We start from the raw sequence: 59,054 nt of genomic DNA, 5'->3' as shown, positions 1-59,054 counted from the left end.
TTCCTTATTGCCCGAAGGTTTTCTCTAATTCGATCAAGGTTTCTGTCTACCCGATCGAGCGATTCCTTCGATTGAGCTTGATAGAAGGCGATCCGGCTTCGAGCATCGTCGACAGCCCACCTTCCTTGGCGTCGATCGTCGTCGACCGCCAATCTTATTCTGCGGCTTCGATCGTCGTCGACAGCCGACCTTCTTCCGCAGTCCATCGATCTTCACAAGCTCCAGGCTCTGATACCAAACTGATGTAGTGGATCGTCGGAAGATCAAACCTGCAAGAAGGATTTCAAGGAGTTTCCCAATCTAGGGAAGAAGAAGAGAGCTTTCTCAAAGCTTCAAAAGAGTTTTTATCATTCAATGAGCTCAAAACCTTACATTAGCCATCTATTTAAAGAGTAAAATAGAACTATCTAGAGCATGAAGGTAAGCTAGTCCTTAGGCTTAACAATAGCTAAGATGTTCCTACATCACAAGATCAGCTCGCATAGCCGCTAATACATATGAAAAAAAAGTTTTTAAGGGCAAGCAAAGAAACGGTGGTTGTAAAATGAGAATAGTGAAAAGTCCCCCACTATTGTATTACTGCTTGTATATATACATCTCATGCAGAGCTACCTCCAGCTACTACTATGTCAAGCAAGGCAAATAACTAAGAAATTAACGAAAAGTATACTCTCTTCAATAGCATGTGTAAATAATCATTACTATATTAACCATCAGAATTGAGCTATATCATAATTTAGTAATACGTACCTTTTCATCGGGGAGAACATAATATTGTAGTTTCAAAATAGGATGAAAATGTTTTTCGGGTCCCAATCCATCCAAGCGTAGATAATTATTATCTCCTTCAATAGGGCGATTCCTCTGCATGTAGACACTTGATCATCAACTTTTCCCTTTGGTCTAAGAGATTGACTTCTTAGACTTATTTAAATCTTATGATTTACATCCACCATAACGAGTTAATATAAAATAATGTTCATTAATTACAGTTGAGAATTTGGAACAAGGCAATAATCACAATCATGGGGTTTCATGAGAGTTTATACAGAGAGAGAAAGAGAGACTATAGGAGCTAGGTTTGTAGGCGATCGAGTGTGAACTAAGTGTTCTTATTGGCATCTAAGCACTTATCTAAGAACAACTAGTGAGTCGAACATGATTGAACTAGATTGAATTGAGGCATACCGAAGGATATTAATTTGATCCTCCGATCCTTACTACAAGTTATATATATCAAGCCCTATATATATATATATATGTAGTCGGTCTCCCCTTGAAATTGGCCAACAAGGGAATTACTTTAATGAAGGTACGTCTTGAATTGTGATGAGGATCAGTCGAGGGGGTGGACGACAAAAGTGGCAGCTATAGAGCAGTCTAAATATGAAGGTCTTTAATGCATGCTTTTGTTTACATAATGTATGTTGAATAAATATATATTAATACAGCTTAATTCAGAAGGTAAACCGTCCCATCTATTAATTAGTACTGTAATTAAAATATGCAAGTGGCATATATATGTGGAGAAGGTAGAATAATTAAGCTTTTAATAAACTTTAGTTACATATTAATGATTTTTAGAAACCATGCGCTCGACCATGACGAGCCTCTCTCATTTAACCACTATATATTATCTGTAGTTAATTAATATATAATTAGCAATGTATATAAAAAAGTACATATATGCATGCAATAATGATTAAGAGCCTCAGATTAAGACCTATATAAATATAAGCTGTGCATGGATGATCATTCTTTGTAGTTGTCTTTTCAATACTTGTCGATCCAGCTAGCTAGCTAGAAGAGTTAGAGATGGAACGCTGTACTATCTTCTTCGTCGCCATTCTTTCCATGTCGACTCTTTGCAGTTCAGCCGCTCAAGCTGCGGTGGTGGAGCACACTTTTAACGTAATTTTAATGATTTTTTTCCCACTCTTTTCTCGTTTTCTTCAACTATTTTTCATCATGACTCGTCATTGCTTACAGCTTCATCAACGATACGTGCCCATGACGGCGACACGATAGTCGTTCACTTGGTCAACCAATCCCCTTACAACATCACAGTCCATTGGTATTCCATTTCCATATGTAAATTACATTTGCAACAAATTAAGTGAAAGTTTTTATATAAATTAATTGAAATATTGCCGTCAGGCACGGGATATTTCAGGTGATGAGTGGGTGGGCCGATGGGCCGGGCTACATAACCCAATGCCCAATAGCAGCCGGGAATAAGTACAGTTACAGGTTCAATGTAGTCGGGCAAGAAGGCACGCTTTGGTGGCACGCGCGCATCTCTTTCCTTCGAGCCACTGTTTATGGCGCCCTCATTATTAAACCAGACAGGGCACCAAAGCCTACCCTTTCCCCGAGCCCTACAAGGAAGTGCCAATCATTCTTGGTCAGTAATTAATTAATTTTTATTAATTAATGTTGATTTGATAGTTATAATATCGATCGATTGCAGGAGAGTGGTGGGATGCGAATGTAGTGGATGTGGAGAATGAGGCCCTCGCCGGCGGCGGTGTTCCCAATATTTCCGATGCTTTCACCATCAATGGAAGGCCCGGTCATCTATATCCCTGTTCTCAGCAGAGTATGTTTCGATATCATCCTCATTAAACCTCCTTCGTACTAGATAGCTTATTTCAAATTAATTACATTGATTCAATCAAACACATGAATAAAGAGATGAATTGGAAAATATCAATCTTTCTAAAAACTTTTTTTTTTCTTTTCTTAATTGATAGACACGTATAAGGTGGAGTTGGAGCAGGGAAAACTATACCTCTTCCGCCTCATCAACGCCGCCCTCAGCCACCAGTTCTTCATCAGAGCTGCCGGTCACTCCTTCACCGTTGTAGCCGTCGATGCATCCTACACTACCCCACACTCCGCCGGAGTTATCCTCCTCGCTCCCGGCCAAACTTAGGATTACTTCTCCTCGCCGACGCCGTTCCGGCCGGAGACTACTACCTCGCCGCCCGCCCTTTCATCAGCACCCCTCCCTCCTCCGCCTCCTTCATCTTCAACAACTCCACCACCACAGCTCTCCTCCATTATTCAACCACCACGTCTTCGCCGCCGATGATGCCATCCCTCCCAGCATTCAATGACATCCCCACCGCCTACGGGTTCTACACGAATCTCACCGGGCTAATCGGGCTTGGCCGGCCCACCGTTCGTCTTGAAGTAGATTAGAACTTGTTTGTTACATTTGGCCTCGGGCTGGTCCCTTGCGGCCCAGACCGGCCCATGTGCCTGGCTGCCAGTATGAACAACATTTCGTTTCAGTTACCCGAAAAGACGTCTCTTTTGGAGGCGAGATTTGACCGCGGCGGCAGCGGCGGCGTCTATACGGAGGACTTTCCTGCGCGGCCGACGGTGGAATTTGATTTCACGAACGTGAAAGAGAGATTGAATCCTTCGGTTTTAGTGGTGAAGAAAGGAACGAAGGTGAAGAGGGTAAGGTACAACGCGACGGTGGAGGTGATATTGCAGAACACGGCGGTTTTGGGGACGGAGAGCCACCCCATTCATCTTCATGGTTTTAATTTCTTCGTCCTCGCGCAGGGGATTGGGAACTTCAACGCCTCCGCCGCGGCGCCGACCTACAATCTTCTCAATCCCCTAGTCCGCTTCCTCCCCACACTTTTATTTTTTCTCTTTCAATGTCTTCAAACCTATCACAGCATTAAATTTGATTCCACCAATTTATTATGCAGGTGAGAAACACAGTTGCGATTCCAGCTGGAGGGTGGGCGGTCATTAGATTCATAGGGAATAATCCAGGTACATAATTAATTTTATTAATATTAATATAAACATTATTCATGATTAATTAATTAGTAAAATGTCGATTGTAATTATGGGATTAATTAAGCAGGGATGTGGCTCATGCATTGCCACTTAGACATCCACCTGTCTTTGGGGATGGCGATGGCTTTTGAAGTTAACGACGGTCCTTCGCCGCCGAAGAGTCTTCCTCCGCCGCCGCCTGACTTGCCTAGTTGTTGAAGTGATTTCAAGAGAGAGAGAGAGAGAGGGGAGAGAGAAAATGGGAAGGTAAATTAAGTTTTGTTTAATTAAATGAAAGCATGTTATTATGTACGCCAAAGGCAACAATAATTGATTTTTTTTATGAAAATAAATTTTATGTATTTTCTTTCATGGATTGTCCTGTTTCATTAAGATCATTAGTCCCATCAATTGAAAATCAATAAATGCTTACATAACCTTTCATGATATTTAATATTAGTAGTGTAAGTAATAATTCCGTACTTCCTTGAAGCGATATGTATTTTGCAGTTTCAAAATATTATATTCAAAATAAAATTGTTGTCACATATAAATCTCATTGCAAACAAAAGGAGGAATAAATTGATAGTTAATTACAGTTCAAAATTTTATTTAGAAATAAAACGAGCTTTAAATTGTGTAAGAGTATCACCAAGAAGATTGCTTCATGAAAACAACTCTAAAAAAGTCCAACCTTAGTATAAAACGATCAACAAGTGGTTGACCAAGATTGTAATAGATCATAGTTGCTGAATTCAATTTTATTGGGACACTTATGCCTTTCTAACAACAACCGCTATGAAATGATGGACGCAAACACACCCACATATTGATTCCAAACATCAATATATTAAGCTAAAAAAAAGGCATAGATCATAGATGTTTAATCATCATTTGACCATTAATTATCATTTGACCATTTCTTCTTGGATCATCACCATGGAACTGTCATATATTAATGTATCACAAATGGTGTTTCTTCTCAAATGTCTTAGTAGCCCTTGGCTTTGATTGGTTGATCTAGCTATTTAGAGATAAATTAGTCATCCAATTATTTTGCAATGACAAATATATAAATTTTTATTAATTGAAAAAATGAATATTCTAGAACATTTTGCATACAAAAAATAAATTGATAGACAATAATAAGTTGTATGGTTGGCCCTTATTATTCATAAGCATAAGCCTTTACGTTGCAATATATCGTATTTAATCATGATTCATGCCATGCCAAACTTTGAGCCTAAATTAAGTGGGATCATATATAGTCAAAAGTTAAATCTGTTCAAACTAAAGTGCTCCGTATGTGTCTTTCATACCAACCTAGCCTCTTAATGGAATATATATATAGATATTTATATGATCTTAGGCCATGACTTTTGGTAATGGTAAAAAGTTTATATATATTTAAGAGGATCAATGGCCAATATGAGGTGCAAAATTCTCAGTCGACGTCTGTTCAGTCATAACGTTTATATAGCCCAGCTTGAGGGAGATCAATGTTGAAGAAAATTAAAACCATTATAAGATCTTCATAAAAATTCATACAAATAATAAATTTACATACGACGTACACAAAATCCCTCTGTCTAACACTTTTGCATCCATGCTTGTTAAGTATTTCTATAATAGAAATGATATAAATTTCATTGCCGCAAGTAGAGAAACTAATACAAAAAATAAATCCAATGACGTTTACTGACTGTTGAAGTTGTGATCATTAAGCTCAAGGAGCAGGAGAAGGGGCAGCGTCCCCGGAAACTGGGCTGACTGAGCCGGAGCTCACGAGCTCCACCATGGACCGGTGAGTGTTGGATCGACGGGTCTCGCATAAGTCGGGAAGGAAAACACCTGAACAAAAGAAAAGGAGGCTCGTCATTTACGATTCTAAACAATTAGTATACATAGTATATTTAATAGGGTTTAGGCTTTTGTGATCAACACGGGAAGAATATATCAAACTTGCAGTAGCGAGTTTCAAACATTGAATTAAAAAAAAAAATAAAAAAAAAATTGAAGTTGGCTTCGATCGGAATTAGATTCGAATTCTGTCTCTGTTTGCTTATTTATAAAAATCTATCACAGTATGCTACATAATAAGACAATGGAAAATACAAAACAGACACTGAATGATTAAATGACATTTTTCAGAAATTAGTAATTAGCCAGTCTTTTATTAATCATTAAATATACTAAAAAGCTAATTAGTAGCTTTGATTTATAGTATTTTATATTTTACGCGTTTAAATCATATTGCAAAATCAATAATTCATTAGGAATTAAAGAGTAAGGCCTCCAAAAATAAAATAAATTCTTATTTGAATTTTATCATAAAATAAATAAATCCATAGTAAAATATACAAAAAATAAAAAACCAAAATCCGCATAAGAAAATTTTTAGCATATATTACTGTCAATAAAATATCATAATCACTATTTCCGCCAACGCTGCCTAAAAAGAAAATGAAAAGCCCTCTTAAAAAAGACAAAAACCACAAATCAAATGGTTTAATATTGAATTACCTTCCCCGGCGGCAAGATTGAAATAGAGATCGATCACATTCGGGCAACTCTGATAACACGCCGGCGAGCAAAGCTTAGCAGTAAATTGAGAATCAAGAAGAGAGTCGGAAGAGATTCCGATGGCCATTCGATCCACACCGCAAGCCTTCACACACTCATCAGTCTCAATCCACCCTGAAACTCTTTCGACCTCCACCTCGGAAGTCTTGCAATAATACTCGGTCGTCGATTCGCCGCTCTTTCTATACCTCTCGAGCAGGCATCGTTTACCCGTGGAAGATATCGACAAGGAGCAGAGATTTTGGGGCAATTTCTCACAGATCACATCAGCAGCTGCGCATCAATTTTGTAAATCAATAAATTAAGAAATACAAGTTTAGGGTTTGTGATGAGAATTGAAATAGCAGTTCGTATGAATGCGATACCTACCGAGAGAGGAAGTTGGGAGGAGAAGGGTGAGAGAGAGGAGAAGAGCTATCGGGATTATGTAAGATGCCATTGCTGTTTCCTCTTCTTCTTTCTTCTAATTTGAGGTTTTATGGCTGCCTATTTGTCTTTGGGTAATTAGAAGAAGGTTAGGGGGGTTTATATAGAGGATTTTAGTAAGTCTCATTGTACATGTTTTGACTCAAAAGTAGGAGCTTTTGACAGTTGCCGTCTCATACAAGTTTGTTGAATGAATCATTAATGTTCTTTACAAAATTATAACTTATGCGATACATTAAGACCCTGTTAAACTTGATTAATAATAATAAAAAAAAAAACATTTTATATGACAGGCTATATGTCATTGATCGAAATTCTACATTTCTTTTTCATGTTCATCTGAATGAGTCAAAACATGATTTCTTAAAAAAAATTATTAATATTAAAGTAAACAGGTAAATAATGCGCCGATATTGACTAATATAGAGGTTCAATTCCTTAAAGACGGCCATCTGGCATCTCATCATTTACTCACATTTATTAATTATATAAATAAAAAGAGATTAGATGTTGACGAGCTAATAGGAATCGTAATAGAGTTGGTCGATGGGCAAAATGGGGCTTTAAGGACGCGTCTCCAATTTGGAACTTTTAAAACCCGGTCTAAAGTCTAAACAAATATTTCATTTAAATGAAAAAAATTTTATCAACAAAAAATGAATTTCAGAATTAATAGATTTATTTTAAGATTAATGTACCATAATATTTGATCAACTAGTCATTATTTTTCTCATTTCAAAATAAATAAAGCAACTTAAAAATTTATTCTCATCAAATTTTAGTTGTGATCTTTTCACCTAATTCATCTTCTTAAAAAAAAAAAAAAATTTAGAGATTAACATAATATATGAGCAATTCATAAAAGTTTCTATTACAATAATCTTAAAGTAAATCTACAATCTATCAAAATTAAATTTGTAGCGAAATATTCTGATCAGGAATAATTTTAATAATTAGATTAGAAGAAAAAGAGGAAGAATTGGGGTTCACTTCTTAAATTCTAGAAGATTTGAATCGTTTAAAAGAAAGCAAACAGAATTACAACGATATTTCTCCGCATCTTCCTTAGTGCTTTCCCCGTCCGAATTTAATTACGGGAATATTGACCACCAAAAAACAAAATCATGATTGCCATTACTTTGGAGAAGTTGAATTAAGAAAATAAAAAAGCGACCATTTTTTATAATTTATATCCGATATTCACCTTCAAAATTAAATCAATGGAACTCATTAATCATAGAAAACCAATGCTCATAATGTACCATAATTGCTAATTCAAAATTTATCGACTTTTGACGTGTTTAAGTTAATTAACGTTAACATCTAACTAATTAATTTGCACTTAGATACATTATTCGGCTGTTTTAACATCTAACTAAATAAAAGGGGTAGCATTTATTTGAGCCGAAGTAAGAAAGGGAGGAAGGGGAAGGAAATGAGAGCTGCTGGTTGATAATTTCAGCTAATGAATAAAAAGGAAAAGGAAAAAGAAAAGAATGAGAAAGAAATGGGATAAGAAGAAAAATTTGAAGCATATGTTTGGTTGATAATTTGATTTATTTATTATTAACTTTCTTACAATTATGGTACATTTATTGTAAGATGCTTAGAAAGACTAATTTTCTCCATAGAAAATCAAAATGTTGCTAGCCAAATTCATATGCAAGCATTTATTTAATTGTTGTTTGGCAAAATGACAGAATTTAAACCTAGAATCATTATGGAATTAATAAAAATTAACTTGATAGAAATTTATGTATTTATTAATCATCTTTTATATGGAAGTATGTATGATATTATAACAATCTTTTTTTCAGAAGGACAGATCATATTTATTGCATTCTAGAACATTTGCGGCAATAGAAAAATAGCTTTGAAACCTCCAAAATATATTTCTCATATCCAACCAAAGGTCCAAACTTGCAAAATTCAAGCCCCCCTTTATGTGGGAGAGAAATTATTATGTGCGAAGTCTAAACATAAAGCTACATCCATATTCCAATCAAATGAATAGCTTTATATTGGTGTGTATTAACTAGTACATGATGTGTACTATATAGTACATAATTAGTACACACTAATACACAATTAATTCACATCAATACACAACTAGAATACACCAATACACAACTATTACATAATTAGTATTATAGTATATAGTGTGTACTAGCTAATACATAAAATACATAGTATATAATAGCCACACATTATCATTTAATTGGAGTTTGAACATAGCTCTACATTTGAACTCCGCATATCCCCTAAAAAAAACATTTGAACTCCACATATAATAATTTCTTCATGCGGTAAGAAGAGATTTATTTATAAATTTTGAGAGTACCATGTCCTGTAAATATGAAGAATATTTAAAGCAAATTCAAAGAGCTCTATCAAACAACCCATATTAATTTATTTGATCATAAAACGATCATCAAGCATTTAAATATCTTTTAATAATGTCAAAATTAAACGATTTTAATCTCGTTGGATTCATCTCATTGAGATGGTCAATTTAACCATAACAAATATTATATTTAAATATCATTTAATCATTCAATTTATACTTTGAACCTTCTAAATGCACTTCAGCCACTTGATTTGAACTTATTTGAACTTAAATTATTAAACAATTTTAATCTCGAAGTTGGATTCATCTCATTGAGATGGTCAATTTAACCATACAAATATTATATTTAAATATCATTTAATCATTCAATTTATACTTTGAACCTTCTAAATGCACTTCAGCCACTTGATTTGAACTTATTTGAACTTAAATTGGATTAATTTTTATGTTGTTTGGTTCATTTTTTAAGACATTCAATTTAACTATAAATTTACTAAATTTAGAGTTTGAATGATCCCAAATTTAATTTTAAAAGCTTCCAACTTAAATATGCCTCAAGATTTTCAAGCTCAATCAATACAATTTTTGGTGACATATCAATATTATTTTCTAATACTTCTTTATACCAAATCTAAGCATTTCTTATAAAACAGTTATTTAAAGCTTCCACCCTATTCCACTACAAGTATACTTGGGTCTAGATATTCCAAGTCATGAAAAATTAGTAAATATTCAAATAACTTTTAAATTCCTAACATAACAATATATGAAACAAATAAGTATTAGAAAATCTGTGATTTTATAGGAAAGAATATTTATTAATATTTTAAATCATGTATATTTTGCTTGAAATATTATATATTTTTTGATAATTATTATATGAAAGGTTAATATTGGATGGTTAACTAATACTTAAAATTAATTCTGATTACTCGTCTATAATAGTATAAGTAAAACTATTATTGCATTATTAAAATACTATATAAATTATGTTGCAAGTTATACTAGGAAGCTTGTGGAACTATGTTTGTAGAATTTTCTTTTTATTTTTTATTTTTGTAGAAACTAGATTTATAAATTACTGCACAGGTTTATTTATTGAATGGGGTTGGAAAAATAATCAAATCTTATCAAATTAATTATATGCTTAATATTACATAATGAATTAAGAAAGGCAATAAGATAGTATGATCTCAGATATATTTTTTTAAAAAATATTTGGATGGCGAGAATTGTTGAAAAATAAGAATATTTATAATAAAGAATGAAAAGAAATTTAATAGCTTCTAATATTAATATTATTGAAGATATCATCAGTCAAATTTCTATTTTGTAAGTGAAATAGTTAACTTGAATAATGGCATAATGCCCAATGAAGAAGCAATTATCTTATAAATCTTTGAAATTATTCATCCCTCTCACATATTTTGCAAGGTACAAATAAAAAATGACGACATAAAAACAATATTTGGTCCCAGAAATTTCTCTAAATTAGATTTCATTTAATTAACAAAATGAAGTGTAATTTGTATGCATATATAGCATATGGGCTTAAACAGGCCTCATTGAGCAGCAATGAAATCACCTCTTAAGGTGTCATTTAAAATAAATTTCTTACTACTTTTTAAAGAAGCCTTTTAGTACATTTATTTTTTACTAAAAAGCTAATTTAAGTAATAAAAAAACTATCCCAAATGAACCTTAAGTCCACAAAATGTATGACAAGCGTGCCTTAATGGATGACCCATTTGATACCCCCTAGGCAAGCTGAAACAAGTTTTAAGTTTTATTTAAGACTATTTTTTTACTGCTTATTTTTATACTAAAAATTTACTTTAAAAAATAATAAAAAACTATCCCAAACAAAAACAAAACCTTAAACAAATCCAATCTATTCTTATTACTTTAAAGTCATAATTATTTTAACACCAACATGTATCCACACAAGTATATAGTCAAATAAAACTGACGTAAAAAATAAAAGATTTTTGATGTTCAATTTGAACAAAGAGGTTAGATTAAGTCTTAGGGGCCTACATCACATCACATCACATAGAACAAAATAAATATTGACCTGTTTTGCTTCGCTTTAGGATTTAGGGATAAGCTGCAACAGCTTTAGGCGATGGAAATTAGCTTTATTAGCTTCTTTTGCCTATACAAACTAAGGGCAGCCAGATCAACTATGGATGATTAATGAAATTGAAAGTGCAAAGCCAACAATATATTTAAGGTTAGAAACTTTGATGAGGCAGTTCATAATTGAAACCGCAACAGTCGGTCTAAGATTGAATTTATAACCTGTCAGTGATTGATCTATGTTCTTCATTCACATTACCACAACGCTCTCTTCTTAACTGCAAAACAGAAAAGCAATCAAACAGACAATTTTAGACTGCAACCTAATCAATGTAAACTCCAATATCAAATATTATCTTCCAATAGAGTAAAGGATTTAGAAATTCAAAATAATGATAAGTATTAGAATGTCTATTATGGATACCCTTAATTTAAACAATCATAAAGAACAAAAAAGTCTCAAATATCCCGAAAATAATTTATTTGCCAAAAAAAAAAAAAAAAAGGCCATCTTTGACATATATCATACATCATGACCAACAATATTGTAATTTGCTTTCATGGTCTTCGGCTAAATCCTTCTCTAAAACCTGATAAACCCATAGGGTGTAAATAAGATAAAGAACTAACAATGACTTACCGGGACTAGTAATCTTGATTCATCCTGCTACTTTCTTTCTACAGGAGTCACGCCGTCAGAACTTCCTAAACGCCAAAATTTGATTAGAGAACATATTTAGCATACTTGAGTAATAAAAGCAATAGGAAAACATTAGAATAGCCGATTAGTTCAAGAATTGTTGTGTAACCTTGCAATCCGATACACTCAGCGCTTGCACCTGCGGTTGCTGATATAGAGTAATCAGAAGTATTTAAATAACCCTCACATTCCTCAGCCCTGTATTTTCATGGTGAAAGCAATTTAGTCTATACGACGACGGCAGAGTTAGAGAATAAAGAGAGAGAGAGAGAGAGAGCTTTACCCAGCAAGGAAGCAAGTGTTCTCAGTATGGCAACCAGAAAGGCCTTCGTTCTGATCACCAATATCAACTAAAAGCCCGGATAAGAAATCCCCATCAAAAATTTCAAAATCAGGTAGGTCAAAATCAAGACCAACAGATGTTTCAGCATCAGAAGGAGAAGTAGAATTATCAACTGCGAAAGGTTTCTCCATGCTCTCGAAAGCATCAGCCTTGTCAAAATCAAGTCTGCTTTTAACATGCTCTCTTTTTCCAAGCTTAGTTGCGCATGTTTTAATAGGAGAACAGGTGACCTGATAGCTCCTTTCGACAGCATAGTAACCTTTGTGTTTCAGAGGGCTGATAATGATTGTTTCGGAAGATATCAAAGAACAGCTAGATGAGGTGACATTAGGGAAGCAATTATTATCAGCAGCATTTAAAACTGAGTTCTCCAATGGAGAAAGAGAATTTTCCATCTGAGAGGTGAATGCCTGAGGCGGAGTCTTAGGAGAAGAACCATTTGGTTGAAACCCCTCTGGATGCCTGAACAATTTCTTAGCAACAGAAGAACCTTGAACTGAAGGCTGAATGGCTGAATTATCATCAGACGCTGACAGAACAACTGGGCGTTTCTCTTTGTTACAGCCAGCAATATTGCTTGTGGAAGTTTCTTGTGAGCATAATCCAACTCCTAAAATAAAAGCATTAAAACTTTTATACAAATGGTTTTCATTGAAGACAATTTGTAAACCAACTTGTGGCAGTTAGAAAATTAGGACAAATACTACCTTTTACAATATTTGGCACACTAGATGACTGAGTGCATAGCCTCTTCGGAGATGGAGGGTCTTTAGCAATAGATTTTGAAGCCTTCCTCTTAGTGGAGGACTGAATATATGTAGGGGTGGAAAACCTAGCTTCACCAGCCTTCGGTGGCAACAAAGGTGATTTTGAATTGTTTCTAATAGGAGGTCCAGGCATCATATTGCCTGCGAGTTGATAGAAAATACAAGAATAAATAGGCAAATTTCAAAGAAAAGGTTAAGTCTGCTGTAATAAAAGAAATATCCGAGTAATACTTCACATTTCTGTACATGTTTAGGTCAGTTTAATACAATAAATTAACTGATGTCCAAATTAATCGTACGACAGAGAATAGAAAGGACATTATTCATAGAAAGGGCATATGAAGGGAAAGAATAACAAGGTGCTATGAACCAAGTTTGGCAACTATGGAAGTTATACAAGCTTCCTTTCTTTTTATCGCTATATTTCACACTAAAAACTAATCTAATATGCTTTATTGGCCCACTAATGTTGGCATTTCCTGGGGAGGAAAAGAGCATACTGCTCTTCTTGAGAGAGAGAGAGAGAGAGAGAGAGAGAGAGAGAGAGGGGGGGGAGCCAAAACTAAACTTCAATAATATTGTTGGCTTGGCCTTAAGCCTATTAAGGCCTCTTTATACATAGAGGCTTAATCGAATAAAATGAACCTAAGAAACATCCTAACTAAAATTGGACCAATATCTAACAATTTACACCTTGATCTAATAAATAAAAAAAAACAACTATCCACAAAAAAAAATCATGTGAATCTTCCCCGCCAATTGCCTTATCTCATCCACCTATTATTTATAAAGGATAGCCAAAGAAAAGGACTCCACCATATGGTTAATAGCTTCTCCTTCTCCTACTTACTCAAGAACTGCTCCGTCAGCTTCTTAAGCCCCATACTGCTAAAGTTCAAGCTCAACTACACCTCCGCTCCACTTGTTTGCAAATAACAGTCCAAGAAATACCTTCCCTTTTAATCCTCCACATCTCCCGATTAGTGAATGAATGCGGCCTCATATCCTTCTCCAATCTCCAAAACATTGAATCAAGCTCTACCATCTTTCGATTTTGAGCCAGTGAGGCACACTCGTTGACCCAGGGGCTGCCTTCCTCGCACAAATCACACACAGCGTCAGATTTGGCCTCGCGTCCACTCCTCACAGCCTGCAATCAACCCGCTGCCCTAACTTGGCCCAATCCCGTGCTATGCAATCTCTGCGCTTGCCTAAACCACGCGCATGAATTGCACGTCCAATGCCCACTTGGCTTTGTTTGCTGCACCTCCCAATCACAACACCAAGCCACTTAATGCCTCCCAATCGCAACACCAAGCCTGACCAAATGAACCCCGCACAAGCTCTGTCGTGCCTTCATTTCTTCAACACAAATAGCCCACCAAGCCACCTCACATGATCAAAATCACGCCTTCCATTCATCCACCTCCCTCTACGCCCGAGCAAATCAATTCAATCTCCTATGTTGATCTGACATCCTACATCCATGCTCCCTTGATTAACTCCACCTTGCTCTAATACCAATTTGCTAAGATTTCTTGGGGAGGAAGAGATTTTCTTGCTCCTCTTGAGAGAGAGAGAGAGAGAGAGAGAGAGAGAGAGGAGGGGAGCAAAAACTAAACTTCAATATTATTGCTTGGCTTGGCCTTAAGCCTATTACAACCTCTCTACATATAGAGGTTTATCAAAATAAAATGAACCTAAGAAACATCCTAACTAAAATTAGACCAATATCTAACAACTTCAATTCTCTAAATAAGGAAGACACTTCAGTAATTTTGAGTCCATAAACTAAAAGCTATTTCACATCAAATAAATTTCATGCTATAACAATCATAGAATATTTCAAATTTTCAAACTAAAAATTGAACAATTCTTTCAAGCTCCTAAACCACCATAATCAAGAGTTCCTAAAATTAATATGAAATAATGAAAATATCATATTTAATGATATCCTAACAAATTGCAGAAAAAACTTATTCATGCTAGGCTACGAGGACAGAAAAGATGATTTGATATACTTTTTTAAGAGTCAAAATCTTTGTAAGAGTGAAAATCAAGTTTATTCAAAGACGATTTAGGCTAACTAGCTCATATTCTACTAGGTCACCAAGTAACAAGCTAATATTAATAATAATATTTCCTTCAAATTTTGTACTTGAAATGTATTTATCCAGTTTTACTTACGATGTTCCACAAAGCACCAAAATAATGTCTAATTCTTATATATAAAATGTATAGGATGTAACAATGTGTATCCCTCTTGTAATAGCTCATTCATAAAAGAGTAGAATTCTTGTGAGTTGCTCTTCCTCTCTCTTCCCTACCCCTCTCTATTTCTTCCAAGAAGGCTCAAGAAAAGTTTCGCTTCCTCAAGAATCTTAACAATATTAAAAAGTAAAAAATAAATTAGAAAAAACTAAGATTTCAAATAAGAAATTTGATAGGATAATAAAAAAACTATTTATATTTAATATAAAATATAGTTTTTAAATTAAACTAAATAATTTATTAGTGATGATAATTATATATCACAAATTGAACAGAATTTTAATTTCAAATAACCACCTTTGGACTTTACTATAAAGATTATTATATGTTTGCTTTGACATGTATATGAATGAAAATAGAGCTTTCTTGAGACTTAGAAGAAACAATGAAATTTTAGAGGGGTTATTATTATTATTATTATTATTATTATTATTATTATTACTTTTTTTGAAAGCAATAAAAGAAAAGGAAAAGAGATTATATAGACTCAAATTTAAAAAGGTTTAAAGAATATCCTTATTGTATAATAAGAGATTAGATGAAATAAAATTTTGAAAAGGCTTAATTGAGTCATTATTGTGACACCATTTAATACTTTTTATTAGATTCATCCCCTCTCCTCTCCTATGTTTGATCTTATATTCTTCTATGGTGATGTCTACTTTGCATTATTACTTTATGCCTCATCATATTCAATCCAAATAAATTTTTCTAGATCAAAACTAAGTACTTTTTCTTAACAATTTAAACTAGATAATGCACGAATCAAACATAAGCATATCTAATGTCATTTGTTATCAAATTATAATAGATTTTTTTACTTAATTATCCATCATCCATTTCTATTTTTAAGTAGATATTTAAAAAACAAAAGTAAGGTATTTTTTACATTAGCTTGTGGGGCTTCAAATAAAAATAAAATATATTTATTCTAAAGCATTTAGTACATTAAGCTTAAAATTGCAAAATAAAGAGCATGCTTTAATACATTTTAGCAGAATTCATGATGAGGTGCATGCCTAACATGGCTAATTGACCCTCTATGCTCTAAGGAAGAGGTGAACACCTCAAGGCTTAAGATTAAGATATTTAAAAAGAAATAGATTAAATATATTCTTAAAACCCAATTAACTATTACAATATCACCACCATCCTCAACTCTTTAATAAGTTATCCTCCATCACATCTCTTCTTGCCAATAATAAGTCAAATTTCTCCTCCCTAAACCTAATTTCTTTTATTTTCTTTGTTTAAGTTTTTTTTTTTTTTTTTTTATTTTTTTAAAATATTTTTAATTAATTTTTTTTTTTTTTTTTTTTTTTTTTTTTTGCATTTTATTAAAATATTTTTAATTAAACTTTAATTTTAGGGTTTTCTATAATGATTAGGGTTAAAAAAAAAAACACGATGGAAATTTTTAAAAAAATGCAATTTGCCAATGATCCATTACTCTATAAAGATATGCTATAACATGATGAATAGCTAACAGATAATCATATAGGATTTTGCTCTTGCTTATATTTCATAATTGCTAATATTCTATTTTAAAAAAGAGAGAAATATATGATTATTTGGGGGATAGATATCTGTATTCTCCAAATTATCAACAGAAGCACACAAAAAAAAAAGGTCCAGTCTCCTTTTAACCCTACTTTAATAAGTAACGTAACTCTTAAAGCAATTTACATAACAAAAGAAAGTGGATTACTTGGATGAGAGGAATTTAGAGGGTTCGGTCCACAAAAGAATGGAACGGTCGGAGAAGGCATGATCTGCGGAGGATTCGTTGCAATAGGCACAGATACGTCTTCCCCGGTCTCAGAATGGTAAACCCGTATCAAATCCTGCATGCCCTTCATTACCGCCTCAACCTTCTGCTTCTCTCGATCCATGGCCAGTCTCTGTGCCCTGAGGCGGATGTACTCGTCAAGTATTCGGTCCAATCCCATCAACCCCTCGGGCACCTGCTCATGTCACCAGTGTCAGAATAACAAGAGAACAGAAGTATTAACGACGAGGTAAAGAAGAAGAGGGGTTCGAGAAATCCTAACCTCATTTCTATGTGTTCTCGGGAGGAGATCGGAGGCCTCAGATCTGAAGGAGGATAGGGTCGAGGAATAGTTGTTGTCGGACAGATAACAGTCGACAATGAAAGCAACCTGCATTGGAGTGATTATTCCTGTGCCCAACTTGTTTTGTTTCTTGGCTCTGCCTTGCTTCGCCATAGCAGCGGCGAGAGAGAATAGGCGTCGAAGAAGAAGAAAAAAGAAGGAAGAAGAAGCAGCTAGTCGTAAATGGGTGTTAATAGTAGCGGGAGGAGGGGAGGGAACAATTATAGTCGATAGAAGCGGCGGGAATTTTCGAAAGTTTTGCGCTATTGTTGGGCGGAGAGGACGGCGGGCTTTACTTCTTTTTTTTATCGCGCTCGCTGTCGCGCCTTCTTTTTTAATAATTCGTGAGAAAATATGTAATCTTTAACACTCAAGTTTAATATTTTGGGTTATTATGATAAAAATTAATTTAATTTTGGGGATTCAAATCATTACATATATAACTTATTTTTGATTGTATACTAAATTATCTTAAGGATTCAAATCACCAGGGATTCAAATCAACATATTCAAAATAATCCATTAAATTTTTTGCATTGAACCCTTCTACATGTGCTTGAGAATAATTTTGTATGCATGTGAGAGTCTATATGTGTTCTGAATGGGTCATAGGAGTCTGTTCACATGTTTGAAAAAGTTTGAATAATTTCCCTAGAATGCCCTGACGCTAGGGTTGGTGGATATTATTAAGAAAATTGGAAAATAAATTAGCGCATCGGTGTTGTGGTGAAGTTGCAACGATGTGGTTCTTTAAGGGAGCGTAATAAAAAATGTCATAGGGAACGTCGATGTTTGGCCGAATTTTAATAATAAATTATCATTTTTCACAAAAATCCCATTCATTTTATTCTAAGGTAGATATGCATGCTGGAGAAAGAATTTTATTAATTTCCAGCAACTTCGATTTAGGTGACATTTTATTAATCTCATTTTTTAAAAACAATGAGATTTTCTTAATTTTCTGATTAATTTTATAATTTTATTAGCAAAAAATAGTGATAACTTGTTATCTGTAAAACCTTTATTACGTAACCTTTTATATGCTATTGAAGAAATGATTTTGCATTTAGATTTTTTTTTTTTTTTTTTGAAAATTTTACACTGCAGGATTTAGGAATTTCACAATTTTAATTCATTAGAAAATCATCCTAACTCTAAAAAATAATATCGTAGTACAATTAAAGTTTTTAAATAATGTTTTGCCTAATCTCTAATAATTTGGTTACACTCTAAAATAGTTAATTTATGTATAATAGTGTATTATTTTGCCTACCATTATAGCATTTGGAAAAATTCTAAACCAAGTTCATTTATATTTTAGTTACTACGAAGCAATGAATTATATAATTATATGATTGAATTATGTGATTTTGAGGATTTGTGGGGTGAATAGTGGAAGCTTAGTTCCAGTGCTAAATATATATCATAGGGTCTACAAGCATGTTCTAATATTAAATGCACATTAAGTTATCAGAATTCTTTTAATTTGTCTTATATGAAGTGCTTTTTTATTTATTTTTTAAATACCATTGTTTAAATTATTGATAATTATAAATATTATTCTACTCAGCATAGTAATTTATTCAAATACATTTAACACTTAGTTAAATGCTTAATAATATATTTTTTAAAAAATTTAAATTAGTAAATGTAACATGCTAAGCTGTAATGGCTCATAGTTGCTTCGTTTTATGTTTCAGTTGAGCAATGTCAAGATCTGATATGAGTTTGTAAAGTTATTACCCTTTTTTTTGAGATATAATTAGGGCTAGTTAATTTTATTATTATGTTTGGTAGCCCAGTATATAACCATATGCTTTAATTGTATATTCATTTTGATGATGAAATGAAAAACATAATTTTGTATTTTATTTTTTATACACTCAATGTTATTAGTAACTTTGTGATTATTGTTGTTTTAAGTTAAAATTTGGACAAAATTTCTAAAATGTTTCCAAAACTTAGTTCCCAGGTTTGCTTATAGCAAACCAACACGATATGACATGTCCACTCTATATGTTTTACCGGGTTGGGTTGTGACATGTAATGTGAATAAATACAAGTTGGTTTGCATTTTAATTTTCAATTTTTGAATGAGATAATTTTATGAATAAAATTTCTTGATTTATTTGATATGTTTTGACTTCAAGTGTATGCTTTTTAAATAAAATTAGATAGTTATCTTTATTTTTTATGTTATTTACAACTATTTTTAAACACCTAATCTAAAGTCTTCATAACTTTTTCTTCACTTCAAAAGCATCATTCAAGACAAATAATAAAGCATGTAAAATCTTAAAAACTAATTTAAAAAATAATAAAAAAACCATCCCAAACATAATCTAAACCCTAAAATTAAATAATATTTTTATTAAATTTCTTTTGATACAAGTGCAATCTAATAGCTATTGCATATTTAATTTGCATAAAACTCATTATGATCTTAACTTCATGATATCTTCAAATTTGCTGACAAGACTAGTCAACGAATTTAATTTGCATGAAACTTATAATGATCTAAACTATATGATATCTTCACATTTGGTCACAAGAAGTCACCGAACCTGCTCTAATTTGTCAAAAATTGTCTACTTCAACTGAACCATTTAAATAATTTAAATTAATTTAATGAGTTTAAACAGATAATATTACATTTAAAATTGAAAGTACATATAATATTATTAAATAAATATTACATCACTATTATTTGATTTAAATATTTATTACATCAATAAATCTAAGCCCGAGCCGATCCATTCTCAAGCATCCTCATAAAGCACAAAATAATTGTAATACTATTTTTTATTTAACTTTTGGCTATAAAAAATGAAATTAAAAAAAAAAAAAAAAACTCGTTGAACGTGCATTACAACAATAATTAATTATCTCATGTTAAATAAAATATTATCTCCCATATGATTTAACAAATGAGTAAAAAAAATGAATACAACAAATTAGAGGATGAAAAAAGAAGCCGAGCCTACTACAGCTCTCGCTCTCCAAATGAGTTTCCCACCCTTTGAAAGCTACACAACGTGACCCGTTGATTTTAAATAACAAAATCAATGGACCTTCATAAGCCAAACTTCAACATCTACATAAAAAATAAATATATAGGAAAAAACAAAACCCCGACCTGGCAGCACGCATTAGTAGACAAACAGCTTTTTTAGTTGCAAATAAAGAGTTCGCGATGTGAAATGAAATTAAATTAGAAATTGTTCATCACTATAAAATAAATTTGAAAAAATATACATATATATAATCCAGCTGCAAAATAAATATCTCTGATGTTATAGAGGTTTAATGCATTTGACATTATACACTTGTGCGAACATCAGATGATTGGCATCTTATTCTCAAGTAAATAAATAATCAACGAGGCCCTATATGGTTCCAGTTCAGGTTCATTTCCTAATGTTTCTAAATATGATGCTAAAAAAAAAACTTCCTCTTATAAGATATGTGGCTTAAAAAGGTATGTCATTAATCTTCCAAGACAAGATACTAAAAGAAAATTTAAAATTAGTTCATTGAGCCAACCAATTTGTAGTATTTGACAAGTAGTTATTATGATGATGAAGCACTGGCACTTCAAAAGGGCATGCCCCTAACGATACTTTCACACGTAATGATGGTGACCTATATTATTTCTTTTCGGATTGAACTAGCTTTGAAAGCTATATTTTGTCTCGATGATGGTTGATTCCTATTGAGAACCCCCTAATATATGATTGATGATGATATCCTATTGATACGAGCCCTAGTATTAGAAATGGTCTCCGAAATGATCACGGAGACGAGACGACCCAATTGGTTTGACTAAATTAGTGATACATGAATTTCATATTTTGTGTTGTTCTTTCCAAAGGTGTACACTTTTATTTGGATTTGTTGATATTTACATGCACTTCAAGTTTTTTACTTGAAAAGATTTTGGAATTAGGTACTTTGATGATTAAGCATGTACTATTAATAATTTATAAAAGAATATATTATGTTCATGAATGAAGTGTTGTGTTATGACATGTCCATATTGCAATTTTATCATGCCCTCATGTCTGTTATGATTGTGGTTTTACCTGTGTTTCATCTGCGAGCATTGATCAACCTTTTACTATTTTATTACGCTCCTATATCCATATTGTATCATGTCCTCATTTTGTGTCAACAGTCATGATTGATTAGCAGGTAGTTCGATGAGGAAGAAAGCAGAAATAAATCGGACATTAATAAAAAAAGACACTGGAGTTATGGAGATCAAAAGATATTTAGGAAAAAAAATGTCTACTTCCTAATACTGCCAAAATTTATACTACTAAAGGCCTTAATAAAAGAACCCGAATGTATTAAATTACAAAACACCCTAATTCAATTCCCAGAAAGGATTCAATGATTCAAAGCAAAAGAAAAGCACTATAAATGCTTTCAACACCCTTCAAAATTTCTATTAGGCTTGTCCTAAATGCCAAGCAAATCCAATAAAAGAAACGAAATCCCATACACATTTGTGTAATGAAAGCAATCACTCATAGGGCTAGTCACAATCAATACATAAAGTAAATAATTAAATATTTGGCATTATAAGGAATCCTAACTTTATCAATAAATGCAAAAATATATATATTATAAAAAAATGCAAAAAAAAAAAAAAAATATATATATATATATATAGAACACCAAAGCAATTGATTAAATCGATGAACACAAATTACAGTTTCAAGGACATTCAAGTACTAAGATTTCACGAGGAGAAATAACGTTTTGAGAGGAGATATAATGCAAAATATCAGCATGCAATAAAAAAGAGTTTAAAAAATTGCAATTACTTCTTTACCTTAGATGGTTTATAGAAAGAAAAAGAAACTCAAAAATGAAAAATCAACAATAAACTAACCACACAATATGCTTCAGTGATTTTATGCACTAGGAGAATACAATACATTTAACTCCCTCATCCTTATAGACCTTTCCGCTAGTGTGTTCTACATGCAAAGCAAATGCTTCAACCTACCTGAATCAAATAATAAATCTCCTAGAATATACTTCCCACAAAAGTTAAAGTTCATATAAACAACCACAAAAATTTAAGGCATGCATATAGCTTGATAATCAAGCATGCAACAAAACTAAAAAAAATCCAATAGCACTGCAAACATCATAATCATAACAATTACCTTTAGCTTATCCCAACAAATTTGGGGACTGCTCTATAAATCCTCATTTTCAATTATTCATGATGAATGTTGCTTGAAATGTCAAACATATTATTCACAAATCATTTTGAACATTCATTTGTGTTACCTTATATTAATTGCTTCTCAATCATATTCCTCTTTCACCAACCAGTACAAGCGGTGCATTTTCTAACCTTTGCTAGAATGTTCAAACCAAGATAAATTTTAATTGCCTAATCTTTAATAGATATTACAGTAACCATTCATATAATAATCATAATTTAAATTAAAATCATTCATTAAACCATAAATCAATCTTACCATTCTTAACATATCCACATTTATCAGAAAATACTCCTATGGCACCTTCTCATATAATGATCCTTTCTGTGTTCTATACTATTTTACAATTGTCTTCACAGAAATCACTTAAATCTAATACATAAAGGTCATTTCTAATAATATTATGCTTCTCTTTTAATGGCCAACAATTTGCAACATAAAGCATTGCAGGTCTAACCATCATCTAATATATTTTTTTCTGAAGTTTGAGGGGGACTTTTATCACACAACAAGCCCGATGCATTCCTCCACTTCAACCATCCAACTTAAATTATGCTGATAATATCCTCATCTATTTCACCATCACTCTGAACAATAGACCCATTATATTGAAAATGTGTACTCTTATTAATGACTTGGTCACCCAAAGTCACAATCCCCATGATATTGAAAATGTGTACTCTTATTAATACATGATCACCCAAAGTCACAATCCCACCATTAGACCTGTTATTACTAAAATTATACTCCATATATTCAATTTTAGATTCACTCAAACGAAAGGCTTTAGACTCTAAGGTTGACCTTCATAATTCAAGTTTACCTTCAACTTCCTCTCTAGTCTTATCAACAAGAAGAATATACTCAGCAGGGTACAACCTCTTGCAAATGTTTAGTGAGAACACCATGACTAAAGTAAAAAAGAAAAAAAGATATGGGCTTAAGGCTGATCCTTGATGTAATCCAACATAAATAGAAAAATAATTGGTCAAATCAACTTGTGTTTGAACACAAGTAACAACACCTGCATATATATCATTAATGACTTGAATATAAGTATTATTAACCTCTTTCTTATCTCGAACTCTCCAATAGCACTTCGAACTTTATCATATGTTTTCTCTAAATCAATAAATATCATATGTAGATCCTCCTTATTCACTCTATACTTCTCCATCAAACCTTTCAATAAATGTATAGCTTTCATAGTAGACCAGCCCGGCATGAATTCAAATTGATTTTGAGAAACATTATTATCATGCCACAACCAATGCTCCATAACTCTCTCCCATAGTTTTAAAATATAACACATTAACTTGATTCCTCTATAGTTAGCACAATCTTATGCATCACCTTTTATTGTTAAAAATAACAATCAACACAGTCATTCTCCACTTATATGACATCTTTTTAGTCGTCAAAATAATATTAAAAAGTTTAGTAAGCCAAGAAATTCCTTCATCTCCTAAGCATTTACACACCTCTATTGAAATATCATCAGGTCCAACAACTTTTCCACACTTCATTTTCTTTAAAGTCTCTCTAACTTCGATTATAATATTATGTTAATAAAAAAAAAATCTTTATTTCCATTTAGGGGGCTAAGGTCACTAAAATCAATCACATTCTCATATTCATTGAAAAGTTTAGAAAAATATCTCATCCACCTTTGTTGAAGATCCTCTTCTAATAAAAGCACTTTTTGATCTTCATCCTTAAATACACTTCACTTAAACTAAATCCTTATTACTCCTATCTCTTTGTTTGACTAACTTATAAATAAATCTTTCTCCCTAAGTATCTAATCTATTATATAAATCATAGCTAAAATTTTTGCATTACATATTGCTTTCTTAGATTCCTTATATCGCATAAATCATTTATGCCTAAACATTGATATAAAATTCTTCTTCAAAGTACTTCAAAAAACTCTTAGACTAAAAATTCCATAAGACTTGTAAATAAAAAAGTTGCAATATCCCCTTTAACTCTTTAAATCTCAATGCACAATTCATTTGAACCAAAAGCTTTATCTTTAATACATCTTCTTCAAAGCTAACTACATTTAAATTTTTTGGAATCAATCTATAAACACAATGCTCTTCCAACATAACTTTTGCATAAAACTCCTATTTAATAATTTTTCAAAATAATTATTCTATATTTTCTTAATAAATTCACATTTAACTAAGATTATATTAATTTTGTAGCTAATACAATTAACAAGATCCAAGTCTCTAGGGCTCTAATCTCTTGGATTAACTATTTTATGTATATCTTTTTCAACTTATTTAATACAAAGCTTATCAACTAAGTTATTAAAAAGTTGTGCCTTTTGCAATGCTCGCTAAATTCTTTACAAGATTTGTAGAACTTATTCATTATAAGGACCACATCTCCTTGTCAATATACAATTGATCTTTAGAATCCCTAACATCTTCAAAGTTAACTCTACTTTTTGGAATCAATCTATATACACAATGCTCTTCCAACATAAATTATTGCATAAAACACCCATTTAATAGTTTTCCAAAATAATATTTTTATCTTTTCTAAATAAATTCATTTTCAACTAAGATTATATTAGTTTTGTAGCTGATACAACAAACACCATTAAAGTCTCTAGAGCTCTAATGTCTTGGATTAACTATTTTATATATCTTTTTTTTTTACTAGTTTAATAAAATGTTTGTTAAATAAATCATTACAAGTTGAACCTTTTGTAATGCTCACTACGTTCATTACAAGGTTTGTAGATCTTGTATAGTCATTATATAAAAAAAAATCATCTTATCAACATCCAATCTATTTTTAGAGTCCCTAAATTTTCTAAGGAATCTTCTTTGATAGAACTAGCTAAATTATCAACATTAGGTTTAGCTTGGCTGGAGAATTCCAATTTGCCTCTCTTAACAACCTCAGCTAGAAAGGATAAATTAGCATTGTGCAAACACTTAAACAAATTATAAAGAAGAAATAAAAGAAGAACAAAGATAAATAAAGCCTCATGCTTTAAGAACAACATTGTCTCACGAAAGAGAATCCGAAGGAGAAAAGGTTTTACATTCAAAGATAAAACATTAGGTGAATGCCTTCGACAATTAGAATTTTGCTCGCCTTGAATTTGTTTTCATTTCCATTTTGATTACGGGCTTTTGGTTGCAACTATTTATAATAAAGATATATTTTAAATGTAGTTTGAAGAAAATTTATGTATTTGGAAAATTTAGGGTTTTGTGAATTGTTTAAAAAAAAAGGAAAGTCCTTTGTTGTGATTGCAAGAAAAATGAATAAAAATTTTAATATTAATATTTTTTCAAAAACTTTTTGGAAAAATGAATTGGAGCAAAGATGAGGTTGACGGTTCCATCACGGGTGGTTGTTTGCTAGCATGGTTGGCGACAACACAGCAATAAGCAAGCGCTAGGAGAAATTGTGAGGTCATGAGCCTTGTGAAGAGCCAAGGGTGCGAGCAAGAGCTTGGAGAGCCAATGAGGTCGATAGTGCTTCAGAGCAAGAGGTCATTCGCCAACACTGGGGTTTAGTTGGGTTGGGCTGGGTTGGGTGGGTGAGGCAGGTGGGGGGGCAAGATCGAAGGAAGTTTGCAAGAAAGAGGATGTTGGGATTTGGAATTTACTTGGTATTGATGAATTCCAAATTCATCAAAAATAAATTGCTGGAAGTATTCAAATATAAATATTCTGGTTTATTTTCATCCTCAATCCAACACCTAAAAATTTAAAAGATCTGCATTTCAAATGCATCAAACTCATAATACACTCAACTAAAAATCCCCTTAGTGTATATATAAATAAAGTCCATTTACTTGTGTGAATTAAGGGATGGTTTAACTAAAACTAATTTTAATATTCTACTACCTATATTTTAAAAAATTATAGATCTATGCACAACTACATTCAACACTTCACTAAGTGGATTTCATGCATTTATAATGATAATCATGTTTTAGAACAACAAAAAACATAAATGTTTTAGGAAGCACTTTCTAAGTAAAATTTATTCAAAAGTTTATTGGTTTTATTTATGGACAAACCGAAAAAAAAAAGAAAAAAAAAATCTATACATTTATACTAAGAAACTGTAGGCATTTATACCGACATAGAATTCATCTCTTGATTTTAGTACCATGTAACCCATCCATGCAAACAATTTCTTTCTACTACAATTAACTTCATTGAATATTAACAAAAGGTTGCAACTAACAAATCACGAATATATAAAACTTTAACCCAGATTAAATTAGATAGATGTTTCAAGTTATTTTGACGTGATATTATGCCTATAAAACTATAGGAATATCTCTGTAACAAAGTTAAATTGGTAATATTCAAAAAACGTTTGTCCAACACACCTTAAAAACGTTTTACCTTTCAAGAAATAAAAATGTAAAAACAAAAATTAAATCGAGTGGAAACTTCTCATTTATCTACAGAAAGTTACAATTATAATTTATAAAAGGAAGCTACCAAGAATAAAGGATTTGTGATCCATAAATCTATGAATCTACTATCAATTCAATTTTCAAAAAGTATAAATTATTAAAGAAAAAATTAATCAAACGTTTAATTAAATCATAGCTCATTCCAAAGCATATAAATTACAAATAATTATGAAAACTCAACTATTTATAAAACTTAAAAAATATAACCTGAGGATGAACCTAACATAACAAATCTCTTTACAAAAGAGGTTCAATACGCAATATAGTATTAATTACAATTTATAATTGTATTAGAAATTTGATGTAGACAAAGGGGGGGTCAACACTAGTCCAAAATAAATCAAATTTTGGCTTCCCTTGAGTCCAGTAATTCATCATATTTGAGCTAAACTTTTAGTTCATTTATGAGCTGGACTTTAGTTCATTTATTGAACTAAGGGTTAGCTCATTATGAGCTAACATTTTAGTTCATTTATTATCTTTTAATTAAATGTTTTTAGGCTTTTTATGTTATAGTCTTTTGGGTTTCCAATGGGACTTTTGGAATCCCAAGTGTGGTGTTTAGTATTCCTATGTATGACCCCTTGGTTTCCACCAAGGTTTTAAAATTTTTTTGTTTGCCTCTTGGGATCTCACGGCTGGCTCCTTATTCCGTGACCGTCCCTTGTTTCCTGTGGCCGTGGCTCTCGGTCCGTGTGGTTCCCCTCATCTCCCGTGGCTGTCTCCTTGGTTCCTGGTTTGGGTGTTTAACCGTGAGCTTGGGGGGTAGTTTTCTATGTGTTTAATGCTTTGAATTTAATGTTAAATTAATGTAAGGTGTCTTTTGGTCTTCCCCTTTCATACCTATATATATGGGGGGTATTGTAATTTTTGAAATAGTTAAGTGAATGATATTTGATTTTTGGAAAAAAAATCTGTTAACCTGCGGGTTTGCTTGAAAATTCTGCGGGCTCTTTCCAACCTTTCTTCTCGGGCTTCTAATCTCTTTCGTCTCTCCGCAAGTGTCACTCCACCTGTATCCCTCTTCTATAAGTGAAGCAACTTTAGGGTGTCTTTTCGTTTGTGTTTTTTTAATTTCTTTTATTTCTTTAATTTGAAATGTAAGAGTTTGTTCGTCTCTTTTCTCATCTTTAGCCAATTTCGTCCGTAGAAGTCCGTCATATCTTTTGCGATCGGAAGATATAGGTCCCCTATATCTTTTGCCCGCATCAAAATTAGACTTAATTAAAAAGTCAAACCAATGAACACTTAAACTTAAAGCTACAATTTAAATCCAGCTTTGATTTAACACCGAGCATCTCATAGGCTTACGTAACCTAAGCTTACAACTGGCTTGATTCCTGTGAAATTAACTGTTGAAATCACTCCTTTGCATGACATTCAACTAGAATCTGACTTTATTTTGATTCTCAATTTCTGAATGTCTCAAAGAATAACCTCATAAAATATGTCAAACAACTGTGCATAGGACACACATCGCTTCTACTTTATTGAGCCAAAAGACAAATGAATGATAAAATCTATTATTTAAACTCAAAAGTAATTTGCTCATGGAATCTCTTACCCAACCCCCACCACCGCATTAAATTAAAATATTGCTCTTTGAAGAAGTTATACACCTCTATGATAAATGTAACATAGTCACATCAAAATCAAATGGTATTTGCTAGTTAACATAAGAAAGCTTCATCCAGGGAGTTACCCATAGCTTGCCACCTGCAAATTGAAGTTTTCATGCATATTCTAGTAAGCTACTCTATCATTCATTATCATGCATAAATTGTACTTCAGGAAACCAAATGTTATACACAAGGATGATTTCATAAGTAATTAAATATGGCGTGCGACCCAAATTATATCATATCAATAGACCCAAGTTCCTCGTCTAGACTATGTTTATAGTAAAGAAAGTTATAGCCATATGAAATGTTTTGTGCCTCCTACCTAAATTAAAACTATCTACTAGATCCTTATGCCATGTATAATTATTAGCATACCATAACAAATTGCGTTTGAACTTAAATCTATGTTTTTCAACAACTGTGGCGCTAACTTATTCTCTATGATTACAAGATGTGAATGCAACCTCCAGGCAATGTCATCCTCTTCGGAAGTTTAATCCATTGTCTGACGTCTCATAGTGGAATGCCATAATGCCTGGAGCTAGATCATTGTGTTATTTTATCAATTATATTCTCCAAAAGTACAGCGGTTTATAACTTGAGGGTATTCATGGGAATCAACAATCTTGAACTTAGGTGGTCCATGACAGTTACGTTTGTCATATAAAATAAAAAGACATTTCAATAATTCTCTTAACAATTGTTTCATCTTTTTACCACATGAAAATTCTTTTTCATTTCTTTGAAAGTATTATTTTAAAATATTATTAAGCTAGTTTGTGATGCAGAAAATATGATCATTAATATTTTCTTTTATGTAAGTTTATAGGCATGTGTGTTTGTGCGAGGTGTGGCGAGAATATATGATTTCTTTCCTTAATAGTGAATAAAATATTATGATCACTAATTTTTATTAGAATGAGAGCACACGTTATATAGTTCATGTCATTCTCGTTATCTATCATGATGATCATATACATTACGATCTTTGTGATCATGATAATCATGCTTTCAACAAACATGTCATGATCAATCATACCATAATAGCCACGCCGACTTTTACCTCTGATATGATACGCATGCAAAGTTAAAAGCCATTTTGATCAACCTTCTAATAAATCTCAAAAAATCCAAAATCTCATTAAGTCTTGTGATGAAAAATTCATTTGAATTAGATTTATGGCTTCAATTATTCCAATCTCCATCCAATTATTCTAATATCAACTCCATAAGTTCCACTATCTCCCTATCTTTGTGCGTCTGAGCCCTCCCTAGCGTGATGATGCAGTTTATCTTGAGCATATCATTGTGTCTAAGGATGCATTTGAGCTATAGACATTGCACATGTTTTCTTACTAGAGACTAGTGTTGCACCGAAGTAAAAAAAAAGTCTTCAACCAATTTTGTTGCTCCATACCAAGCATAAATGAAGATAAGGTTTCCATCATTAAATTACATTTTTGATGTTGGTACACAACATGATGGGGACATCAGTTGGAAAGTCTACCGTCGACGTGGCCATAAATCATCGGCCACGATTTACCCGATCTATTTTTTATTTTTTTTGTCTACTTATTGATGTAATCTTTTTATTTCAGCATTTTCCGTTTTTACCCTTTCTTGAGAGATTGAGTCTTGTAGCCCATTAAGGGTATTTGAGTCCTTTTTGCTTTAAGTCATTGTATGAGGCTATTTATAACCTTGATCTTGTTATTTTGAAGTTAATAAATGATTAAGAAAATTTTCCTGCATTTGTCTTCTTGCATGAGCTCTTGTGAGAGCTTGATTGTTTGATGGAGAGATATCCCTAGGAGAGGGAAGCTTGCGCACTACCCACCAACCTTGGAGACGGCCGGGTTCGTGGTCTTTCTTTATCTTTGTCTTTGTTTTTCCTCCTTCCACCACTACCACCGAACATCTTTACAACCAAACCCTCCTCCATCCCCAAGCAATCGTCACCCCCCCCCCCCAAATCAAACTTCCCCTCCCACATTCTCCACCATAAGCCGCCGGTCACCCCACTCGACCCCTCCTCCCTCAACCCACGAACAACACTCCACCCGACCCCTCATACCGCAGGCCCAATCTCTAGCCGCCGGCCACCATCCACCTCCTCCCCTTTGAAATCCTTGCCTAATTTGGGTGATTTAATTTTGGACAGATTTTCAAAATTCAAATCCAACTAATTTGAAATTGAAATCTTTCCTAATTTGTCATTCTATTTTTTGAAGGTTCTTAAATCAATTCTTTTGAATTTCAAATTCATTTGGATTTGGTTAATTACTTTCCTAATCCTAAATTTATATTTAGGTAAGCATGACACCTCATCCCCAAATTCCCTCTTGCCCATTAATGCCACTGGCCCCTTCATTGGCTTGGATTTAGATTTATTTCTTTAAGCTAAGTATCTCGTTTGGAAATATTTCAAATTCCCCAAATCTACTCTTAACCAAATTTTCCCCAAGTCCTAAGCTTTAATTTTATTTCCTAAAACCTGAAATCAGATTTTGGAAATAAAATTCCCTCTTCTCAATCCCGCCAGCCCTCTCCCACCCGTCTCCCCCCCCCCTCTCTCTCTCTCTCTCTCGAAGCCCCTCTCTCTCACGTTCACACGTTGCTGGACAAATGTTTGAATTCCTCTTCCAATTTCCTTTACTCCTAAGCATAGAAAACTGAAGGTTTTCTCATATTTTAGGTTCAGATTTTAGTTCCAAAATCTGAAATGTTTTTCTGGATTTTGGAAGAATACTTGGGACTTAACATCTCTCCGCTTATAAGAGAAGATTCTTTCTTTTGCTACCATTCGAGAGGTGTATCAAGACGATTCTCCGCAAAGGTGATATTCTTCATTGAATCATGTACCTTCCTATTCTACTACTTCGTAGGGAGATTGTTCAAACAAGAGATTTTGTTCCACTGTCACCATCCATTAGTAACATAGGATTGTTACTTCTTTGCTTTTAGACCTCTTGTTAGATCAAGGTTATGATGAAAGCTACTTTGTACGCTTTGCTTTAATTCTCTTAAATATTTTGACTTTGCTTAGTCTCTCGCGTAGCTTAGCCTAAACGGACATGACCGCTTAATTATTTTATTTCTTGGTTTTAGTGGTTAATAACGAGAAGTCCAAAGTTGTTCTTTAAATATTTCGTGCAAATTTCCTGTCTCGCATTTAGTCCTGCATCACAACAACATAATGCAAGGAGATATCTAGAATCTCATGCCAAAGATTGAGACTATCATACAAGGTGTGCTCAATCACCTATACCATAATTTGCATCTCTTCATATGCACAAAAAATGAATTCATGATGCGCCATCACAATTAAAATGTAATGGGATTTTAGCTCATCCAATTCATAATGCATATAGACATTTAGAAATAAAACCTCCATACTCTTCACATATTGTTAAGTCATTAATAGTCCCACCAGTCCATAATGGATATTTACCACCTCCACGACCAAAAAACCACAATGTTTGCTTACTTCTGAGTGTGATTAGAGCTGTGCATGAGCCAATTCTACATTCACTACCAATACAACAACCTTTTAACTTTTGATACAGTTGAAAGATGCCTAACAAAATCTATCAAGATTTTCTATATTAATTTATATGCATTTGTGTGTGTGTGTATATACATACAAACACATACTAAGAACATATGATTCATTTTTATTTATAGTTAATTATTATAAAGTAATTTAAAAGTTTTTATAATGATTTTGGTCGTGTATTCAAGGAAATTTGATTGATTGATTAAATAAAATTTTGAATTAGTGAGGCCCTCTCTCAAATATCACTCTCTTCTCTAATATCTCTCCCGATTCCCATCTTATATCTTCTTTTCAATTCCCTTCCATTCTTAGTCAGCTAATAAAGACCACACTCCATAAATATGGATACATGGATTTAATCTATTAGATTAATGGATGAATTATGAATGAATTATGAATGAAAAGCTTTTGATTAGATGTAAAGTGCTTTGATAGCCATAGGTAGAAACTATAGCTATCCTGTTTCATCTGGGTTTGTACATTGTAAGATGTACAAATTTCCAGTGGAACCTACATTAGATTGGGCATGGCATGGCATGTTGGCGAGAAGGCTGCTTCTCTGTTCGAACCAAAGATGGAGAATGTCTTTTCCAACCATATCATAAAAGGATTTCTGATCTAAGGCGTGATTGGAAAAAACCATTCATGATAATGGAAGGTAAAGTACGATCACTGTAAATTGTACGACCACATACAATAAATAAAAGCAAACCAGCATAAAACTGACTCGATGCAAATCAACAACTAGACCTTTGAGCATCACAACCAAAATTTCTTTAAGTTAAACATACATCAATTATCCCACAAACCCTACATTAATTGAGCACCATGCACTAATATGCCATTTTATACCAAAAAACCTACTGCTAACATAATGTTTTTTTATATGGATCCATCATACACTTCACTTTGAAATTTGAACATCATAATCATTTCAAGATTATTTTAGGTTATGACACAATAGCTAATTTGCCATTTATTTATTTCATTAGAATACCCAATTCATTGTCATTTGCACCGCACCAGCCATTTTTACTATCGTCATGATTATCTTAGTCCATGGCATTACAGTTGTTAGTAGTTTGTTTTAACTTTACAACTTCGATGGCAACTAACTAATAATTTGTTAATTGTATTTTCGCTCATCTATAAAAAAGTTAACATATAGTATATGACAATTTATAGCATAAATATAATTCTTGTTTTCTGTTTGGAAGACAACTCATATTCATCTATTATAAGATTTTGACCTTTGAACTCGTGTTAACCAAAAAATTCCAAGAAAGGCAAACATCTTATTCAAACAATGACTGTTCATCACATAACTTTTTTCCTAATCTCTATTTCATAGTTTTATCAATTTTTCATCTGTCGCATCTTATTTGAAAGGTCTTTCTGCTCAAAAACCAATAAACCTTCAAAATTGCAGATAGCAGCAAGTCGACTTCCAAGGAAAATACAAGAGTTTCAAGCTTATGAGAAAGTTTAGCATGTTTCAACAAAATGTTAATGCAAAACTTCCATGTTAATCTTTTGGTTCTCAACATCTGGATTTTCTGAGCTATTTAAATCTAAGACATAGATCATACAGCGGTAGCAAGACAATCAAGATCAGAGCAACGGATAAAAAAGTTCAATAATTAAACTCAGTGACACAAATTATCAGAATCGTTTCAGCAAAACAATTGTTTTTAGTTCCTAGGGTGGACCCTACTTGCTTATTTAAAAATTGCATTAACATGAACTTTAGAATATAATAAAATTAGTGTTAATACATTATAAAAAGATAATAATGTCACAATCATAATAAATAGAAAAAAAAAAACAGTAAAATAAGAAAGGCAAATCAAGAAAGCTAACTCCATTGCAAAAGCAGAAAATAATAGAAGAATTAAAGAAGTTAAATTAACTATATGGATTTTAAAATCTATTTAAATATAAAACAAACAGCAAATAGAGAAAGTGAATTTAAGTAGAATTGTCTTTCCCTCTAAAATGGAACTAAACTTATCGCTATGATGTTTTCATGTGAATATGAAGTAAACATCTAAGTTTCTTTATTTCAAATTCTTTCTGAAACTATATTTCGTTTTTTTCAAGCTATGTAGCCATAATAAAAATATATCATATACAGATATTATGCATAATGGGAGGAAAGTGGAAACAACTAAAAAGCTTATTTCCAATAAAGCCAAACAGGGCATATCTCACTTGTCAATCCTCTCAAAACGCTGTTTCCACGTAAGGACGTTTTCAGTTTAACCAGGTGGTTACCACTACTTGGGCGACTTATAAAGAAAATCAAGTAAGCTTAAAAATTATAGCGGAAATTAAACTAGAATAATATGATACCTATAGACTGATTTGATTCCTTACGACTGTAAATAATTCTTCAGCAGTTCAATTTGAGCAGACACGACCTAAATAAAAACACTAGTCCAATGAGAATAAATTAGAACGGAAAAAGAATTACAAAAAACTAAATATATAACGTTGCATATTCTTCCTCAAATGATACCAAAGGAAACCATACAATCCTCGTGTAATTAAAATGGGCGTGTTTTGATAGGCTACCTAGAAAACAAACCACTTCTCACCCAATATACTAATAGTTGTCACCTTACTAATTACTTCACTTATTAAATCTACCAAACTACTATTTCTATGACCAGTTTTCAGCATTCATAAAAGAAATAGTTACCAAATTAAATGTGACAACCTTCACTCCTGATTTCAAGATTAAGAGGCCGCTGGTGGCAAGTATTTAGAACTTAGGTGTTTTATAAATATGCAAAATAAATTCAATGTATTTGAATACTTTTTTTATGTTTAGTTTGCTATAAAGTAATTTCAGGATATTATTTTTTTGTTTGAATTGGTGCGAAATGAATCAAAATATTTTGTTTTTTCTTTATGTACGTTTTATTAGCGCAAGAAACAAGGCATAGATCAGAGGTGCAACAGAGGCCGAAGTCGAAGCTACAATTGACATAAAAGCTGGAGGTCGCATGGTCAGATGAAACACGAAAAGTAAGTTTGACGCTAACGTGATTAGAATGAAAATCTGAGGTGATGTTGAGGTTCACGTTGGAGGTTGCATGATCAAAGGTCATATGCCTAAGGCCCACGTTTTGTAGGTTGCATGAGCACAAGAAATATGAGGCCACGTTGACTGCTAGCATGAACAACTAGTTTGCATGGAGTGATCTATTGGGAAATTGTTTGATTTTGACGAATTTCAAATACTTAAAAAATAAATTAGTTGATATACTCAAAAAATAGTTTCAATTTGTTTTACTCTCAACCAAATATTGAAAAAAATTAAAACCCTTAAATTTGAAATGCAATACACTCACAACCCCTCTAGCCAAATAATCCCCAAGTCAAAACTATAATGCCTTGAATCCCCTCTCTCTCTCTCTCTCTCTCTCTCTCTGACCCTTATTGGCTGAAAAGGTGATATTCTTCTAGGGAATTGCAATCATAAAAAAACAGCAAAAATTTAACTTAAAAGTGAATATTCTAAGAATGGCAAGCAAATTGATGCACTTCACAAAAAACTCAATATGATGCCCGATAATAATTCTTTTATGATTGTTTATTGAATTGACAAAAGTTTAAACAATTAAACATGGATGCTAAGGCATGACATTTAGATGACTATACTTGAGCATCAGGCCTCCCTAGCTAGTTGACATGCACACAAGTTTATTTTAAACACTATCAGTGAAGCTTGACCTATAATTGCACAAATTTGAAAATCAGCTTGATTATTTAGTTCAGTCTACAAGTTCATTTGATCTTCAACTAATACTTCAATAAGAGCTCAAAAAACATTCATTTTAACTCATGCTAAGAATCTTTTTAATTGGCTTTTTTCATTGTCTAGCATCAAACCTTTTTTTCATCCTATACATTTTTATGAGGCGTATCAGTAGTAACAGGAGAAAAATCAAAGGTCTTACTGGTAAGTTCTTTAGAGAAGTCTACTTAGTTTTAATAACATCAAAGTACTGAAAGAACACTAAGTGAATTATGTCAACCATTAGACAAGGCTATACATATAAATCCTCTCATGTCAGTTAATTCAATCTAACTCCAGCAAAACATCATTATGCACAAGGACCATAAAAGAATAATAAAGAAGCTAGCAAAAAAAGCTTCCAAAACCTAGATAATGCTAAAGATATCTTAAACAAAAAAAGAGATAAAGCAAGGCATTCAACCGCTTGGACCAGCTGTTTATAGCTCTAACAAGCAGGCTAACATCTAAAATCCAAGTTGAAGACTACACTCAGAATTACAAGGAACTAATGAAAAAGCAAGATGAATCATAATCATTTATGACACTAACAATCACCTCCATAATTCAAGTTTTTCATCAACTCCCTCTCTAGTCTTATCAACAAGGAGAATATCATCAACAAAAAGCATACACCAAGATACATCCTCTTGCAAATGTCTAGCAAGAAAATCGATGACTAAAGCAAAAAGATAGTCTTAAAGCTGATCCTTGATGTAATCCAACTAAAATAGGAAAATAATTGATCAAGTCAACTTGTGCTTGAACACAAGTAACAGCTCTTGTATGCATATCTTTACTGACTTGAATATAAGTATTATTAACTCTTTTTTAAAGAACTCTCCAAGAGCACTTTTCTTGGAATTTTATCCTATGCTTTCTATATTCTAAATCAATAAATATCATACGAAGATCCTCCTTACCTTCTCAATACTTGTCCAATCAAACCTCTCAACAAATGTATAAAATTCTATAGTAGACCTACCCAACATGAATACAAACAAATTTTGAGAAGCATTAGTATCAAGTCATAACCTATGCTTAATTACTCTTTCCCATAAGTTTAAAATGACACATTAACTTAATTCATCTATAACTTGCACACTCTTATTCATCACCTTTATTCTTAAAAATAAGAACCAACACAATCCTTCTCCACTCAGCTGTCATGTTTTTAGTCTTCAAAATAAAAATAAAAATTTAGCAAGCCAAGAAATTTCTTGATCTCCTAAGCATTTCCATACATCTATTGGAGTATCATTAGGTTCTCTTGCTTCTCCACTCCTTATTTTCTTTAAAGTCTCTCCAACTTTGATTTTACTATTACAACAATAAATATAAAAATTTTAATTTTCATTTAGGGTGCCAAGATCACTAAAGTCAATCATATTCATACAATCTTTTTTGAAAAGTTTATTAAAATAATTCATCCACCTATATTAAATATCTTCTTATAAGAAAAGTATTTTTTGATCTTCATCTTCAATGCACTTCACTTGAATTAAATAAGCATGGTTTACCACCTAGCAATGCATAGCCTATCTCGATACAAGAAGAAGCAACTAATATGGTGAACTACTCCATTAAAGAAAAATACCAGCACCGAATATGGTGTAATTCTACTAATTTGAGAGTTAAAAAAAGAAAATAAATAACCCAGGGTATAATAGATATGAATCATAGCATTAAAAAAAAAGATAATAGAACAAAAACTAAATTCAAACCATCATTCTCCAGAAGGACCACAGTATGAGAAAATTTGGAGTTAGCAGGACTTCACTTTCTCCAGTTATATGGAAGTCTGTTCAACACCATTAACGATTATTAGTTTCTGAATACCCTACAAGGTACATGATTAGGAACTCTAAAGAAAATTTGATTTATGGTTAGATGCTAAGGACTTCAAATGTTACCGGTCACAAGACAATAGAGTAATTGAAGGACCAGCAACACCTAAAACTCTGAACTTCAATCAATTGCCCAATTAAGCAACTTGTAAACTCACAAAAGAACTATTGCAGGCATAGGAAGGGTGGGGGGAAACACGACTATCAACATAATTCAATATAGGGGAAAAAAACAGTAGAATACAATAACAATCAAATTTACATAAGAAAATTAAGAAAAAAGCTGTCATAAAATAATAGCAGTCCTAAGATTTGAGGAAGCTATAAGGATGTTGGCGTTCTGAACTCTGATCCACACCAGCTCAAGATTGACTAGAAGTTAATCAATTCAAGCTCAAGATTGACTATAAGTTATTCAATTCAATCTCAAGCATATCTAAGTGATGGGGACATCAGACCATGGAAAGTATATCAGAGGCGTGGCCATCGATCTACGGCCACGCTCGAGTCTATGTATTTTTGAGTCATTTCATGTATTTGTTTTTCTTATTATGTTATTTATCTTTTATTATTTATGTTGTATTTGTTTTCCCGCTTTACCCTTTACTTAAGGGAGGTCATATGTAAGTCATAGGAGCTTTGTCTTCTTTTTATTTTGAGTCCTTTGTACGAGGCTATTTATAGCCCTTATGTTTATCTTATAAGGTTAATGAATGATTGAATGAAAAATTTTCTACATTTTCATTTCTTGCAAAAGCGAGAGAGGTTTGGCGAGAGATCCCTTGGAGAGGGAAGCGTATCACTCACCAACCTTGGAGACGGTCGGGTTCGTGGTTCTTCGTCGTTATCTTATTAACTTTTTTCCCTCATCCCCTAGCCGCCCCGCCACAAATCTTCCCGGACCCATCTCCTAAGCCGCTGGCCACTACACCCTCCACCATCACCCACCGCCGAGACCCCAACCTTCATACTCACCCACGGCCACTCCCTCACCGTCGGCCACCCTTGGCTCCTCCCCCATCCACACTGGCCCCACAACCTTCCTAAAATAGGTTTCATAATTTTAGTAACTCTCTTCATGATCAAATTCAAATTAATTTGAATTTGAAAGAGTTACCTAATTTACAAAATCCTATTTTAGGAAACTTACTAAATTGATTCCTATTTAAAAATTAAATTAAGAGGGGATTAGATATTTCTTTCCTAACTTAATTTATTAATTTAAGTAGGCATTAAATGCATCATTAACTCCTCCCTCCCTCTCTATAGTCGTCGGCCCCCTCATGAATTAGATTATGAATTGTTTCCTAAAACTCTACTCTCCACTTTGGAAACAATTCAAATCTCTCCCACCTCATTTGGCGGAATTTACCCATAGCCCTTTCTAATTAATTTATTTCCAATAGGGAACCTCTCCAATTGGAAGTAAATGAATCCCCTCCCCTCTTTCATACCTGCCGCCTACATCCCATTTTCTCTTCCTTATTTTATTCTCAATCAAAGAGAATAATTAGGAAGTGTTTGAGTACAATTCCTCCACTTAAAATTTCCCAAAATCTGAACCTAATTTCCCCAAACCACTTATCCTTGGCCGGCCAACCTCTCTTGCCTTCTCCTACTTGGATTCTTGAGAGAAATCCTTCTCTTTCAAAGGGGAAACGACAAGGACAACAAAGGGGCATTTCCTTTAACGCTTCGACGCAACGAGATCGATGTGTCGCCGATCCCGATCTTGATTACAGTCTTGCCTACGATGAGCAAGGTTTCATGCACATCCTTCACTCAACTTTCTTCGACGTCAATCCAAATATTGACAACACCGTCAAGGAATACGTGGAGCACATTCTAGATACGCTCGTGGAAGCCATAGAGGAGCAACTTGGTACCGTTCAGTGGAGGATTACTTCCAAACCGTGACAAAGGTTCTCCAATCTTCCTAATCTTGTATCTTCGCAGTTTAACTAACTCTTGTTATTTGATTTGAGTCATGAAGATCTTGTTCACCTTCCTCTGCCACGCCAAGTAATCGCAAGAATTGAGTTTGGCCTCTATGCATCTAATCTCATTTTTAGCGGAGGGATTTTGTTTGAAAGCTACTTAATTTGCATGTCATTGATATTCTACATTATTTTGATAAATCAAGCGTTTGGCTAGCGGCTTAGCCTAAACGTAGGCACCCCTCTCTTGTTTTCTTTTGTTGTTTTGGGTTGCTAAAAGTTTTAAACCTAATTATTTTATTCAATAGATCATGAAAATTCTTAACGCATGCAATTAAAACATTTTAGTCCTACATCACTAAGTTTGTCAATTGGCTGGCTTGACTTGATTTTAGTTCAAACCAAAAAATGCAAAGCGAACTTTGATCGAAACTTGATTCAAGCCAAAAAAATTAAAAAAAATCCAATTTTAATCAATTATTGATCTCCTAAGACAATTTCTTAGTGAAATGTACATAAATACACCCAACACATGCATATATAGATTCGTATATGGAAAGGCATAGATGCATACATAAAATAATTCAAATCAAAATGCATCAATAAACATACATGTATATGAATTAATACAAACAAGCATAAATACTTCAACCAGATCTCGACCTAGTTCGATATGATAGAGTCTCAATTTTATTCAAGTTATGTCTGAATCTTTTCAAGCACGTTAACTTCAATTTGAGAATTGGTAAAACGAGATAGCAACATTTCCTTTTTCCAAGAGTAATCTTAATAAGAACAAGAATTTAGAGATTTGGATACTGAGCACAAGAAAGAAGTAAAGAACATATAGTGCCGAAAGGTTAACAATAACAATCAACTTTGATATTATGATATGCCTCAGTTGAGCAAAGACAATGTTACCCAAAATAGTAAATAAAATCTCCTCATTAAATTGGAAAACATACATGGAGGACCAGATTTCTCAATATTCTTTTTCCAAGATGACTTCTATTCTGAAGGCAAAGACACTTGTTGGCTGCTTAAACCAAACATGTTTTATACTGCTTTAATATCAACTCAGCATTTTGTTAAGTCAAGTCAGAACTTAGGCCCACCTGGATTTCTTTCTGATGGAAGCAGATTTAGGAGGCACAAGTGACATGCACATGCAAATATCAGAATGTTATTAGAAAGGGAAATTCTACTATAATTCTACTTTTAGCCACTTAATTAGTTCGCTATGTAACTAGAGCCCCAATTGAATTTCTATTCAACGGTCTCTTGCGCTTTCCTACTGATATCACATACCCCATTGCCTTGTTAGAGGAAAAAAATTCAAAACGGTACGCACAATCTCAAATACGCAGGAAAAGGCACCTGGCCTGTTCTAATGTCATGTCTCCTGCCTCCAACAAAACCCTGCTACTATTCATACATCAAACAATCCCCCTTCTCGTCAGCCCCAAGCCAAACCCTAATCCACTAAGCTAACATCACCACCGCCCCACCCTCTCTCCCAAAAACACACGCGCACCATGAAAGCACTTCATGGAACATGCCAAAAGATAAGCTCTAATGGTCCAAACAAAACAATCAACCCAAAAAAAAAACCAAAAATTAAAGTAAGCAAATCATTCCACGATCGGACCTATTGCCTTAAGGACTACAGAAAAGAGCAGCGAAAATTGACTTTGTTACAAACCCAACCTGAGAAATGTCCATTCTACATGGCCCCCTAAATCTTTGTCTGCAAAATGCAGCAGAAGCGAGATATATAAAGGAGCATATGTTTTTTGGGGAATAATGAGTGATAAATTATAAAGCATGTTGTTAGAAAACGTGACCTAGGAAAAATAACTTACTCCTCTAATCATTGGGGAATGGACCCTTTCTCATAAAAAAATATCATTTAATAAGCAAAAAGAAGCAATTGATTTGCTGAGAGCTCATACGTTCCCACTGCAAATAGAATATCTCATATTAATGTTAGCAACTTTTCAGTGGAAAACCCAGCCACATCTCTTCATTCTCTATATCTCACATTAATGTTAGCATCCACGTCTCTTCATTTCCTGTACTGACTAGATAATAGGTATTTCAAGGATCAGGTATGCCAACCCTTAAAAACATCTTGTTTCCAAATTTATCGATAAAAATTTTAATTGTCAATTAAGATTGATTGGAAACTCAATAATTTTTATTTCACCATAGTTAAAGCCAAAGGTTAAATCAGTTAACTATTTTCCAAGTATGCATAAAAATATGAGAAAACTAATGTGGCGGAAACTTCCATATCCCAAAGAAATACCGGCAATCCAGTGTCCCCGATCAGATTCAATAGCCCAAAAGAATAGCGCACTTAAATTGGCACATGACTCAAAAGGAGAAACTCATGAGGTAATACAATTTACAATCAAGAATAGTGTCTGCTGTCAGCTGTAAATGGCATGACCCATGGATAACAGATACCAATGACTATCACAATAGAAAAAAGAAAAGGTTTATAGAACTTAAAGAGCCTCTGGCACATTCATGCTATTAATATTCATATATATGGAACAGTTTCAGCTCTTTTAACTGCATATGCCAGACTACTGCATGATTTCAATACCTCATAGTCAAGGCTAGCTATTATTCAGTTAGTAACCACTTGGACCACCTAGCAACCATCTTTGGGCTAGTAAGTGCCTAGGGCCAAATATTTGCTTGATTGCCTCCACTAACTTGTCTAGGATAAAACCAATAATAAAAAATATGGTTCCAAAATTGAATTAATAAATGAGAAACATTTTTTTTTCCATTTGCTTTTTCCATTTAAGAGAGAAAATATGCATCCAGAAAAACCAATCTGAGAAAGAGCCTGGTGCAATCCTATAGCATAGTTGAAGAATTTAGAAGATCACATCATAAATAGTCTAAGCAAACAAAAAAGAATGACTTCAGTTTAATCATGACTGCCAAATTCTCCAAATTATAAGTGGGCAAAACTTACATGAAAATTTTGGGACAAGAGTACTACAGTCTCCAACGCATTAAAATATCATAACATCTTTAAAGCTGCACTCAAAGGAAGCAAAATAGGTAGAATCTTGAGAAATGCATGTGCAGCAAAGTGACAAGAAAGGTAAAAGCAAAGCAGATTAAATATCTCTTTGCAATAGTAGATATTACCAAAACCAAACTTAACTTATCGCAGAAACTTCAAGGCCTACAACTTCACAAAGTTTAAGCAGTAACCTGAAAAAAGGGAAATAATAAAAACAAACAAAAGATTCCAAACATTCAGGTAAAAATTTATAAAAGCAATAGTTAATAAGAAGAAAAATAATTCATTCACTGGAAGATGATTTAACTTTCATAATACACTTACAAGCACAATGATTTCAACGCCTGCCCCCACGGTTCTCAAAGCTTGCCTTCCTTGATTTATTTGTGTCGTCTGTTTCTTCAGAGGTTCTATAAAAATGAAGGGAACAATTAATCCATTGCAGAGCTGGTCTCGAGAAAGTGTCATATACATGAAAAAAAAGTCTAAAATACTGACAATTTATGCTTCTTTGCATTATCTTTCTTGATGTTAAGAACTATCTCCATTGCCATATTCTGATGATCCTTTGTCTGTGAGTGCACCTCCAAACCCTCAACTGTTTCACAGTCAATCTTGCATAAGCGGCACCATCCCATGCTTCCGTGCTTCCTCTTCCTTAAATGCTCAAAAGAATCCAGATCACCCTGTAAAGAAACCTGTGTCAAAATTAGCAAAACCACCAGAAATGCCAATGAGAAAACAGGCCATTTCATGGTGATGAAGACAAAATATAGAAGATCAAATATTATACATAAGAAAAGAAAATTGGAAAATACATGAAAAAGGAGAGCAAACCCTCACCTGATCATGAACAGGATAACTATTAGAAAGCCCTGAATCACCAATTGGAATTCGACCATATCCACCAAATCCAATTGACTCACCACCACGAAGCGGACCATGACTGGTTGAATCATTGAACCTTAGATGGCTAGGTAAATTCCGAGCACCATATGGTTCGCCTAGTCTAATATTATTAGCCAAACCATGGCCAACATGTTCAGAAGCACGCAAACGATTGTGGGAGACATCAAAAGCATCTATTTCCTTCCTAAAAATACTAGAATCCATAAGAAAATGCCCTGAGCCATCCGGACGACCTGAAAAATAAGGAAATGAGCATCAGCAAAATAAAATGTAGCCCTCAATAATTTTGAATGTAGCGAGCAAAACATCTACCAGGACTTCTTATAGATGGAAGACTATCAATATGAGGACGACCAAATTCAGGAAAAGGCCTGAGACGCTCAGGAAGGGCTTCGTGCTTCCCACCTAAATCATCATGAAAAACAGGACCCCTTTGTCTATCTGCAATATCCAATGGTCCAAATTCTAAACCTCCACTACTAGGAGGAAATCGGGCACCAGATGGGTGTGGGGCAAATGAGCCGACTGAAGCTCTATCAAATGTCCTAGGTCCTCCATCAGGCCCAAAATGATGTCCCCTGTCTACTGGCCTGCTAGCAGGCCCATATACATTAAATTTATGAGACCCATCACCATCCAAATGACTAGGCCTTGGGAATTGTTTTAAGTCTTCCTCAAATTCCCTGTGATTTGCAATGTTCCGGCCTGAGTCCATTATAGGCCTAAATTTTTCACCCGGTGCTGCTCTCAAACACTCTTCAGGCAATGGAGCAAACCTTTCTCCAGGTGGTGGTCGAAATCTATCATCTGATACACCATGTGAAAATGCTGAATCATGCATGACACCAGCAGGTCCTTTCCCTGACAAACCATTCATTTTCATCATGTTCGGCTGCATAACAGTCTGCTGTCCAAAAGGAACATGTTCACCAGGCAAGGGCCTATGAGACTCAGACTGCCTGCCATCATAATACCCTGGCCCTTCCATCAAGTTAACTGGACCAGATCTACCAGTTCGATCATCATAACCAAATTGAGAACCCCTAGACAGCATCCCGCTTGCTGCTTCAAATGCTCTGGGAGGAGGCCCACCCATGGCTGAACGTGCCAATGGATCAATTGGAGCAGCCACTGGACCAATAGCATTAGGTTGGGGACCATGGCTTTGGCTTCTCACAGGGAATGGATTAATTTCCTCTGCATTTGTTGGTGGAATATTAGAGCCATAAGGTTGCTTTGCTGCTGGTTGTTGAAAAGGGTCTGCCATAGCTGGAGTCTGTACCGGATATGGAAAATTTTCAGAATATCCAGGTGGTCTTAGCTGCCCAGGTGCCATTGGTGGGCCATGTACAGGAATAGGATGGGGAAATGGCTCTTGGAACCTCCTCTCTTGATTAGGTACAGTTTGAGGCATGTTTTGTGGGAACATTCCATCGGGTCCAGAAGGTCTTTGGGACACCATTGCTACATCCATGTTAGGAGTTTGCCCATGCGGAATATTCAGAGGATATCTATCATGACCAAGAACTGGGCCTGCTGGAGATATTCCACGGAGGCCAACTGCCCCTGCTTGCGGTGGAGGAAATTGGGATAGACCTTTATCATAATACCCCGATGGTGGGAATGTTTTTTCATGAGCTTCCAAATCATGATGTTGCCCCTGGGGCATAGGCTGGGCAATCTGAATGCTGCTAGCTGCATTTCCAGAGGTTTGATTTCTGGTACCAGAACCTTGATCTGATTTCTCCATTTGTTTGCTGTTTCCTGGTAGAGGCTGAGCTGCATTAGGGCCATCTAATGTGGAATCAGCTGTGAACCCATCAACCATTGGTTTAGGTTTAGTGTGTTGCTTTCCCTCAATCCTATGATCTTCCTTCACTCCTTCAATAGCTTTAAAAGCATTAGAATCTTCTGTTCCATCCTGGAAATCTGCCGATACCCCACTTAAATGCTTCAGCACCAAACCATCCTTGATCTCCTTTGTTTCTGAATTCTCATTGACATCAATAGGTGTCTCCCCTTCAGCCACGGATTTGGAATCACTATCAGTCTTAGAAATAACAAGTTCAGAGGATCTAGATGTTTCAGATCCAACAGCATTTCCAGTTGATTCTGCCTCCGATTGTTTCACTTGGCCGGCCTTATCTAATTTTGAATCAGCAGGTTTATCAAGCACAGCTGACTTGAAGTCTGATCCAGCCACAGATATTTGGTTAGCATCTATCCCAGAACGAGAGGCAGCAGGAACAAGAGAGCCCTGGCTCCCAGAATGTAATTGAGATTGGTGGATGGATCCATGTTGTCTGGCCAAATGATTATCACTAGGTGAGTGTTGATTCATGCCAGTTTGAATTAGCTTAGCAGGAGAATGTTGAACTTGCTGCAGCAGTGGTTGGGTTGGTACCATAGTCCTGCCTTGGGATGGAGGCTGCATGTATGGCTGGACCTGCGATCTTAAAGAATGCTGAGAGTGTGAAGGTGGTTGCGATGGAAATCCACCTTGCTGGGACATCTGCGCAGATGGAAATTGGCCTGGTGCTTGCTGCTGAGGTAAGGCTTGCTGCTGAGGTAAAGCTTGCTGCTGTGGATGCATTTGCACACCTACTGACTGGTGCATCTGTTGAGCTGGCTGATGGGCCAAGTGCTGAGCTAGTGGCTGCAATGCAGCATTCGGAAATGGACCTTGTCCATGAGGCTGCATAGCAGGGTATTGCTGTGTTTGCAGAGGAATATGAGTCTGTGAGGGCCTCACTTGTTGCGCTTGATGGATGGGGAACTGACTTTGAGAAACTTGTTGAGGAGGTGCACCAGGCTGCTGCGGATTCATAGGCCGTTGATGTGGCACTCCATGAGGTATTTGCTGGAGCGGCTGGGACTGAGGATAAGATTGATGCCCTGTAACCCCATGAAGAGATGGATTCTGAGATTGATGTAGCTGAGCCTGAGCCTGAGGATAAGGCTGCGGTGGAGGCTGGGGCTGAGGTTGAGGCTGAGGCTGAGGCTGGGGTTGGGACTGAGGCTGAAGCTGGGGCTGGGACAAGGGCTGGGGCTGAAGATGTGCCTGAGGCTGGGGTTGAGCGTGGGGAAGAGGACGAGGTTGCTGCATGTGGGGTTGTTGAAATTGAGTCTGGGTCTGATTGTATGACTGTGCCTGAGGCAATGGTACCGGACGTGGCTGACTTTGCATGTTTTGTTGCAGCGGTTGCAGAGGTGGTTGAGGTTGCTGCTGTGCAAGAACAGTCTGTTGATGCTGCTGAGCATGAAGAACTGGCAGCTGAGTCTGGGCATAAGAATGCAGTTGTGAATACTGGGGTTGCCCGGCATGTGCTGGTAGCTGAGTGGTCTGTGTGATTTGTGGCTGTATCTGCTGATGAGGTTGCTGAACAGGAACATGCTGAGCTTGAGGAAACTGGGAATGTGAAAGAAGTTGGGTTTGAATCTGTGGTTGAGGATGAGTATGAGATTGGGGCTGGGGCTGAGGCTGGGGCTGGGGCTGGGGCTGGGGTTGGGACTGAGGCAGGGGAGGGGTCGGGAGCTGAGGCTGGGGCTGGAGCTGCGGCTGAGGAACAGGTTGTTGCTGTGGTTGGAGAAGGGTACCTTGGGCCTGGGATTGTGCTTGAGGTTGTGGTAGAGGCTGAGTATGCGGTTGGGGCAGCACATATGGCTGAGCCTGCTGCTGACCTTGAATTACCTGTTGTGGAGCAACCTGCATATGAGTTTGCGGATACTGCTGATAAGTTTGCTGTTGATATTGGCCATACTGTTGGTATTGCTGCTGATAAGGATCATATCCAGGATACTGCTGATAATATTGTTGATATTGAAGTTGTTGTTGACGGTACCACTGCTCCGCCATAGGAGCTTGCATGCCACCTTGCGGATAAGCGACTGTTAATGGTTGGTTCTGAGTCTGAACAACATTGGCAGCTGAAGCAACGGCAGGAGCATTAGCAGGAGCCGAAACTGATAATGTTGTTCCAGGAGTTGAAGTGGATATGGCTGTTGTCACAACAGCTGTGGAAGAAGTTGTCGTCGTGGAAGCCACAGCAGTGGCAGAGGAATCCTGTGTAACATCTTGGTTTGATGCAGACAATACATGACCCTGACCACTCTCTACTTGTTGTCCTTGAGGCTGCAAACCCTGAATAAAAGCAACAACATTTGTCATAAATACGTGGGAAATGCAAATGAGAAGTAATCAAGGCACTGCAGCAGTGAAGTTACAGAATTCGCTTACAGGGCATGTTTGTGCATGCTCTTGAACTTGACGATGTACAATTTGAGTTCCGCATCTATTGCAGACAACAGGAGAGTTTCCGAAACTACATCCAGCACAGTGATTAATGCAATCAGACAATGTGCCCTGCCACTGGCATCCACTCCTGTGATAAAGACAATAAACTTGTACTTTGCCTATCGTCTCAGCAAGTGTCTTGTTTGATTCTAAGAGAGGCTGCAGAATCCCAAAAGAACTCAATTAGATAAAGCAAATTCTGGTGATATTTCAAGTGCAAAACCAAATTCCATAAAATTACCACTAAAACAGACCTTAGAGTCCGCTTCAGTGACCAGGTAGCCATCATAAGGGCAAGCATGAGTAGTGGCGACAATATAGGCCAAGCAGGGCTTGCAATAGAGATGAGTGCATTGTGACTGAAGTGCTTCATTGGGAAAGATTAGAGTGCGGCAAACAGGACAGAAATATTCACCAGGTAGAGACTGTATATTTAATATACACTCATTGTCAAAGCCCATTTTGGGTTCTAAGCTTAAGCAGAAGCTACCTATACAAGGAGAAAAGCAATCAAACCACTTGCATCATTCATGATAAACTAAAAATAGAAACATTGAACATTATTGTGAAACGCAGAAGCATCAAAGAAATGTAAGAAAAAATAGATAAAGCTAATAAAAATACATGCATCAAAATGTGTACACATCGTTTTCAACCAGTTCAACAACCTAAAGAAAACTGCAATAAGTTTTTATGTAGCAAAGTAGCAAAAACTTTACCATCTAAATTAAGCTCCAGGATAAACAAGAATCAAACGTCTACAATAAATGGGATGTGGAAATTCTTTAATAGGTTCAAGATATTCAAAAGCCTTACAAGGAATTGACTAACAAACAATTAAACTAATAGAGAAATTCTCATCCACCAAGCAAAAAAGGGAGTAACCCAATGGATATTAAGCAAATGTAAACATCAACTTGACAAAACCAACATATCCACATCCATACACCAAAGCCCTTCACATTACAAGTGTAGATGGCAATCCCTGCTAGCAGCACAAGTGGAATAAACAACATATTGTGTTGCGGGCTTAAAACCCTAAACCAGTATGAGTCTATCCAATCTAGGATTTACAATAAACTAAACAAAAGGGCGATGGTGGATTCAACAAGCAGAGCTTTGTATGCCCCCTTGTTCAAGCTTAGAGCCTCACTAAGGCTAGGTTTAGAGCTCAATGACTAAAGAATAATCACTTGTGAGCAAATCCAAAAGTGAGAAAACCAGAGTTTGGTTTATATAAATTTGAGAAAATGTGGCAGGACCGCAGGACAACAATGGCCCAACTCTCATGTTGGGTAAAGCCCTAATCCTTGCATATTGAGAAGTGGTGAGAAGAGTGGCCACATTAATATGAATTGATGGTTACCATTATAATACTATTGAACCAGCTAAATGCTATTATTTTTCTACTGTACATAATAGGGTTAGGTCCATGCGCATCTTTTTAAGTTATCAAAATATGTTTGATCCATTAGAAATGGTTAAAATGAATTTCACTAAGGTGAGTTTAAATATGCTTGATTATCAGCTTAATTCCTTCTAATAAATTCAGGCTTGGTTTTACTATTTATTAACATTCTTACCAGATAAGTTCAGTTCTTACATTTAGTTTTAATTATTATACATGTTTATGTCAAAAAAATTACCAAGATTAAGAAAACAACATTGGCCTAACTCACTAAATTTGCAATAGAAAAAATAATAGCAATATACAGCTATAACGAAGTAAGCGTCAGTCATCAATTCAGATTACCTTAGGGGATCTTTTTGCACTTCAATAAGCTAATACTAAAGCTTAACCGATAACGAATATTAGATCACTGTTGGCATACATCATTTTCATAGCTTCATATAAGCCAATTACTCAAGCAAACTCATATTTGGCATCACTCACAAGTGGAATTCAGAGTCCTTTGAGCTCTATCTTTTCCCATCACCTTCAACACAACCCAAGTGAAGCTCTATGTATTATCATTATTTAAAAAGTCATCATTGTTCTAGTTGAGCTCATTTCACACACTATACAGAATATCCTCATATTGATTTAAGGTTCTAACCCACCATGCAATATGTTATTTACTCTACTTTAGGGGTGTCAATATATGACAAGACTCGAAAAACCTGGCATTGACCCGATCGAAAAATTTTGGGTTCTGGTCAACCCGTTTAGCATACAAGTTGGGTTCGGGCTCAGATATCTGACCCCGTTTTAATTTCAAGATGATTTTGGGTCAACCTGAAAACACGATAATGACCCGAATGTAACCCGATTCATTCATTAATATTAAATGGACTTACGGTTAGGGGAGGCCGCGCCACGCGCATTACATAGTTCTTGCGACTTGCCTTGCATACTTCTCTCTGTGTCCTTGCCCCGTTTCTGTCAGCATTCTCCGAGTTGCAATGGTTGTTGTTGCCTCAAATCCTCAAGAAATTAAGCCCCAAGCATAAACAACAAAATCAAGTCTCCATTTTACCTCTCCTAGTTCGATTTTTCACTTTAGGCTTCGGATTTTGCTGGCATATATCAATGACTTATAACTTTTTTCATATTCGAGATAATGGGCTGATAGGATGATAGCTTGGCAAGCTTTATAGTTTCTAGTTTCCACAAATTTTTTTCATGCTTAAGCTTCTCAAACGGAAAGCAAGATCGTGTTTGTGTGATTCCCAAGCCCTAGGTGATGTCAATCATAAATATCATTGGATAGCCTTTAATTCTTTATGATTTTTATTCATACATGATACATCTGACCTCTCTTAGGTCTTTGAGATAAAGAAGCTCTTGCTCAGGCTCCAGTCAACGTAAACTAATATACGACAAAAGGAAGATTGGCTTTTATTTCAATTCTTGTGGAGAAATTTGATTTATTAGACACCCTTTGATTTGAATCACTGATCAAATTTATTAATAACTATGCTTCTTCAGCGCTTCTCATCCTAGTTTGACGACTGAAATGATTGTTAAAGCCTAAAATTGTATTAGCTTAGATTGAGCACATACAACCAATTTAAGCATATACTAACTGGAAATATTAAAATTCACTGATATTTTCTTAGATGAAAGATTTTTTGGAGGGGCAATTTGAGCATTGCACTTTAAATTTTTTTAGCTCGCAATTTTTAGAAAATTGTGTATGTGATATTAATTGATTCAATCATTCAAAGTTTCTTTTTTTTTTGCAGTTAAAAAATACAATTCAAGACAAATTCAGCAAGGCCTATGGCCTTTTATTGGGAGCAGACCAGCAAATCCTAAATGTTGATTAGCTTATATGTAAAAGTATATTTGTAGACTTTGTATTGGTAATCAGTAGTGTAACTTGTAGTCTTCTACCAATTGTTGAATTGGTTAAATATTTTAGTTTGACATTCAAATTATCCAGCATTTAAATTATTTGGAAGTAAATTATCAATCTATAAAGTATAAATTGCTAAATCTGTTAATTCTTAATTGCATGTTTTTAAAATAAAAGTTAGCAATTTAAGTGGAAGACTCAAGACTTCTAAAAAACATTTTTGTTTGGCATTACGGAAAAAAATTCAAAAAAAAAAGTGTTTATCACACATACAATATCACCTAAATTATAGATAAAAAAACCTTAAAACCAAACAGGTTAGCGTGCCAGATTGGGGTTCGGGAATTCGGTTTGCAAATCGAGTCGGTTCAGGTCAAGGTTGTTGAATACGAATCAATTATAGGTTGGACTGGAACCCGCCCTAAAAACCCATTTAGACACTCCTATTGTACTTGCATTGCTAGTAATGTTCATCATCTATACATGTAATTCGAAGATTCAATGAATGCTTACCAATATAGTGGCTTTTTAATTTGATACTTAAGTACATGTTGAGTATAATGACTCCTTTTAGTTATTCCCTTCTTCAATCAATAGATGAGGATTTCTCTTTCAATTTAAATGTTCTATTAATGGCTTTCTTGTGAGGCTTTTGATAGCCTTCAACCAATTAAAGAATTTATTTCTTATATATCCCTTTCTTGAGAGGCTTTTAACAGCCCATTCAAAAAGTGCTTTATTAGAAGAGGATATTCAACAAAGATGGATGAGATATTTTGCTAAATTATTCCATGAATATTATGAGAATGCAATTGACTTTAGTGACCTTATCACCATAAATGAAAATAAAAATTTTTGTTTTTTATCGGCGTATTAATAAAACTGAAGTTAGAGAGCCTTTAAAAAATATGTGTGGAAAAGTTGTTGGACCTCATGAGCTTAGGAGAAGAAAGAATTTCTTGTTTACTAATTTTTTTAATATTACTTTGAAGACAAAAGATGTCAGATGAGTGGAGAATGCATGTGTTGATTCTTATTTTTAATAACAAGGGAGATGCACAAGATTGTGCAAATTATAGAGGAATTAAGTTAATGTTTCATATGTTAAAATTATGGGAGAGATTTATGGAGCATATGTTGTGGCATGATACTAATGTTTCTCAAAATCAATTTGGATTCATGCCTTTTAGGTCTACTAAGAAAGGTATACATTTATTGAGAGGTTTGATGGAGAAGTATAGAGAGAATAAAGAGGGTACACATATGATATTTATTGATTTAGAGAAAGCATATGATAAAATTCCAAGAAGTGCTATGGAGAGTTCTAGGAAAGAATGGGGTTAAAAATGCTTATATTCAAGTTATTAAGGATATGTATGCAAGTGTTGTTATTTATGTTCAAAGATAAGGTGGTTTAACCAAGTATTTTCCTATTTCAATTGGATTAAATCAAGGATCATCCTTAAGCCCATAACTTTTGCTTTAGTCATGGATGTTCTCACTAAACATTTGCAAGAGGTTGTACACAGGTGTATGCTTTATGCTGATGATATTCTTCTTGTTGATAAGACTAGAGAGGGATTTGAAGGCAATTTTGAATTATGAAGTTTAAACTTAGAGTCTAAAGTTTTCGTTTGAGTAGATCTAAAACTAAACATATAGAGTGTAATTTTAGTAATAATAGTTCTTGCGGGGGGATTGTGACTTTAGGTGATCAAGTCATTAATAAGAGTACACATTTTAGATATCTCGAGTTTATTGCTCAGAGTGATGGTGAAATAAATGGGGATATTATTAGTAAAATTCAAGTTGGATGGTTGAAGTGGAGGAATGCATCAAGCTTGTTGTGTGATAGAAAAGTCCCCCCTCAAACTTAATGGAAAATTCTATAAGATGGAGGTTAGATCTGCAATGCTTTATGGTGCAAAATGTTGGTCATTAAAAGATAAGCATAGTATTAAGTTAAGTGTTGCAAAGATGAGAATGCTCAAGTGGATGAGTGGCTTTACTCTTAGAGACAGGATACGAAATGAGCATATACATGAAAAGGTTAGAGTAGCTCCAGTAAAAGATAAGATTATAGAGAGTCGACTTGGATGGTTTACGCACATAAAACAGTGGCCTTCCAATGACCCGGTTAGGAAAGTAGATGTATTAAATTTGAGTTATGTTAAGAAAGGTAGAGATAGATCTAAAAAAACTTAGTTAGAAAATATTAGAAATGATCTTTTTTATTAGATTTAAATGAAAATTTAACTTTTAACAGGGACAATTAACAAAAAAGGATTCATGTAGCCAACCCCACATAGTGGGATATAGGCTTGTTGTTGTTGTTGTTGTATAAAAAGACCCAACTTTGATCCAATCCCATATGTACTTGAAATCAAATCGATCGATATGAAGTCTACTTAAAATCATATTGTGCATCAAGCATCATCAATTTCAAGTAGCCTCTAATCAAAATAATTCTACTTCGAGGTATCTAGTTTTGATTTCAAGCCACCTCGAAATTAAGATTATTTGTGAATATATATATATATATATATATAATTTCATGAAATTTTTAAAATAAAAATTATAGATGTACAATTCTCTATTATCACACTTCCATTATTAAATGAAAAAAAAAGAATACTGAAATAAGTATTTAAATAAGTCGAAGTACAAATTATTTTTCCAGTCAGATTACAAAAATCCAAACTTAGAAAAAGGGCAGAGATCACAATGTTGAAAGAGACACCAATGCATCATACATGTCATGAAATAAAAAAACTCTAAAACCAAATAAATGTGTGTGTTGGCATGTCTACCTTGCATTCCTGTAGTTATTTGATAAAATATATTTTAACCCAAAAAAATGATAAAAACAACATGAACAATCATGTAAAACAGTTATTTCATTTAGATAGATGCACATAAAATCAGTAATTTCATTCAGCTAGCACATAAACTATCAATGAGATAGTGAGATAGATGCACATGCGTGAGAAGAATTTGTAAATAGGCTAAAATTTTTCTGAGAAAAGGTCGAAAACGTTCTCACCCGCCTAAACAGCCTTTCTTCAAAACTACGGTCAGATATCGGTCTCGAATAATAACATGGTTATAGGAGGCGAAGGCAATTAGGGTTTATGAGAGAGAACAGGAGAAGGAAGGATAAATCATTGAAGAAGTCCAGTTATGAGGCCTTGAGGTTGAACCGTCGAGTTATGAGGTCTTGTGAGAAATCAGAGAACAGGTGCAGCGAAGAAACGGGAGCAGTTAGTTCTTCCGGGGTACAATATGCTTAGTCTGTTTGGTGGGGCTTACCGATAAGAAGCCGAAAACCGATGGAGTTGAAGGGCTTTTCCCGGTCTCTCAACAAGAAGAAGAGGCAAGAGGCCACTCACTCACTCAGGCGACAGCAGCGAGGAAAGAAAATGCGAAGCGGCTTGGTTAGGGTTAGGGTTAGGGATTGGAAGAGAGCTTTAATAGGATAAGAGCTTAGGATTTCAATCTAGCCGTCCATCGGAAGAAATATATAGTTGAATTCATTTACATCCATAATTTTTTTTTTTATAAAAAATTATCTCACAAATTATATTTGAGATAAGATGAGATAATATAAATTTTAAATTTATATGCCTCATAATTAATATATTTAATTAATCATATACATCAATTATATATTTATTTAGAAAAATATACTCTAAAGCTTATTAAACTCATTGAAATTGAAAATTTTAAGTCATGATCTCTCATAGCCTACGAGCAGTAACATTCTAACTCCTTCCATTTAAGATTTCCATCTACATCATGATAAGAAGGCCAAGATGATGAATTTAAATAATCCTAATTTGACACTCATGAGTTAGTTCTTTTATCTTGGATTTTGGGTTTAGCGTGCATTTTAAGTGATTGTTCATATACTTTATATTATATTTGATCAAGAGAATTGAAGACATTTTGCTAGGGATTGAATACAAAACAAGATAAGAAAGTTGAAGAGATAGGTTCAAAATAAGGTTCAACCAACATTCGAAAAAGATTTGAATTTTGTTCGAACATCATTCAAACCAATTTCGAATATTGCTCAAAACTCATTTGAAAAATGTGTGAGAAATCTTCGGATCATGCAATATAATATTAGTTTAATCTGATAATACAATGACACTTGTTGCGTCCTGGAGTATTCACGACGGTAGAGAAATATATAGTTTAACGTCTTAGCATTATACGAAGATCGAGCACACAATCAGATAAGTGAGAGGGTGTAGCGTTCATAAGAGACACCATAATTTTTACGTGGAAAACTCCTAAAAAGGGAGAAAAACCACGGGGCCTGGCCCAGTTTGAATGAATCCACTAATATTTGTAGTTGATTACAAATGAGGCCTTCTTAAGGAGAAGGCCTTGGATTGATGTCACAAATGTACATCATATAAAGTGTATCACATGGTGGGAGTTACAATAGATGTATTTGTTTTATCAGCCCGACCATAGTCGATAGAATGGAGGTCGGAAAGATCGTTGTCTGGTGATGGAGGTCGGAAGGACCATAGTAGGCGACGGAGGTCGGGAGGACTGTAGTCGGCAGGAGACCAGGGTCTGAAAGACCGTTGTAGTAGGGCGATACTCTAGTAGAACTCTAGGCGTCAGGTAGTGGCCCAGTACAAGTCCGGGCCTCAGGTGGTGTCCTGGTTGAGCACAGGGTCTCAAGTGGTTGTTCGACGGAGCAACGACGTCAGGCGGTGGTCCGACGGAGGTGAGGGCCTTCGGCGGTGGTCCGACGAAGGTGAGGGCCTCTGGCAAAGGTGAGGGCCTCTAGCGAAGGTGAGGGCCTCTGGCAAAGGTGAGAGCCTCTGGTGAAGGTGAGGGCCTTAGGTGTTGGTGAGGGCCTTTGGTGAAGGTGAGGGTCTCATGTGTTGGTAAGGGCCTTTGGTGAAGGTGAGGGCCTCTAGCGAAGGTGAGGGCCTAAGGTGGTGGTCCAACGAGGCTCCGGCGGTGGTCCGGCGAGGCTTCGGCGGTGGTCCGGCCAGGGTGAGGGCCTCATGTGATGGTCCGGCGAAGTTCCGGTGGTGGTTCGGCGAGGCTCCGGCGGTGGTCCGGCAAGGCTCATGCGGTGGTCCGGCGAGGTTCCGACGGTGGTCCAGGAGGAGCTTCTTCCTTCTCTTCTTGGTGGTCTTGCATAGCTCCTGCGGTGGTCCGGTGAGGTTTCGGCGGTGGTCCGGTGAGGGTGAGGGCCTCATGTGGTGGTCCGGCGAAGCTCCGATGGTGGTTCGGCGAGGCTTCGGCGGTGTTCCGGCAAGGCTCCTGCGATGGTCTGGCGAGGATCCGGCGGTGGTCCAGGAGGAGCTTCTTCCTTCTCTTCTTCCTTCTCTTCTCCTCTTCTCTTCTTGCTTGGCCCCCTTTCAAGAGAAATGAGGGGTCTATTTATAAATTTTTTGGAGTGGCATGGCCTGTAAATAGGTGAGAGATCAGGGGCAAATGTGGAGTGGTTCAATGGACGGCCGATATTGAATCCCTTGATCATAGACCGTTCGTTAGACATTTGAAGGTCTTAATGGTGTCAGAATTCAGCGATTTTGGGCTCGTTGGATTCACCTCGTCGAGCCGCTCGATTTGACTATAAGCTTGTTATGTTTGAAAACTGTTTGGTAACCCAAATTGTGGTTTGAACCTTCCATCAGCGCTTCAGGTCCTTGATTTGTACTCATTTGGGCTTAGATTAAGTCGAATTTGGTGTCGTTGGGTTCGTATTTCCAAGACGCTCAGTTCGACTATAAGTTTGCTGAAATCAGAGTTGAGATGGTCTCCGAATTAATTTTTGAAGTTTCCAACTTGATTTTGCATCAGATTCGCGCCCAATCAAGATAATTTTTTGACGACGTATCAACACTTATTGTTTGTTATTATATAACAAATTGTATCCAAATGTCTTATCATTTATGCTTTAATAAACAAGAGTTATTTATTGGATTTGAGTCATCGAAAATACTCATTATACAACCTTTTTCAAAGATATGTTCAACTAAGTTGTTTAGTAAACATTATCATAAGAGCATATAGTTTAACATTAGTATTGTATTTGTTATTTAAGTTCATGTTCTAGTTTTATTTGTACTTCCATTGTAATTGGAAATTTTTATTGATGAAGTTGTTTTTAGTTGTTTTTTTAAGAATTAACTATTATTTTGCTCCATTTCCAATGAAATAAAATATTATTAACTTTCTTGCGATGAACTGCCAATCAATTTATAATACAACTTATATGAAATAAAATATTATCTGTTTTTCATCACATGTTTTAGTAAAGCTGCTTGTTGGAGACTGTTTGGTTCCTTTTTTCGAATAGTATTAAGTTAATTTTTCCCTTATGGATCAAGATATTATAGCAATTCAATAACTTTTGAGTGTAGAACCATTTGCTAATAAGATTGTTATTTAAGGTAGAAAATTAATTTGCTTATTTTTAAAATAGATTTTGATTTAGAAAAAAAATTATCCTTGCAACTTTAACATTTCATTATTCAGTAAGTGATGTTTTAGGTGATAGTTGGATAAATTAAAAATTGAAGTAGGTCAAGTAGCAACCAATGAACCAAGAATCAATGTCAACTAGACTTTGATAAATCTAAGGCTAATGTCAAGTAGATTGATGTTGAAAGTGCCACAACTCTTAGATTCTTTTTTTTTTTTTTTTCCTTTTTGGAAAAGTGAGGGACTGGCCATTTCCATTAATGTAAAAAGAATGTTACAAAATATATTAACAGCTCAATTGAGATAAAAAAAATCATAAAAGGGAAAGAGGAAAGCATGCCCTTTAAATAGAAGAGATAACAACAACAACAACATCGCCTTTGTCCCACTACTTGGGGTCGGCTACATGAATTCTTTTTCACCATTGTATCATGTTAAAAGTCAAATTCTCATTTAAATCTAATAAAGAAAGATCATTTCTAATATTCAAACAACAACGAAAAGAACCCATATTTCTAAATTTAATATCATTTATTGCCAAAACATTCGGTTTCTTGAGCAGAAAAAGAGACAAGCCAAGGGGTGAGGATGGGCAGACAAAAAACCGATCCTCATTATCCAATCAAAAAAGATATCTGAAGTAAAATCATGGTTGCAAAAAATATAGAACATCCTAGCCATAAGAAACACCCCAACTACTATGAACAACCTACCCACAATTAAAGGAAGAAAGAAAGAATGTCCTGCCAACATTTCTATCTACATATTTTTAAACAAGTAGCCTTCATAATCTCCCTATTGATATAAGCTAGATAGTGAATATTATCCCCAATATTTCTTCCGTTATGTTCCTTTCATATGATATAAAGAAAAACAAACACGAGCAAGACCTAACCATTCTTAACCTCCTCATGTAAGTAGTCACAACATACAATGTAATCTAAATTTTGACAAAGATTAAGCTATGACAGAAAATAAGAGAAGAATGGCAGAATGCTACAAATTATCTGAAAGAAAAAAATAACATTCAACAAAAAGATGTCTAACATTTTCCAAAGATGACTATCATAGAACACAGGTTGGATGCAATGAAATGTTAAACTTATTTAACACATCTTATGTTTTAAGATAGCAACATATAGCAAGCCAACCA

At 34.6% G+C, this 59,054-nt stretch overlaps 3 protein-coding genes and 1 pseudogene across 13 annotated transcripts; 1 reads left to right on the top strand and 3 right to left on the bottom strand.

Moving 5' to 3' along the window:
• LOC110102731 overlaps nt 1–4,178 on the top strand; it is an 8,298-nt pseudogene extending 4,120 nt beyond the window's left edge.
• Nucleotides 4,179–5,323: 1,145 nt separating this feature from the next.
• On the bottom strand, nt 5,324–6,905 carry LOC110102740. Its single transcript, XM_020831199.2, has 3 exons — nt 6,754–6,905; nt 6,325–6,657; nt 5,324–5,652 (listed from the first exon to the last, which is right to left on the bottom strand). The coding sequence occupies exons 1-3, from the start codon at nt 6,821–6,823 to the stop codon at nt 5,528–5,530; spliced, it is 528 nt and encodes a 175-aa protein (XP_020686858.1). The 5' UTR covers nt 6,824–6,905; the 3' UTR covers nt 5,324–5,527.
• Nucleotides 6,906–11,082: 4,177 nt separating this feature from the next.
• Nucleotides 11,083–22,053, bottom strand: LOC110102727. Its single transcript, XM_020831188.2, has 7 exons — nt 17,369–22,053; nt 17,026–17,281; nt 12,987–13,187; nt 12,220–12,889; nt 12,046–12,134; nt 11,877–11,941; nt 11,083–11,514 (listed from the first exon to the last, which is right to left on the bottom strand). The coding sequence occupies exons 1-6, from the start codon at nt 17,540–17,542 to the stop codon at nt 11,904–11,906; spliced, it is 1,428 nt and encodes a 475-aa protein (XP_020686847.1). The 5' UTR covers nt 17,543–22,053; the 3' UTR covers nt 11,083–11,514; nt 11,877–11,903.
• A 6,525-nt stretch (nt 22,054–28,578) lies between these two features.
• LOC110102726 (AT-rich interactive domain-containing protein 1A) lies at nt 28,579–54,923 on the bottom strand. 11 transcript variants are annotated; one of them, XR_003702972.1, is made up of 12 exons: nt 54,486–54,923; nt 48,398–48,633; nt 48,087–48,302; nt 44,162–47,990; nt 43,784–44,082; nt 43,439–43,638; nt 43,265–43,350; nt 43,082–43,131; nt 42,887–42,951; nt 37,835–37,911; nt 34,661–34,728; nt 28,579–28,846 (listed from the first exon to the last, which is right to left on the bottom strand). XR_003702972.1 is itself a non-coding variant. In XM_020831184.2 (8 exons), the coding sequence occupies exons 2-7, from the start codon at nt 48,602–48,604 to the stop codon at nt 43,278–43,280; spliced, it is 4,824 nt and encodes a 1,607-aa protein (XP_020686843.1). In that variant the 5' UTR covers nt 48,605–48,633; nt 54,486–54,923; the 3' UTR covers nt 42,756–43,131; nt 43,265–43,277. The 11 variants fall into 11 exon arrangements, 3 of the variants coding, with proteins under 3 accessions (XP_020686843.1, XP_020686846.1, XP_020686845.1); XR_003702968.1 differs by having other exon boundaries at nt 42,887–43,131; XR_003702974.1 differs by lacking the exon at nt 37,835–37,911 and having other exon boundaries at nt 34,661–34,741.
• Nucleotides 54,924–59,054: the final 4,131 nt, after the last annotated feature.

The sequence above is a fragment of the Dendrobium catenatum genome, unplaced genomic scaffold (assembly GCF_001605985.2).
Source record: "Dendrobium catenatum unplaced genomic scaffold, ASM160598v2 fragScaff_scaffold_1557, whole genome shotgun sequence".
NCBI classification, from domain to species: Eukaryota; Viridiplantae; Streptophyta; class Magnoliopsida; order Asparagales; family Orchidaceae; genus Dendrobium; species Dendrobium catenatum.
This window is presented reverse-complemented; position numbering and strand designations above follow the sequence as displayed.

What these genes read in the sequence shown, in the direction of transcription:
- LOC110102740 (XM_020831199.2), bottom strand. Translation starts at nt 6,823, where the DNA reads ATGGCATCTTACATAATCCCGATAGCTCTTCTCCTCTCTCTCACCCTT. An exon ending in CCTCCCAACTTCCTCTCTCG is followed by an intron (nt 6,658 to 6,753) that starts GTAGGTATCGCA and finishes ATTGATGCGCAG; the next exon opens with CTGCTGATGTGATCTGTGAG. An exon ending in CAATCTTGCCGCCGGGGAAG is followed by an intron (nt 5,653 to 6,324) that starts GTAATTCAATAT and finishes TCTTTTGTTCAG; the next exon opens with GTGTTTTCCTTCCCGACTTA.
- LOC110102727 (XM_020831188.2), bottom strand. Translation starts at nt 17,542, where the DNA reads ATGGCGAAGCAAGGCAGAGCCAAGAAACAAAACAAGTTGGGCACAGGA. An exon ending in CGAGAACACATAGAAATGAG is followed by an intron (nt 17,282 to 17,368) that starts GTTAGGATTTCT and finishes TGACATGAGCAG; the next exon opens with GTGCCCGAGGGGTTGATGGG. An exon ending in TGTGCCAAATATTGTAAAAG is followed by an intron (nt 12,890 to 12,986) that starts GTAGTATTTGTC and finishes CTTTTATTTTAG; the next exon opens with GAGTTGGATTATGCTCACAA.
- LOC110102726 (XM_020831184.2), bottom strand. Translation starts at nt 48,604, where the DNA reads ATGGGCTTTGACAATGAGTGTATATTAAATATACAGTCTCTACCTGGT. An exon ending in TCCATCTATAAGAAGTCCTG is followed by an intron (nt 44,083 to 44,161) that starts GTAGATGTTTTG and finishes CTTATTTTTCAG; the next exon opens with GTCGTCCGGATGGCTCAGGG. An exon ending in AATGCAAAGAAGCATAAATT is followed by an intron (nt 43,351 to 43,438) that starts GTCAGTATTTTA and finishes TCATTTTTATAG; the next exon opens with AACCTCTGAAGAAACAGACG.